Here is a 72,089-nt window from a genome sequence, read left to right on the forward strand (position 1 = left end):
GAAGGCGTCCCAAGAATTCAGAGTCTTTAGATCTTAATGCTAAATTTGGTAAAAGTGAGATTGGAGAATCCTCTACTTCTAATAATATTGAACCTTCCATCTCGGATTTCAAGGAATTGGATTATGATAATTGTTCTTTAAAAGGGTGTATTTCCTTGTTGCAATCCGTTGTTAATTCTCCTCATGCTTATAGTCAAAACAAAGCTTTTACCAAACATATTGTTGATGCCTTGATGCAATCTTATGATGAAAAACTTAATTTGGAAGTTTCTATGCCTAGAAAACTTAATGATGAGTGGGAACCTACTATAAAGATTAGAATTAAAGATTATGAGTGTTTTGCTTTGTGTGATTTGGGTGCTAGTGTTTCCACGATTCCGAAAAGTTTATGTGATATTCTTGGTTTCCATGATCTTGATGATTGCTCTTTAAATTTGCACCTTGCGGATTCCACCGTTAAAAAGCCTATGGGAAGGATCAATGATGTTCTTATCGTTGCAAATAGAAATTTGGTTCCCGTAGATTTTATCGTTCTTGATATAGATTGCAATCTTTCTTGCCCTATTATTCTTGGTAGACCTTTCCTTAGAATGACTGGTGCGATTATTGATATGAAGGAAGGGAATATTAGATTCCAATTTCCCTTAAAGAAAGGCATGGAGAACTTTCCAAGAAAGAAAGTCAAATTACCTTATGAATCTATCATGCGTGCTACTTATGAATTTAGTGCCAAAGATGGCGCTCGTTAGATTTATCTTTTCTTTTTATGCCTAGCTAGGGGCGTTAAACGACAGCGCTAGTTGGGAGGCAACCCAATTTTCTTTATGCTTTTTTTTGTTTTCGCTCCTGTTTAATAATAAATCTTGAATCTACCTTCTTTTTAGATGTGTTTTTATCTTTTAATTAGTGTTTGTGCCAAGTAGAACCTATAGGATAACCTACGATGATAGTTGATTTGATTCTGCTGAAAAACAGAAACTTTGCACGCACGAATATAATTTTGTTAAATCACAGGAACGTGATTTTGCGTTGATTCTTTTTTCTTCTGTTCAATAAACAAATTTTCCAGGACTTCCTATTTTGGTAGGATTTTTAGAGTTCCAGAAGTTTGCGTTATACAGATTGCTACAGACTATTCTGTTTTTGACAGATTCTGTTTTTCGTGTGTTGTTTGCTTATTTCAATGCATTTATGGCTAGTAAATTAGTTTATAAACCATAAGGAAGTTGGAATACAGTAGGTTTAACACCAAAATAAATAAATAATGAGTTCATTGCAGTACCTTATGTGGTGGTTTTGTTTTCTTTCACTAACGGAGCTTATAAGATTTCCTGTTGAGTTTTGTGTTGTGAAGTTTTCAAGTTTTGGGTAAAGCTTTTATGGACTATGGAATAAGGAGTGGCAAGATCCTAAGCTTGGGGATGCCCATGGCACCCCAAGATATTCAAGAATAGCCAAAAGCCTAAGCTTGGGGATGCCCCGGGAAGGCATCCCCTCTTTCGTCTTCATTCATTGGTAACTTTACTTGGAGCTATATTTTTATTCGCCACATGATATGTGTTTTGCTTGGAGCGTCGTGTATTATATTAGTCTTTACTTTTTACTTTACCACAATCATCCTTGCTGTACACACCCTTTGGTATAAGCCTATTTGATTAGAATTTGCTAGAATACTTTATGTGCTTCACTTATATCTTTTGAGCTTGATAGTTTTTGCTCTAGTGCTTCACTTATATCTTTTAGAGCACGGTGGTGTCTTAATTTTGAAGAAATTGCTAGTCTCTCATGCTTCACTTATATTATTTTGAGAGTCTTTTAGAACAGCATGGTATTTGCTATGATCATAAAGTTGGTCCTAGAATGATGAGCATCCAAGTTGGGTATAATAAAAACTATCATAGAAAAGAATTGGATGCTATGATCAATATGATGCTTGATAATTGTTTTGAGATATGGAGGTAGTGATATTAGAGTCATGCTAGTTGAGGTGATTATGAAAAATACTTGTGTTAAGGGTTGTGATTCCCGTAGCATGCACGTATGGTGAACCGCTTTGTGATGAAGTTGGAGCACAATTTTATTTATTGAGTGTCTTCCTTATGAGTGGCGGTCGGGGACGAGCGATGGTCTTTTCCTACCAATCTATCCCCATAGGAGAATGCGCGTAGTGCTTTGATTTTTGATGACTTCTAGATTTTTGCAATAAGTACATGAGTTCTTTTGATTAATGTTGAGTCCATGGATTATACGCATCCTTTCACCCTTCCACCATTGCTAGCCTCTCTTGTACCGTGCAACTTTCGCCGGTACCATACACCCACCATACTCCTTCCTCAAAACAGCCACCATACCTACCTATTATGGCATTTCCATAGCCATTCCGAGATATATTGCCATGCAACTTTCCACCGTTCCGTTCATACGACACACATTACTTTTGTCATATTGCTTTTTGCATGATCATGTAGTTGACATCGTATTTGTGGCAAGGCCACCTTCAAAATTTTCATACATGTCGCTCTTGATTCATTGCATATCCCACCGCCGGAGGCATTTATATAGAGTCATATCTTGTTCTAGATTTGAGTTGTAATTCTTGAGTTGTAAATCCATAAAAGTGTGATGATCTTCATTATTAGAGCATTGTCCTAGTAAGGAAAGGATGATGAAGACTATGATTCCCCCATAAGTCGGGATGAGACTTCGGACTTTACAAAAAGAAAAAGAAAGAAAAAAAGGAAGAAAAAAAAAGAGAAATGCCAAAAAGAAAAAAAAAGAAGGCCAAAGAAAAAAAAGAAGAAAGAAAAAAGAGGAAGAAAAAGAAAAAAATAATAAAATGAGAGAAAAAGAGAGACGGGACAATGCTACTATCTCTTTTTCCACACTTGTGCTTCAAAATAGCACCATGATCTTCATGATAGAGAGTCTCATATGTTGTCACTTTCATATACTAGTGGGAATTTTTCATTATAGAACTTGGCTTGTATATTCCAATGATGGGCTTCCTCAAAAGTGCCCTAGGTCTTTGTGAGCAAGCAAGTTGGATGCACCCCACTTAGTTTCTTTTGTTGAGCTTTCATATATTTATAGCTCTAGTGCATCCGTTGCATGACAATCCCTACTCACTCACATTGATATCTATTGATGGGCATCTCCATAGCCCGTTGATACGCCTAGTTGATGTGAGATTATCTTCTCCTTTTTGTCTTCTCCACAACCACCATTCTATTCCACATATAGTGCTATGTCCATGGCTCACGCTCATGTATTGCGTGAAAGTTGAAAGAGTTTGAGATTATTAAAGTATGAAACAATTGCTTGGCTTGTCATCGGGGTTGTGCATGATTAAATACTTTGTGTGATGAAGATAGAGCAACAGCCAGACTATATGATTTTGTAGGGATAACTTTCTTTAGCCATGTTATTTTGAGAAGACATGATTACTTTGATTAGTATGCTTGAAGTATCACCATTTTCATGTTAATATGAACTTTTATTTTGTATCATTTGGATCTAAACATTCATGCCACAATAAAGAAAATTACATTAAGAATTATGCTAGGTAGCATTCCACATCAAAAATTCTCTTTTTATCATTTACCTACTCGAGGATGAGCACGAATTAAGCTTGGGGATGCTTGATACATCTCCAACGTATCTATAATTTTTGATTGTTCCATGCTATTATATTACCCCTTTTGGATGTTTATGGGCTTTATTTTACACATTTATATCATTTTTGGGACTAACCTACTAACCGGAGGCCCAACCCATATTGCTGTTTTTTTTGCCTATTTCAGTATTTCAAAGAAAAGGAATATCAAACGGAGTCCAAACGGAATGAAACCTTCGGCAGCGTGATTTTTGGAACGAACGTGATCCGGAGAGCTTGGAGTGCAAGTCAAGAAGCTTCCGAGGGCCCCACGAGATAGGAGCCCCCCCTATAGGGCGCAGCCCCCTGTCTCGTGGGCCCCTCGGGCGGCCACCAACGTACTTCTTCCTCCTATATATACCTACGTACCCCAAAAACATCCAGGAGCACCACGAAACACTATTTCCACCGCCGTAACCTTCTGTATCTGCGAGATCCCATCTTGGAGCCTTCGTCGGCACTCTGCCGGAGGGGGAATCAACCACAAAGGGCCTCTACATCAACATCCTTGCCCCTCCGATGAGTTGTGAGTAGTTTACCACAGACCTACGGGTCCATAGTTATTAGCTAGATGGCTTCTTCTCTCTTTTTGGATCTCAATACAATGTTCTCCCCCTCTCTTGTGGAGATCTGTTCGATGTAAACTCTTTTTGCGGTGTGTTTGTCGAGATCTGATGAATTGTGGGTTTATGATCAAGTTTATCTATGAATAATATTTGAATCTTCTCTGAATTCTTTTATGTATGATTGAGTTATCTTTGCAACTCTCTTCGAATTATCAGTTTGGTTTGGCCTACTAGATTGGTCTTTCTTGCCATGGGAGAAGTGCTTAGCTTTGGGTTCAATCTTGCGGTGTCCTTACCCAGTGACAGAAAGGGTTGCAAGGCACGTATTGTATTGTTGCCATCAAGGATAACAAGATGGGGTTTATATCATATTGCATGAGTTTATCCCTCTACATCATGTCATCTTGCTTAATGCGTTACTCTGTTCTTATGAACTTAATACTCTAGATGCAGGCAGGAGTCGGTCAATGTGTGGAGTAATAGTAGTAGATGCAGGCAGGAGTCGGTCTACTTGTTATGGACGTGATGCCTATATACATGATCATGCCTAGATAATCTCATAACTATGTGCTTTTCTATCAATTGCTCGACAGTAATTTGTTCACCCATCGTAATAATTATGCTAACTTGAGAGAAGCCACTAGTGAAACCTATGGCCCCCGGGTCTATCTCTTATCATATTTGCTTTCAATCTACTTTTATTTGCATCTTTACTTTTTGCATCTATATTATAAAATACCAAAAATATATTTATCTTATCATACTATCTTTATTAGATCTCACTTTCGCAAGTGGCCGTGAAGGGATTGACAACCCCTTTATTGCGTTGGTTGTGAGTTCTCAGTTTGTTTGTGTAGGTGCGTGGGACTTTTGAGGAGCCTCCTACTGGATTGATACCTTGGTTCTCAAAACTGAGGGAAATACTTACGCTACACTTTGCTGCATCACCCTCTCCTCTTCGAGGAAAACCAACGCAAGCTCAAGACGTAGCAGGAGCCTCCCATTACGTCAGAGTGTTCGGGATCTGGGGTTGTGTTCGGATCCAGACTGGTATTGCCGGTCTCCCCTTCCCACACCATAGATGGCTTGAACGGCCTTTCCAAGAAGATATTGGGTGGGACGGGGTCGCGTTTAGCGCCGATGTGGGCTAGGATATTCGCCGCTTGATTGTTTTCTCGGACCACATGGTGGAATTCGAGCCCCTCGAACCGAGCTGACATTTTGAGGACGGCATTGCGGTAGCCCACCATTTTTGGGTCCTTGGCCTCAAAGTCTCCATTTATTTGAGATATTACGAGGTTCGAATCCCCCCGCACTTCTAGGCATTGAATGCCCATGGAGACTGCCATCCGAAGACCATGCAACAGAGCCTCATATTCGGCTACATTGTTTGATTCTGTGTATAGTATTTGGAGTACGTATTGGACTGTATCTCCGGTGGGGGATGTCAGGACAACGCCTGCCCCCAAACCAGCCAGCATCTTAGAGTCGTCAAAGTGCATGATACAATTGGAGTACGCGCCATACTCTTTAGGGAGTTCAGCTTCTGTCCATTCGGCGACGAAGTCAGCCAGTACTTGCGACTTAATGGCTCGCCGTGGTTTGTATGTTATGTCAAACAGGAGGAGCTCGATAGCCCATTTAGCAATCCGGCCCGTGGCATCGCGGTTATTTATTATATCATTGAGTGGTACTTCATAGGCCACCATGATTGAACACTCTTGAAAGTAGTGTCGTAATTTTCGGGAGGCCATGAAGACCGCATATGCTATCTTTTGATAATGTGGGTACCATGATTTGCATGGAGTGAGGACGGTGGATACGTAGTATACCGGCTTTTGAAGTGGGAACTTATGTCCGTCCATCTCTCGTTCGACGACGAGCACATTGCTTACAACCTGGTGTGTTGCAGCTATATATAACAACATGGGTTCGCCAATATTTGGCGCGCCCAGGATTGGATTGCTGGCCAAGAGGGCCTTTATTTCTTCCAGTCTGGCCGTCGCCGCAGCCATCCACTAGAAGTGTTCGGTGCGTCGAAGAGGCGATAGAGAGGTAGTGCCTTTTCTCCTAATCGGGAGATAAAGCGGCTTAGGGCAGCCATGCATCCAGTTAATTTCTGGATTTGCTTGAGGTCTGTTGGGGTAGCCAATTGTGACAGAGCTCTGGTTTTAGCCGGATTTGCTTCAATTCCTCTATTGGAAATGATGAAGCCCAAGAGCTTTCCGGCAGGTACGCCAAAGACGCATTTTTTCGGATTGAGCTTGATGTCATATGTTCGAAGATTGTTGAACGTAAGCCTCAAGTCGTCTATTAAGGATTCGACGTGTCTGGTTTTGATGACCACATCGTCTATGTATGCCTCCACTGTTTTGCCAATTTGTGTTTCCAGGCATGTCTGAATCATGCGTTGATAGGTTGCACCGACATTTTTGAGCCCGAAAGGCATGGTGTTAAAACAGAAGGGGCCATATGGAGTGATGAATGCCGTTGCGGCTTGATCGGACTCCGCCATCTTGATTTGATGGTATCCAGAGTATGCGTCGAGGAAACACAATGAGTCGTGTCATGCGGTAGCGTCGATGATTTGATCGATGCGGGGGAGGGGGAAGGGATCCTTAGGGCAAGCCTTATTGAGGTCTTTGAAATCGACACATAGGCGCCAGGATTTTTCCTTCTTTGGTACCATCACCAGGTTTGCTAGCCAGTCCGGATGTTTTATTTCCCTGATGAATCCGGCCTCGAGTAGCTTGGATAGCTCTTCTCCCATGGCTTGTCGCTTAGGTTCTGAAATGCACCAAAGAGTCTGCTTGACCGGCTTGTATCCCTTTAGTATGTTTAGGCTATGCTCGGCCAGCCTGCTTGGGATACCTGTCATGTTTGAAGGGTGCCAGGCGAAGATGTCCCAATTCTCGCGCAAGAACTCTCGCAGTGTGGCGCCTATTGTGGGGTTCAGCTGTGCCCCAATGGATGCTATTTTTGTAGGGTCCATTGGGTGGACCTGGAATTTGACTATTTCGTCTGCTAGTTTAAAAGAGGTGGACTTGGATCGTTTGTTGAGTATCACGTCGTCCCTGTCTGCTGTGGAGCGCAGCACAGTTAATTCTTCGGCCGCGAGAGCTTCGGATAATGCCTCCAGGGCTAGTGCAGTGGTTTTATTTTCGGCGCGGAGTGCTATGTCCGGATCACTAGCTAGAGTGATGATTCCATTGGGCCCAGGCATCTTGAGCTTCATGTACCCGTGATGGGGTATAGCTTGGAAACTCGTGAATGCATCCCGCCCTAAAAGGGCGTGGTATCCACTACTAAACGGGGCCACTTGGAATGTGATTTCTTCGGACCTATAATTCTCTGGTGTGCCGAATACCACATCTAGTGTGATTTTTCCCGCACATCATGCCTCCCGACTAGGGATGATTCCTCTGAAGGTCGTGCTGCTTTGCTCAATGCGGCTCTTGTCTATCTCTATTTTGTTAAGAGTTTCCTTGTAGATGAGGTTTAATCCGCTGCCACTGTCCATGAGTACTTTAGTAAGCCGGAATACGTCCACAATTGGACTAAGGACCAAAGCGGCTGGTGCTCGGACTGTTCAGAATTGAGGTTCGTCACTGGCATTGAAGGTTATGGCCATGTCGTTCCATGGATTTATTGCTGCAACGTGGCAGACTTCACCAAGGCTGCGGAGTGCTCGCTTATGCCTATTGTTTGAGGTGAAAGTCTCAAAGACTGTCGGTACTATATTGTTATTCTCCGCGGGATGGTGCTCTACGCTATTGTTGATGAGGAGATCCTCGCCGCTCTTGGCCACCTGCCGGAGTATCCAACATGCTCTAAGGCTGTGTGTTGGTATGATACCCGGTGTGCTGTGAATTTTGCATGGCCTATTGAGCCATCCCTCCAATACGGTTCCACGCCCTGTAGAGGGCTTTGGCTTCTTTGTAATTGGGTTGGGTGACTTGCGAGAGTGCACCCTTTTAGTTCGGACGAGGGGTTTAGTGAGAGCCGGAGGATCCCAGAATTTTGTTTGGGTTTGCCAGGCGCTTTCCATCGCACAATACTTCTGTACTATGGTCGCCAAGTCAGCGAAGTGTGCTATGTCACGGCGACTTATGGCGTTGAGGATTCCCTTGTCCATGCAGTTTTTGCAGAAGAATGAAATTGCGTCTTCCTCGCGACAGTCCTTGACCTTGCTCATTACAAGGAGGAATCTGGCCCAGAAGTGATGTACTGTCTCTTGGGGCTCTTGTCTAATGTGGGAAAGATCACTTGTGTCTGGGTGGGTGGGTAGATTTAAGTCCAAACCCTGACCGGATCTGAGACCCAGGGGCAGGGGAGCTCCCGAGCTTGGCAGCTCGGACTCCGGGATGTTACCCAATTTTTCTGGCCCGTTGCTCGATTCTAGGTTCGGAGCCTGGTCATGTCCTCCTATAGACGGGTATCCAGCCCGGAGAGCTCGGGAATCTGGACATAGTTCATCCTTAAAATAGAGGAAGAATCCCTGCATTGCTCCTCCACCACCGCTATCTGATGGGTGACCGACGGAGAGTTAATCTCCCTTTGGTCAGGTTTAAGCCCGATCCGATCATAGTCTATAGCGACTCCCAGGGCGGCGATGCAATCCAAGAGCTCGTTCAGGGAGGAGAGCTCCATTGGACCCATCTGTTTGGTGAATTCCAAGCTGACATGGAGGTTGTTTTTGATGATCTGAGAAGTCATCATCGGTGCGGCGGCCGAACGGGCGGTCATGACGAAGCCGCCCAACCGGAGAGTCTGGCCTACAGCCAGGTCTCCCCCAGAGGTGATGTTGTCCTTGACAAGAAGGCGAGCCATCAAGCCTTATCGTGACGACACATTGGAACTCTCAATGAAAGCACCAATGTCGGTGTCAAAACCGGCGGATCTTGGGTAGGGGGTCTCGAACTGTGTGTCTAAGGCTAATGGTAACATGAGGCGGGGGACACGATGTTTACCCAGGTTCTGGCCCTCTCGATGGAGGTAATACCCTACTTCCTGCTTAATTGATCTTGATGATATGAGTATTACAAGAGTTGATCTACCACGAGATCGTAGAGGCTAAGCCCTAGAAGCTAGCCTATGATTATGATTGTTGTTGTCCTACGGACTAAACCCTCCAGTTTATATAGACACCGGAGGGGGCTAGGGTTACACAAAGTCGGCTACAGAGAAGGAGATCTACATATCCGAATTGCCAAGCTTGCCTTCCACGCAAAGGAGAGTCCCATCCAGACACGGGAGGAAGTCTTCAATCTTGTATCTTCATAGTCCAACAGTCCGGCCAAAGTATATAGTCCGGCTGTCCGAGGACCCCCTAATCTAGGACTCCCTCACTCGTCGTCGCGGGCTTCGTCGCGGCCCCCGTCGCCGTGGCCTCCTTAGCCGCCCCCGCCGTGGCTCCCTCGGTCGTCCCCGTGGCTGCCCCCGCCGTGGCCCCCGTCGCCGCGGCTCCCTCAGCGGCCCCCGTCGCCGCGGCCGCACCTCTCACCGGTGTGATCACTCGGGCTCGGACTGGGACACAGTGTCCCAGCACGCGCTACCCGTCGGACGAGTACGCGTGCGCGACTTCTACCTCGGCGTTGTCCCCGCTCCCTACCTCCGCTAGCGCAGCCCTTCGGGATCCAAACTGGCTAGCTGCGATGTGTGAGGAGTTTGACGCCCTACAACGCAACCGTACGTGGAAGCTTGTCCCCCGGCCGCCCCGTGCCAATGTTATCACTGGCAAGTGGGTCTTCCACCACAAGACTCGCCCCAATGGTTCTCTTGAGCGCTACAAGGCGCGTTGGGTGGTGCGCGGCTTTCGCCAGCGTGCCGGCGTGGACTTCACCGACACCTTCGCCCCGGTTGTCAAACCGGGCACGATTCGCGTTGTTCTCCAGCTTGCTGTTTCTCGCGCTTGGCCTGTCCACCAGCTCGATGTGTATAATGCTTTCTTGCATGGCCATCTCGACGAGCAAGTGTTCTGTCAGCAGCCGACTAGTTTCGCCGACACCGACTATCTGGACCACGTGTGCTTGCTCTCCTGTTCTCTCTACGGGTTGAAGCGGGCACCTCGGGCCTGGTACCAGCGGATCACGGCCTTCCTCCGGCAGCAGGGGTTCCGGTCCACATGGTCTGATGCCTCCCTGTTTGTCTATCACCAGGGCCCCGCCACCGCGTACCTACTACTGTACGTTGACGACATCATCCTGACTGCATCCTCGTCAGCGCTTCTTCAGCAGATCACAACTCGCCTCGGCACCGAGTTCGCCCTCAAGGACTTGGGGGCTCTCCACTACTTCCTCGGCATCGAGATTGTGCGCCGGGCTACTGGCTTCTTCCTGCACCAGCAGAAGTACACCTATGAGCTTCTGGAGTGAGCGGGCATGCTTAACTGCAAGCCTGCTGATGACCCACAAGTGTAGGGGATCTATCGTAGTCCTTTCGATAAGTAAGAGTGTCGAACCCAACGAGGAGCAGAAGGAAATGATAAGCGGTTTTCAGTAAGGTTTTCTCTGCAAGCACTAAAATTGTAGGTGATAGATAGTTTTGTGATAAGATAAATAGTAACGAGTAACAAGTAATAAAGTAAATAAAGTGCAGCAAAGTGGCCCAATCCTTTATGTAGCAAAGGATAAGCCTGGACAATTTCTTATAATGAGAAAGGAGCTCCCGAGGACACATGGGAATTATCGTCAAGCTAGTTTTCATCACATTCATATGATTCGCATTCGGTACTTTGATAATTTGATATGTGGGTGGACTGGTGCTTGGGTACTGCCCTTACTTGGACAAGCATCCCACTTATGATTAACCCCTATTGCAAGCGTCCACAACTACAAAATAAGTATTAAGCTAAACCTAACCACAACTTTAAACATATGGATCCAAATCAGCCCCTAACGAAGCAACGCATAAACTAGGGTTTAAGCTTCTGTCACTCTAGCAACCCATCATCTACTTATTACTTCCCAATGCCTTCCTCTAGGCCCGAATAATGGTGAAGTTTCATGTAGTTGACGTTCACATAACACCACTAGAGGAAAAGACAACATACATCTCATCAAAATATCGAACGAATACCAAATTCACATGACTACTAATAGCAAGACTTCACCCGTGTCCTCACGAACAAACGTAACTACTCACAAAGCATATTCATGTTCATAATCAGAGGAGTAATAATATGCATTAAGGATCTGAACATATGATCTTCCACCAAGTAAACCAATTAGCATCAACTACAAGGAGTAATCAACACTACTAGCAACCCACGGGTACCAATTTGTGGTTTTGATACAAGATTGGATACAAGAGATGAACTAGGGTTTTGAGAGGAGATGGTGCTGGTGAAGATGTTGATGGAGATTGACCCCCTCCCGATGAGAGGATCGTTGGTGATGATGTTGGTGATGATTTCCCCCTCCCGAAGGGAAGTGTCCCCGGCAGAACAGCTCTGCCGGAGCTCTAGATTGGTTCCGCCAAGGTTCCGCCACATGGCGGTGGAGTTTCGTCCCGTAAGCTTGCCCATGAATTTTTCCAGGGTAAAAGCTCTCATATAGCAGAAGATGGACACCGGGGGCCCACCAGGGGGCCCAGGAGATAGGGGCGCACCCAGTAGGGTGGGCGCGCCCCCCACCCTCCTGGCCAGGGTGTGGGCCCCCTGATGTATTTCTTTCGCTCAATAATTCTTATTAATTCCAAAAACATGTTTCGTGGAGTTTCAGGATTTTTGGAGCAGTGCAGAATAGGTTTCCAATGTTTGCTCCTTTTCCAGAATTCCAGCTAGAGGCATTCCCCCTCTTCATGGTAAACCTTGTAAAATAAGAGAGAATAGCCATAAGTATTGAGATATAATGTGTAATAACAGCCCATAATGCAATAAATATTGACCTAAAAGCATGATGCAAAATGGACGTATCAACTCCCCCAAGCTTAGACCTCGCTTGTCCTCAAGCGGAAGCCGAAATCGAAAAATATTTCCACATGTTTAGAGATAGAGGTGTCGATAAAAATAAAATATGGACATGAGGGCATCATGATCATTCTTATAACAGCAACATATATAGATTTTATCATATGATTTCTTATACTCAAGTAATGATCAATTCACAATGTCAAGTATGGTTCAGAAACTTCATTGAGAACTAACAAACTATAATCTCAGTCATTGAAGCAATTGCAATTTATCATAACATCAGAAAGAGTCAACAATAGAGCTTTTCAGCAAGTCCACATACTCAACTATCAAGTAGTCTTCTACAATTGCTAACACTCATGCAATACTTGTGGTTATGGAGTTTCAGCTGGACACTGAGAAAAATAGGGGCTTATTGTGTTGCCTCCCAACGTATTCACCTTTAGGTGATGTCAGCAATAATCATCCATGCTAACTTACATCCAATTGGATATATATATATATATATATATATATATATATATATATATATATATATATATATATATATATATATATATATATATCATGATCTTTCAAACACGAGGAGCTTTCCAAAGGATAAAATGAAAAAGGGAAAGGTGAGGATCACCTTGACTCAAGCATAAAGTAAAAACATAAAGTAAAAGATAGGCCCTTCACAGAGGGAAGCAGAGGTTGTCATGTGTGTTTAGGGTTGGATGCACAAAATCTTAATGCAAAAGAACGTCACTTTATATTGCCCCTTGTATGTGGACCTTTATTATGCAGTCCGTCGCTTTTATTACTTCCACAACAAGATCGTATAAAGCTTATTTTCTTTGCACTAATAAGTCATACATATTTAGATAGCAATTTTATTGCCTGCAACATGACAACTTACTTGAAGGATCTTACTCAATCCATAGGTAGGTATGGTGGAATCTCATGGCAAAATTGGGTTTAAGGATATTTGGAAGCACAAGTAGTATCTCTACTTGGTGCAAGGAATTTGGCTAGCATGAGGGGGAAAGGCAAGCTCAACATGTTTAGAAGGTCAATGAAAATATACTTTAACTGAGATGTGCGAAAACATAAACCATTACGTTGTCTTCCTTGTCCAACGTCAACTCTTTTAGCATGTCATACTTAATGAGTGTTCCCAATCATAAAAGATGTCCAAGATAATATATTTGTATGTGAACCTCTCTTTCCTTATCACTTCCTATTAATTGCAACGATGACCAAAACTACGTTTATCAACTCTCAACAACTTTTATGACTCATACTTTCTATGTGTGAAGTCATCACTAGCCATAAGATAAATATGAACTCTTCTATTCTTTCTACTTTCTCAAGATCATAGCAACATAGCAAAGCCCTTGACTCAACACTAATCTTTATTATAGATAGATCACGGACTCGATTACATAAAGAGATCACAAAGCAAAACTCGAAACTACTTGATATCAAAACTTCAATCTACTAGATCAAGATACTACTAAAGGGGTCAAACTAAATAAAACGGTAAAGATAGGAGTGTGATGGTGATACGATACCGGGGCACCTCCCCCAAGCTTGGCAGTTGCCAAGGGGAGTGCCCATACCCATGTGATTATGTCCTCGGAGGTGGTGAAGCAGGAGTTGTTGATGATGTAGGCTTGTCGTCCATCTTCCAAGGCATAGGCTCACCATCATAGAAGGATGATCGAGTCTCCGGGATCCTTAAATCTGTAGCCAAACTCATTCTCTTGAATCTATATTCATACTCACAGTTTTGGTTTTGCAGGTCATAGATCTGGGCTTGGAGGTGCTCGATTTTCTCTTGAAGCTTGAAGATGGTCTCCCCAATGACCTTGGCATCTAGCTTGTGGTTGTTGGTGAACTCCGTGATCATCATCTGGTTGGCGTTGAGTCCACGCTCCACCATCCCTTGGCACTTGAAAACTTGCTGCTCCACGGCTTCAAGCTTTGTCTCCATGCTTCCGGTACGCCTTGGTCCCTCCACATCGTGGATGTGCAGCACCCCCTCACGCATCTCAATGGTTTAAGGGTGTTGCAGCACCTCCACGAGATATGGGTTGATAACCCTCTAGAAAAACTTGTCCTTGGGAGCGCTTGGAGATGACATGATGCTCTAGATCTGCAACGAAAACAGCTCAAAACGAAAATAGAGGATATTTGCGTGATACGGTGGTCAAAACCTTCGGGAGTATATATAATGAATTTTTACCGACCAAAATACGTAATGTGCAAGAAAACGGAGTCCGGGAGGCACACGAGGTGTCCACGAGACAGGGGGGCGCGCCCTCCACTCTCGTGGGGGCCTCGTGTCCCTTTAGGACTACTTATTTCTTCCTAAAATTCTTAAATATTCCAAAACTGATAAAAAATGTCATTGGAGTTGTTTTGGAGTCGGTTTACTCACCGTATCACATACCTATTCCTTTTCGGAGTTTGGAACATTCTGGAAAGTGTCCCTTATGTATTCCTCCGGGGTTACGGTTTCAATAATATTAGTTTCAACATTGAAAGGATTACCTGAAATATAATGTTTAATTCTTTGACCATTTACCACCCTTGGACTTGTGCCTTCGAAGTTGTTGATTTTTATGGCACCAGAACGATATACCTCCTCGATAACGAAGGGACCTTCCCATTCAGAGAGAAATTTTCCTGCAAAAAATCTTAAACAAGAGTTGAATAATAACACATAATCTCCTACGTTAAACTCACGCTTTTGTATCCTTTTATCATGCCAGCGTTTGACTTTTTCTTTGAATAGCTTGGCATTCTCATATGCTTGGATTCTCCATTCATCGAGTGAGCTAATGTCAAACAACCTCTTCTCACCGGCAAGTTTGAAGTCATAGTTGAGCTCTTTGATAGCCCAATATGCTTTATGTTCAAGTTCAAGAGGTAAATGACAAGCTTTTCCATAAACCATCTTATATGGAGACATACCCATAGGATTTTTATATGCAGTTCTATAGGCCCATAATGCATCATCAAGTTTTTTGGACCAATTCTTTCTAGATCTATTGACAGTCTTTTGCAAAATTAATTTGAGCTATCTATTTCTCTACTCTACTTGACCACTAGACTGCGGATGATAAGGAGATGTGATTCTATGATTGACATCATACTTAGCAAGCATCTTATGGAAAGCACCATGAATAAAATGTGAACCACCATTAGTCATAAGATATCTAGGGACTCCAAACCTCGGAAAAATAACTTCCTTAAGCATTTTAATATAAGTGCTATGATCAGCACTACTAGTTGGAATAGCTTCTACCCACTTAGTAACGTAATCAACAGCAACTAAAATATGTGTGTAACCATTAGAGGCAGGAAAAGGTCCCATATTATCAAAGCCCCAAACATCAAACGGTTCAATAACAAGAGAGTAATTCATAGGCTTTTCTTGACGTCTACTAATATTACCATTTCTTTGACATTCATCACAAGATAAGACAAACTTACGAGCATATTTGAAGAGAGTAGGCCAATAAAAACCAGATTGTAGTACCTTGTGTGCAGTTCTATCTCCAGCATGGTGCCCTCCATAAGATTCAGAGTGACACTTGCATAGGATCTGTTCCTGTTCATGCTCAGACACACAACGTCTAATAACACCATCTACTCCTTCTTTATAAAGGTGTGGGTCATCCCAAAAGTAATGTCTTAAATCATAAAAGAACTTTTTATTTTGCTGGTATGTGAAACTAGGAGGTATAAATTTAGCAACAATATAATTAGCATAATCAGCATACCAAGGAGCAGTACGAGAAGCATTAACGACCGCTAATTGTTCATCAGGAAAGCTATCATCAATAGGTAGTGGGTCATCAAGAATATTATCTAACCTAGACAAGTTGTCTGCAACGGGGTTCTCAGCTCCCTTTCTATCAATAATATGTAAATAAAATTCTTGGAGCAAGAGAACCCATCTAATGAGTCTAGGCTTAGCATCTTTCTTTTCCATAAGATATTTAATAGCAGCATGATCAGTGTGAATAGTAACTTTGGAATCAACAATATAAGGTCTAAACTTATCACATGCAAACACAACTGCTAAGAACTCTTTTTCAGTAGTAGCATAATTTCTCTGGGCAGTATCAAGAGTCTTACTAGCATACTGGATAACATTCAATTTCTTATCAACTCTTTGCCCTAGAACAACACCTACAGCATAATCACTAGCATCACACATAATTTCAAAATGTAAATTCCAATCAGGTGGCTGAACAATAGGTGCAATAATCAAAGCTTTCTTAAGTATTTCAAATGCTTCTACACAATCATCATCATAGACAAAAGGAATATCTTTTTGCAATAAATTAGTCAGAGGCCTAGAAATTTTAGAAAAGTCCTTAATGAACCTCCTATAAAAACCGGCGTGACCAAGGAAACTTCTTATACCCTTTATGTCCTTGGGACATGGCATCTTTTCAATAGCATCAACTTTGGCTTTGTCAACTACAATACCTCTCTCGGAAATCTTATGCCCCAAGACAACGCCTTCGTTAACCATAAAGTGACACTTTTCCCAATTCAGGACGAGACTAGTGTCTTCGCATCTCTGCAAAACTCGATCAAGGTTGCTCAAACAATCATCAAAAGAGGATCCATAAACGGAGAAGTCATCCATGAATACCTCACAAATCTTTTCACAAAAATCAGAGAATATAGCCATCATGCATCTTTGAAAGGTAGCAGGTGCATTACATAAACCAAAAGGCATACGTCTATAAGCAAAAGTACCGAAAGGGCAAGTAAAAGTAGTTTTGATTGATCCCCCGCTGACACAGGTATTTGAGAGAAACCAGAATAACCATCTAGAAAGCAGAAATGAGTGTGTTTGAATAGTCTTTCTAGCATTTGATCAATAAAAGGCAAAGGGTAATGATCTTTCTTAGTAGCTTTATTTAATTTACAAAAATAAATTACCATCCTATAACCTGTAATAATTCTTTGTGGGATCAATTCATCTTTATCATTAGGCACAACGGTAATACCTCCCTTTTTAGGAACACAATGGACAGGGCTTACCCAATCACTATCAGCAACGGCATAAATTATACCTGCCTCAAGGAGCTTTAGTATCTCCTTTCTTACCACTTCTTTCATCTTGGGATTCAGTCGTCGTTGAGGATCTCTAACTGGTTTGGCATCTTTCTCCACTGTAATTTTGTGTTGGCATAATGTGGGACTAATGCCCTTAAGATTGTCCAAAGTATATCCAATAGTTGCTCGGTGCTTCTTCAGAGTTTTGAATAATCTTTCTTCTTCTTGCTCTGAAAGGTTAGCACTAATAATAACAGGATATTTTCTTTTCATAAAGATAAGCATACTTAAGATTATCAGGTAATGGTTTGAGTTCAAACACGGGATCACCCTTGGGTGGAGGGGGGTCCCCAAGAATTTCAACGAGAAGGTTATGTTTCAGCACAGGTTCCTGTTTAAGGAACACTTCATCTATTTCCCTTCTTTCCTTCATAAACATACCGTTTTCATGGTCTAGCAAATATTGTTCTAAGGATCAGTAGGAGGCACGACAATAGAAGCAAGACCAATAGTCTCATCCTTACTAGGTGGTTCCCTATCACGAGGTTATCTACGAAACTTAGCAAAATTAAACTCATGAGACATACCATCTAAGCCAACGGTGACGGTATCTTTTTCACAATCAATCCTAGCACTAGCTGTATTTAAGAAGGGTCTACCAAAAATAATGGGACAAAAATTATCTTGTGGGGAGCCAAGAACAAGAAAATCAGCAGGGTATTTAACCTTCCCACACAAAACTTCAACATCTCTAACAATCCCAACTGGTTTAATGGTATCCCTATTAGCAAGCTTAATGGTAACATCAATGTCTTCTAATTCAATGGGTGCAATGTCATGCATAATTTCTTGATATAAGGTATAACGTATTGCACTAGCACTAGCACCCATATCACATAAGACATGATAACAATGATCTCCTATTTTAATAGAAATAACAGGCATGCCTATGACAGGTCTATGTATCTTAGTATCTGGTCTAGCAATATTAGCAGTCTCATCATAGAAATAAATAACATGCCCATCTAAATCATCATCCAAGAGATCTTTAACCATAGCAATACTAGATTCAACATTGATTTGCTTAGGAGGTGTATAAGTCCTAGTATTACTCTTATGAACAACAGTCGAAGTTTTAGCATGATCCTTTATCCTAACAGGAAAAGGAGGTTTCTCAACATAAGTAGTAGGAACAATAGGATCACTATAGGTGACAGTCTTTTCTTCAACTGTAATAGGTGCAACTACTTTTACTTCAACAGGAGGATTATATTTAAACCACTTCTCTTTAGGGAGATCAACGTGAATAGCAAAAGATTCACAGAAAGAAGCTACTATCTCAGAGTCAAGTCCATACTTAGTGCTAAATCCACAAAAAGCATCGGTATCCATAAAAGATTTAACACAATCGAACTTAGGTGTCATACCTGACTCCTTACCATCGTCAGAAGCCCAATCTTCAGAGTTGCGTTTAATTCTTTCCAATAAGTCCCATTTGAAATCAATACTCTTCAGCATATAAGAACCAGAACAGGAAGTATCGAGCAGGTTGCGATCATTGAGAGAAAGCCGAGCATAAAATTTTTAAATAATCATTTCCCGGGAGAGCTCATGATTGGGGCATGAATATAACATTGATTTAAGCCTCCCCCAAGATTGAGCGATGCTTTCTCCTTCGCGAGGCAGAAATTATATATGTAATTACGATCACGATGAACAAGATGCATAGGATAGAACTTCTGGTGAAATTCCAACTTCAATTGCTTATAGTTCCAAGATCTCGTATCATCACATAGCCTATACCATGTCAATGCATCTCCCTTCAAAGATAAAGGGAAGACCTTCCTTTTGACAACATCATCGGGAATACCTGCAAGCTTAAATAATCCACAAACTTCATCCACAAAGATAAGGTGTAAATCGGGATGCAATGTTCCATCTCCTGCCAATGGATTAGCTAGCAGTTTCTCTATCATACCCGAAGGAATCTCAAAGTAAATATTTTCAAAAAGTTCAGTAGGTTGAGGAGCAACTCTTTTCTCTTCTGGTCGGGGTGAAGATACCCGAACAAGCCCCTCAAAGGATTAGTTTCCATAGTGACAAGTAACAGAAAATTTCAGCACACTATATAAATGTTTCCTTACCAAGTTCCACTCACCAAAAGCGCTACACTCCCCGGCAACGGCGCCAGAAAAGAGTCTTGATGACCCACAGGTGTAGGGGATCTATCGTAGTCCTTTCGATAAGTAAGAGTGTCGAACCCAACGAGGAGCAGAAGGAAATGATAAGCGGTTTTCAGTAAGGTTTTCTCTGCAAGCACTGAAATTGTAGGTGATAGATAGTTTTGTGATAAGATAAATAGTAACGAGTAACAAGTAAATAAAGTAAATAAAGTGTAGCAAGGTGGCCCAATCCTTTATGTAGCAAAGGATAAGCCTGGACAATTTCTAATAATGAGAAAGGAGCTCCCGAGGACACATGGGAATTATCGTCAAGCTAGTTTTCATCATGTTCATATGATTCGTGTTCGGTACTTTGATAATTTGATATGTGGGTGGACCGGTGCTTGTGTACTGCCCTTACTTGGACAAGCATCCCACTTATGATTAACCCCTATTGCAAGAGTCCACAACTACAAAAGAAGTATTAAGGTAAACCTAACCACAACATTAAACATATGGATCCAAATTAGCCCCTAACGAAGCAACGCATAAACTAGGGTTTAAGCTTCTGTCACTCTAGCAACCCATCATCTACTTATTACTTTCCAAAGCCTTCCTCTAGGCCTGAATAATGGTGAAGTGTCATGTAGTCGACATTCACATAACACCACTAGAGGAAAAGACAACATATATCTCATCAAAATATCGAACGAATACCAAATTCACATGACTACTAATAGCAAGACTTCACCCATGTCCTCAGGAACAAACGTAACTACTCACAAAGCATATTCATGTTCATAATCAGAGGAGTAATAATATGCATTAAGGATCTAAACATATGATCTTCCACCAAGTAAACCAATTAGCATCAACTACAAGGAGTAATCAACACTACTAGCAACCCACAGGTACCAATTTGTGGTTTTGATACAAGATTGGATACAAGAGATGAACTAGGGTTTTGAGAGGAGATAGTGCTGGTGAAGATGTTGATGGAGATTGACCCCCTCCCGATGATAGGATCGTTGGTGATGATTCTCCCCTCCCGGAGGGAAGTGTCCCCGACAGAACAGCTCTACCGGAGCTCTAGATTGGTTCCGCCAAGGTTCCGCCTCATGGCGGCGGAGTTTCGTCCCGTAAGCTTGCCCACGATTTTTTCCAGGGTAAAAGCTCTCATATAGCAGAAGATGGACACCGGGGGCCCACCAGGGGGCCCAGGAGATAGGGGGCGCGCCCAGTAGGGGGGGCGCCCCCACCCTCCTGGCCAGGGTGTGGGCCCCCTGATGTATTTCTTTCGCTCAATAATTCTTATTAATTCCAAAAACATGTTTCGTGGAGTTTCAGGATTTTTGGAGCAGTGCAGAATAGGTTTCCAATGTTTGCTCCTTTTCCAGTCAGAATTTCAGCTGCCGGCATTCCCCCTCTTCATGGTAAACCTTGTAAAATCAGAGAGAATAGCCATAAGTATTGAGATATAATGTGTAATAACAGCCCATAATGCAATAAATATTGATATAAAAGCATGATGCAAAATGGACGTATCACCTACTCCCACGCCTGTTGATACGAAGGCTAAGGTGTCCGCTGTCGAGGGCTCTCCGGCGTCCGACGCTCCCTTCTACCCCTCCATCGTCGGTGTGGTTCAGTACCTCACACTGACGCGTCCGGACATTCAGTATGCTGTCCAGCAGGTGTGCCTTCACATGCATGCTCCTCGTGACACCCATTGGGCTCTCGTGAAACTTATACTTCGGTACATACGTGGCACCACAGCCATGGGTCTCACCCTGACGTCCTCGCCAGACACCAGCCTTGTCGCCTACTCCGACGCTGACTGGGCTGGGTGTCCCGACACTCGACGCTCCACTTTCGGCTACTGCGTCTACCTCGGGCCCCCTCTGATTCCGTGGTCGTCTAAACGACAACCCACGGTCTCACGATCGAGCGCCGTGGCCAACGCTGTCGCGGAGTGCTCATGGCTACGACAGCTACTTCAGGAGTTGCTATGTGAGGTCACCAAGGCGACGCTTGTCTACTATGATAACGTCTCCCCGGTGTACCTCGCTGCCAACCCTGTCCATCACCGACGGACGAAGCACATTGAGCTCGACATCCACTTCGTTCGGGAGCACGTCGCCCTTGGTCGTGTTTGTGTTCTACATGTGCCCACCATCAGCAGTTCGCCGATGTGATGACGAAGGGACTACCCACCTCGACCTTCTAGGGCTTTCGGTCCAGTCTTTGCGTCACCGGCGACGCTTCGACTGCGGGGGGGTGGGGGTGGGGTGTTGAACATGTGTACATGTACGTAGGTCTGGGTTCTGTATGCAGTACCTGTCATGTCTGTCTCCCTCTGTATGTACGTGTATCTTAGGAGTCAAGATACCGGTCGCACCCCTTGTACCTATATATATATGTGCCTAGTGCACGATCAATCAATTATCGATGCACCAAATCATGCTCTACACTCAACAATCGTCTTATGAGTTGTTGTTGCTTTGCAGTGAACATTTTCTCAGATGGTTAGGGTTGACTGTGTTCAACTTTTCACTTTGATTTTTCCATTATATTTATGGGTAATGGGGGTAACTATGGGTGGGGGTAACTATGGAGGTAGTCCCCGACACGTTTGCCCCTAGATGCAACTGACTTATGTGTACCCCTAGGCTCCCCTAGTATCTATATAAACCGAGATGTCAGGGATGTAGGGAGACATATTCATTCACATATGATGTCGTGGTAGATCACATGTACCTTTTATCCCATTCCATCAATACAATCAAAGCGGTAGCATCACTCTCCACACGAATGCGACTGGCCACCTCGACCAGATCGGTATGTTCACTCCAGGCCGAATTGTTAGATTCAGGACTTCGAATACACCATGGATTTTCGCGGTGAACTCGTATTCTCGGGTTGGGTATCAGATCAGGTCGGAGATTGCACTAACATACCCATTTAGGCCTCGGAATCAATCCCAGACTAGGATCATGGCATAAAATCAACCACGGACCCGACTTCGAGTCTGGAGCCGAGCACTACCATTGCGGATCCAGGTATCAGACCTGGTCGGGGAAGAGCCCGAGGTCATGTCAGATAAGATCTTAGATAGACTCCTGTTGGACCCGACCTTCGATCGGGCCATGAATGAAAGAGAGAAGACTCTCTTGAATGAGATGTAAGATCGAATTCATAAGCTCGCAATCTCGGACGATCGAAATTCGGTTTACGATCATATCTAGGAGAAACCGGGAGAAGCTGGAATTTTCAGCCCACCCAACACCCCTCTAGTCACTAATATCGAGGAATTTTGACCCCCTCTTCCACCTATAAATATGTTGAGAGAGAACTAGAGACCCCCTCTACAGACACACCAACTCTAAGGGGGTCTCTCCCTCATAGCTCCACACTCAACCCGATCTAGTTGATCTAAAGTTTAGACTCTTAATGACGGACCGAAATACTGCCAGATACCTTGGTAGGGTTCATGACGAGATCGAAAGTACCAGAACAGAGTCAGCACACACAGTTTGCCCAGGTTCGGGCCTATGAAGAGTATTACCCCACATCCTGCTTCTTCTTGGTATTCATGGTGAGGGGATACCTTGTGTTGAGGATTACAATGGTGTACGCGATTGCTACCGAGAGTTTGGATCTGAGATTGTATGATGAATGAGGTCCTAGACCTCCCTTTATATGGACAGGAGATGTCTACGGTTTACACAAAGGTTAGGTCAGATCTGTTATGCCACCATTTCCTTGACTTGAAGAGCACGAAGGTCGTCCATGCTTCTTTAGGGCTTCCTCCCCATCTTGGGCCCAATGGGCCCTGTGTACTAGGCGAGGTGAGGCTCCCTTACGCCAAGTACCCAAGGTACAGGACTCCGTCACCTAATTAGACGGGTCCTAGTCTCGATATAATAGAATTAGACTCCTAATTACACGGGACGCCGCTACTCTCTCTCTCTCTCTCTCTCTCTCTCTCTCTCTCTCTCTCTCTCTCTCTCTCTCTCTCGTTTTCTCAGAGCTCTTCCTTCTTGCACGTTGAAGTGTTGCCGGATTACTACTTCAAAATGTGTGGATACCTCAGAGGGGTTGTCTACTTTGACTCTCGATTGGCGGATCGTCTCGAAGAAATTCTCGCGTCTGGGAGGTATAACCCAGTTGCTTTGCTACTATGCTCGCCGGTGAGATTATCGTTACCTGCCATCCTCACAGTATTCTTGGTGTGATTGTGTAGCATATATTTTTTATTGTGCAACACTTTCCCCTACAGGTGAAGGGGCAAATGCATGTGAAATATTGTATTCTAGTAGAGAAGATATGTGTGATGATATAGTGAGCCCTGGCCATGGGAATAGAAGACGCTTCACAAATGCTCATCAACTGCAAGGTGATATATAATATTAGGACCATGGAATCGCCATATTTATTCTTTCTTGGACCAGAATGTAACCCAATTGACTATGGTGGCCTAATATCATTGGCCCTCATGAGATGGGCACTTGGCGCTGAAGGATAATTTAGTCTGTTTTTATTTTGACATTCCACAATTTAGTCTATTTATAAAGCAAGTATACCTGAAAGTGAAATGTTGGTAGTGTATATTGAGAGTTGCTCTAGCCCGTATTTATGCTGCTTGTATACTCAAACGAAAATGCTCAGCTAAAAAAAATGCTTCTTTGTAAAGCATATTGTTATACTCCCTCCTATCCGAATAAATTGTCGCCACTTTAGTAGCTGTACTAAAGCAGCCACAATTAATTTTGGATCGACGGGAATAGTAAAGATACTTCAAAGAGTCAACCAGTGTTGGATGTATGATGAGAAAAACATATCGAGATATAATTTTATTAAATGAGAGCAACCCTTTATTAACTACATACACATCTTGTAATCTTTAGGAGTATACTTTATTTCTGATGATTCAGTGATTGCAAATCCTCCAATTCATTTTTCTTCCTCTTCATGTTCTTTTTGTGCATGTGCTGAAAGTATACTATTCCCATGATATATGTATGTCGCTTTCACGCCAAGTGTGGGAAAATACGGGCTAGAGCTAATTGTAATCATTTGCTTTCTTTTTGAAGTAGAAATAAAGACATAGTATTATAATTGCTTTTTCTATCAACTCATGCCAAATACATACTCCCTCCGATCCATTGTACTAAATCAACAGCAAGTAATATGGAATGGAGGACGTAATATATCCATTTAAGTTGAGCTTTCATCATCCGGTGAGGCTGGAGGAACCAGGTTCAGAGAAGCCAGGGTAGCACTGGTGTTGATCCATGCCAACGCCATCCTCAGCAAAAATATCGCTCCAAGGCCATTGCTGTTGCTGGCCAATGTCGTCTTCTCCTCCTCCGATCAGCCCCGCCCCCTCCTCCGACCGCTGGCCGTTGGCAATGGCGAAGTTCTCAGAGGTGGGCATGCTATTGCTTCCGTTGGCGCTGTTGTTGCTGGGGCTGCCGACCGTGGCGCCACTGACATCGCCGATATGGTCCTGATCAACACCGACGCGGACGCCGGTGATGAGGAATCGGCGGTGGGTGGAAGCATGGGGAGTCGCGGTGTGGATGGTGATGTCGCAGCTTCGGCACAGGAGGGCTCTATCCTCCACACAGAAGAAGTAGCCCGTTTTCTCCTGTAATGTAGTAATATATAAGTACTAGTATTTATGAATCAAAAACTCATATCAGTTAGAATTTGAGGAGATTCTTTTGAAAATCCTTTTCACAATAAAGACTTACATATGTACGTCTTTCTTATATTTTAATAAGAATTTTAGAAATTACAATCCCCAAATAAATAAAGTAGGTTGCACACCATGTCACGTTTAGAAAGAAAGGATTATACAAAGAAGGGTAATTTCCTCTTTCACCCCTATAATCCTCATTTTGATAGTTTTACCCTATTTAAAATATCTTGCCAAGTTTTAAATACTATCATAATTTCAGGGGGCTTTCAAACATTTTATTCCAAAGCCACAACCAAACCACAACAATGCTCACAACAGCTTTTTCAGAGCTCACATCCCAGAACCAGCTTTTTGAAAGCCACATCCCAACCAAACAGACAGCCAACCGAAAAGGGGGAAGGGAGAGGCGTCACAGAGGCATCACAACCAGTAGAGCGTCAAGGACCGGAACTCCGTCAGAGGGGAGGCACACTGGTCAAGGGCGTGTGTGTTTGGCACCTACATGCCACCGAGCGAGGACCAGGGTGAGACAATTACCCTAGGCTTAGGCTTCGGTAGCCCGATGGCAAGACGCTACCAACCAACGCGAGAACAGGATGGGGTGGTGACGCACAATGCCCCGTCGAGGAGCCACAAGTCAATGTAGAAGACCTTGTGATGCCTGTTGTTGACGAGAGCGACGAATATGGACCGGTAAGCAGCAAAAGGGAGCACATTAATCCAAGTATTAGAATAATGGAGGGAAAACATTCACGCCCTCTGTTTTAGAATAATGGAGGGAGTATCTCCTACCAAGAACATAGTACGGATTTTGGCATTGAATGCCTAAGAATCACATGTTTAATTTTGTCATCAAATTACCTTTAGAACATGTTTTTATTTTTTTCTCAATCTGGGAGCTCAAATAGAAATGAATGGTCAAATATGCATCTTGAAGATCAAGTCAGTGTCTAAAATGGCAAATTTCGAGAACCTGGGGCAGAACATTGATATTATACTCATCCGTTTAACAAATATCACGAATTAAGTTTGCAATTGCATAATGCTGAACTTGTTTCATACTACTCCATTCGTCTCATAATGTAAGATGTTTTGACGCGTGTCGAAAAACGTCTTACATTATGAGACGATGTGTTAAAAAATGTCTTACATTATAGTAAGACGGAGAGAGTAGTTCGCTACAAGAAAACAGCTAAATAGTTAAGGAAAGTCGAAAGAACAGGTAAGGAAACTGTCAAATAAGCAAGAAAAACATAATCATCCACCACAACATCAAACAGAGCATACGTCAAGCACAACTCTTCTTTGCGAGAAAACTCCAAGCTTAAGTACCTGGCAGATGTCGCAGGCGGGGTGGGTCCCGCCGTCGTCGCCGGTGCCGGGCGATGACGAGCCGGCCGGCGCCGAGGAAAGGAGCGCGACGCGGTGGTGCCTGCCGGCGAGCTTGTTGGCGGAGTGCACGGCGGCGTCGCAGCGACGGCACAGCGCGGCCTCGTCGGCGCAGCACAGCACCGCGGCCTCCGCCTGCCCGCACGCGTCGCACCCGATCTTCATGAGCATGTACGGGTACGGCCGTGCCGTGTCGGCGTGTGCGTGCGTGAGGGGGGAGAAAAATGGAGGATGGATACTGGGAGGGTACGAGTGCGAGCCGGGAGGGAGAGGGAAATGGTATTAGTAGCATCGCGGACACTTGCCTGTTTTGGTAGGTGGAGGTCGCTGTCCGAGAAAATATCCGCTGCCCTGCACAGGCTGCACTACATGCCACGTCGGTAATTCTAGTACGGAGTACCTGCTTCCCCCTTTTGAGAAGATTTACATTCCTTGCTAGCCACGGCTGGAGCGTTGTGCGGTTGATAGACCGACGCATGAGGCTCCGGTTAGCCGTAGAAGAGGTTTATGTTGTGCCAAGGAGCCACGTAGGTCTACCGGAAAGTCCATCGCAGTCACTGCTAGTTGAAATTCCAGAGATATTTGCTCAGAGTCCAACCGCGCATTTTTCTCAATTTCAATTTGTTTTGTATTTATATAAAAATAGAAATTCCCTCCGTATCATAATAAGTGACGTGATTTTAGTTCAAGGGATGCAATATCATATATTGTACTAAAATACTAACTATTGCACGAGTTGTAGCCCAGAGTCTCGACGACTCTCGAAATCTCTCATCTCTTCTTTGCGGCTTCCTCAATGAGAGTCGAGTGTGGTGTCTCGGCTCCGCCCGTCTTCAGTAGACATGCTGCTCGACGGGCAGGGGGAGGCGGGGTGTGGAGAGAAGATTGGAAACCGGCTTGTTGTTTTATATAATTGTTGAGGAATGTTTGTCGGCGTTCTGCTGGTGTTCCACAGTCATGTCCGTTCGCAAGCAACCCGTGGTGGTCGTCCGCGTCAGCTTGTCCAATCTCTCCATGGAGGAGGCAGTGAGAGGGAGACGGATCTGGTGACAGTGCCCCAAATAAGCATCAATGTATCCTCTGGTCGAAGGACGGCGACTCTTCTTCTTCCTCCAGGCCAAGATCACTAGTAGAAAAACGTGCATCGGCGAGGGCGCCGGAAGCAGTTGTGACCAAGTAGAACAAAGCCGCATGTAGTACCTACTCTGGAGGATGTTATTATTGATATCCAAAGCATCAAATGCGGTTGGGAACACAAAACCTCCTACAACGAAGATTGAAGGCGGTTGGGAATTATCAATTGCCTCCAATTTCGCAGCACCGCAAGTGGTTCCTTACTAGAATCTGCCTGCGACTAGTTATTACCTCGGGACGCCCACATTCATTTCTCTTCGTCCACGGGTTCTGATGCATGATACATCTCAAAACTATTTATTTTTATGAACACTTTTGCTTCATTTTGAACTCAAATATTGCTGCAGTGAATAAAATCTAACTGGTACTAACAATGTTTTCAACAAAAAATTACATGGTGTTATCTTTTTTGCAGAAAAGTGTCCGAAAAAAATTAAAAAAAACAATAACCGGCGAGGTTTTGCGACATATAAGGTGTCTGGGGCCTGGACCTGGGCCAAACAGAGGCCCATGGTGTCTAGGCGCCTACAGCCCTGAGGCAGCTCCACCAGGTGCCTAGGGGTGGGAGTGCCCCGGGCTAGCCTGTGATGCCCCTGGTTTATATTCTTGTGAAACCTCTCTGTGATTTATCCTTGTGTTTTCCTGTAATACTGAGACACCACCACCATCATTCTTCATCCTGGAGGGCTACTTGCAGCTAGGTTTTTGCCTCTGGAGAGGGGGAATCTTCACCATGAACTTTGACAACCCCTTCTCCAACACTGTCATCGTGCTCTCTCAACCATGTGTGAGTAATCCGATGTAGCCACACGGGATGGATGAGAACTGAATGAAAATGATTATATATGTATTAGACCTCAAGTTGATGCTGGAATGATCCCTGGTGTAATGGTTGTTCGAGAATTGATGTTGCTATGACTTTGCTTTGCCCAATACTTGTTACTAGGGCCCGAGTAATAACACTTGTAAGTCATCAAGGCACAACCTCTCTCATTTTGTGTCCATCTCCCTTCCCCTTCCCTGATCCATGGCCAAACCCTAGCTAGCCAAAATCCTCGTTCACCTGGACAAGCATGATAGAGTGTTGGCAGTTCTGCTGCCACTGCAGCAGCGTGGTGGTAGATCCGCCCATCCACGACGGCATAGTGGTATGCGTTATCACCACCGACCTCCACCGAGGTGTCACCGAGCAGACCCAATCACAAGGGAGCACCCCTTATGACGTCGTCTCATATCTCTGGCACGGTGAGCTCTGAAGTGTGGCCGAGCTTCGCACTATGGGCCTTTGCACTTTCCTACAGAACAGTGATGAAACTTATATCTTTGCTTCTGTTGACTGTAGATTCCGTCGATGTGTAATGAAACCCAACTTGATATAAGTGAAATAGGTATATATGTGTAATGAAACCCAAGTAGGCCTAAATAAATATGTACAAATGTGTAACGGAACCCAACTAGGTCTAATAAATATGTATAGATGTGTAATGAAACCCAACTAGGTCCAAATGAAATATGTCTCTTGCAAGTGCTTTATTATTTCGATGACACTGTAGAAAATTGTAACTTAGCTGTTTTGGCCCACCATCTTTTTCTCTTCTCCAAAAGGCTTGATTTATTTAGGTGGTTATACTTAGTTGTAAGTCTAAACATGAACAAGTTTTTCCCTTGTTGTTAAGAGGGATGTCGATGGGTACATGTACTATCGTTGATGTTGTGACATTTTAGTTGCATTGCATAAGTATTAGGCTGGCCATAGTGGGGGTAACATAAGTAGTATCATGCACTTGGGACTCGCTAACATGCTTATGTGGCAGGCAATTAAAGAAGAGAGAGATGGTTATAGTGACATAGGTAGATACCGTAACATAATAAATGTGATACTACTATGTGTCATGCATGGCAATAAATGAGATCACCTATGATACTAATCTATGATATTATGGAAAATACATAGGAGCATCTAGGTGCTCCATCCCCGACATCACCACCATTCCTATGCACGTAGATTCGGATCGCTGGCTTTAAATGCTTTGTATTAAGTTTTGTATCGCTGTTGCATCTCTGAAGGAAACTTCCCGTATATTTATGTACCTATGTATGAGCTGGACCCACCGCATTAACTGTCCGTTACCGTGTTAATATTTGCAGCCGCCTTGCACTATTTCTGTGCTCCCCTGGCTGTAATGGCTCCCATCGTTATCTCCTTCCCACGCCCGCACCACCGCGATTTACTAGCCCCGCGTCGCGATCCCTTTGCTTCCTCCGTCCTGGCGAGCAACCGCCGTGCTCCGGCCCGCCCCGCCGTGCCCTTTCTCAACCCGCGGGGCCAACCGCGGCTAGCACCGCCTCCTGTACGGCCTGGCACTTCCTCCAACGCCACCCACGCGTCATCGGTGCTCGGGACGAAGCTCCGCTGCTACATCGCCCCCAGGCACCGACAGATCCAACCTCCCGCGCCACCCTGCACAAGGCCACCCATGAATCCGGGTGCTGTGGAAGCATGACGGCGATGAGCAGTCACTGTAGATTTGGCACGGGCTAAGACTTCGGGGATGAAAGCCGGCGACTAGGCAAGGACCAATCCGGCGAGCTCTTCGCCAAGGCATTTTCTTTCCTCGTTTTTTTCTCTCTCTGAAATATTTCTTTCCTCAATTTCTCTCTCGAGGTTTCCTGGAATCTTTTTTACGAGATTAGATTTTTCTTTCGAGGTTGCTCTTCGATTGTTCTCTCCAAGTCATTTTCTTTCCTCATTTTTTTCTCTCTGGAAAGTTTCCTAGATTTTCAATCTGTCTGCCTCGAGGTCCTTCGTGCGATGTAGCCCAGGCTGTTCATGCCCGCACCGAGTGAAGCTAGGAACAGCCGAGGCCGAGCCCCCCTAATGTGGATCCTCCTCATCGGCATCCCCAACCTAACAGGGGTTCTCCATCTCTGACTGAAGAACTACTGACGGACATCGGTATCGAACCTGTACTGGCATGTGTTTGCCATCATGTATGCGTGACAGTTCCACTAGTACAAGCTTGGTCATTTGGCAATGTAATGTAATTAGTTAACTTGATGTACCGAAACCAGATTACCAGGCATTTATGGTTCCCCATTTTCACAACCCACTTTGGCACTCTCTATGTGAAATTGTTCATTTCAGCTTTCTTTCGCGCTTGCTAATTCAGTACTGAAATTCTGAATTTTACTAGAGACAATGTCTCAATTGTTATGTGATAAAAAAATTATAGAATTGTTCTCTGAAAGTCCCAGACTGTTTTGCTATCTGATCATAGATAGACATTTCTAGTGACTGTCAGCAATAAATAGACAATATGTTTACCTGAAAGTTACTGACTGAATTGCTATGTCACTCACTAACGCCTAATGCCGAGTGTTTCAAACCCTGGTCTGCTCCATTTACTGCATTGAATTTATACTCGTAACCTGGTTCTCCACGATTCACAACAGACCTTGGTTCCAGTACCCCCACAAGCAGACTTAAGGCTAGTCATAGTGGAGAGTAACTTAGACTAGTAACATACATATGTTACTAATCTATGTTAGTACCTTCATAGTGGGTAGTGTCATAGGTGTGGTAACATAGTTGCCTTCATTTATTACTTTGTAGACTCATTATGCATTGAAAAGCGCTATGTGATGGTAACATATTATGTTACTCTATTTGCCTCTCTCCTGATTAACTACTTGCCATATCACCATTTTTTCTTATGTGGCATCTATGTTACTATCTATGTTACTCCCACTATGACCAACCTAACTGCAGCTGCTCGAACGTACATGAATCATTTAAAGATGGGCCTAGTGGGATGGTATTCAGCAGATGTATCCCAGGCGTATCTCTGATTTGGAAATGATTTAGGCATTTAATGCCCTGGTCCAGCTATAGTAACGTGAGGTGTGGATATCAGTGGGTGGAGCACCTCGGTGCCACAAATCCTCATCCATGATATTATGCACTATAGAGGTAGTAACATAGACTAGTAACATATGCATGTTACTGGTCTAAGTTACTCCCCACCATGACCAGCCTTAAACCCATTAGGCTGGTTGTAATGGGTAGTATCATAAGTTAGTATCATGCATATGATACTAGTGTATGATACTACCTCCGTAGTGCATAGTATCATATGGTAGTATCATAGATGACTTTATTTATTGCCATGCATGACACATACTAGTGTAGCATTTATTATGATACGGTATCATGATATGATACTCAACCCTCTCTTACTCCATTTAATTCTATGTCACCTCATCAAAGTTGCCTAGTTGGCATGCATGATACTAGCTATGATACTCCCATTACAACCAGTCTTAAGCATCGCGTGAAGGGCGGCCAACCATGCCACATGGCGCAAGTTGGTTGGCCGCGGTGGAAAAACTTTTGGGATATTATTCTTAGATGGAGGTGAGAATTTTTTTTAAATATTTTTTCTTTTTAGATGGAGGTGATGACCCCACTCATTTTTTTAAATGGAGAGCTACACAAAGTGGCGCTCGCTGGTAGGCTGCGCTGGTGTTTTTTTATTTTCTTTTTTACTTCTTTTTCTAGATGGAGGTGAGGATTTTAAAAAATATTTTTCTAGATGGAGGCGAGGATTCCATGTATTTTTGTAAATGAAAACGTGTGCACAACTTTCTCTCAAGCTGCACCACAGGATGGCGCCTCAACCACTAGTTTAGTATATAAGAGGAAGGGTCGGGAGGAAGCACTGGCTACTCCAGATGAATCCTCTCTTCACGCGTAATAAGTTTGCCTTCGGGACATATTGTTGCCTTGTGGATTTGTTCGATCAACTTCTTGTCTAGAGGCAGTTATGATCCTGGGAGCAGGTATGATTATTCTGATTAAATTTCACTTAGGTCATTCATATGTATGTTATTATTGTTCATAATTTCCTTGTGAATTGTTTTATGAACATATAAGATTTTACGCACTACACAAGATGGCAAAGTCTTAGCTTCTCTACCATGCATCTCTATCGATGTGCATATTTTATGCACATCACAAAAGACTTACATCGAAATGTAGAGGGGGCATTATGAAGAGGCGAGACGGGTAATTACGTGGGTCACCGCCATAGTATAAGCACATCACAATAGACTTATGTTGCTAGATTTTACAAATATGTCCATATGTTGGTTGTGAAGTGATTAATTTTACATCATGGCTTCGAAGCCCCAGTTATATGTATGTGTGTTACAGAAAGCAAAGTGATTGTACAACTGAATGATGTATGCATGTGTATCGTGTTTGTTTGTTTTTGTCAATTTTATTGCAGGGCTTGTAACAAAATAGAAATAATTCTCAGCCCTGAAAAGGGTAATGGAGACAGTTGTGCGGAGGAAACTGCCTCGGGGCCAAAAAGCACTGGAAGCGTGTTGTCCGAAAGAACCGCATGCATTTATAAACATTGGAGACAGTGGCGGCGCCAGGAATTTCTTCCTTGGTATTCATTGGTATTCATTTGTGCAATTTTATAGCAATATAACAACAAATATACAGCAAGCTAGCAGCAGTATACCAATGGATTAGCAATTCTTTGGTATTCCATGGAAGTCCAGGGAAGACCCCTGGCGCCGCCACTGATTGGAGGCAGTTGCGAAAACAACACGGATGTTCCAATTATTAGCGACATGGGCTTTGAGGCGGAATGATGAAACCACTCCCAAAGCATGATCCACTACTCAAATCGGAAGCAGTACAACACCAATCTGCGACGAGGTACCATGGAGGCTCTTGTATCTGGCGATGACGGAGTTGTGCATGTGGTGAGGATGTTGAGGGCCCAATTGCTTTCCATATGTGTTGGGGGTCTCATTGTAAAAGTCAAAGATAACTTTGCAATTTGGGTTTACTAATGGGTCCTTCTATAACGTGCTATGTACCACTATTTATATATTAATGCAGCTTTTTGGTTCAAAAACAATGTATATGATACTAACTTATTCTCCTATGCTGATATCAATTTTCTTTTGCGGGGGTAACCACTTGTATTACTCAATCAACATATCATTACAATTAATCAACGCCTTCCTATATATGCCAATATCTAGCCACGAGGGATTACGTAATTGTACTTACATGTAGATGTTCTTCCAATGTTCCCCACGACAAAATTTGCATGCCTAGGCGAGTGGTGCAATCTAACGACACATGACAACATGAGCCACCGCTCATCGGTGAGAAGAAAAAGGGTATGCATAGCATCAAGATGATATCTCTAGTATAAAGGAGAATTCGTAGTCATATTCATTCCGTTCATTTTGCACACAGCCATTAATGTCCAATAATCGTTGCAGTTATCTCTTGCCCAATCTCTGCCTCGCCCACATCTGCATGCAATTAATTAGTCAGGCAGTTAATTACACATGTAATTAGCCATGCATTAATTTATGAAAAATATTATGAAGCTTTAGACCGGAAGATCACATTGATTATGAAGAGTTTTAGAACTGGAAGATCACGTTAAATATGTAAGGGCATGTACAATAGTTGATAAGATAGTCTTATCTTAAGTCTTGCATATAATTTAGAGATGACAAAAAAATTTATCTACAATGGGTCGTCTCTTAGCCTTATCTTCAATAACTAGCTATTCCTAAAAACATGGTGAGACATATTGTGCTAAGAGATCATTTCTTGTATCTTAAATAAAAGAGGACAAACCTTTTCTTATGAGTTCTCTCTCCTCCACCTCATCATATATTCTACGTGACATTCTTAAGATAGCACCATTGTACATGCTCTAAAGTATTGTTGCACATTGTATGTGAAAATCACGTCAACTATGAAAAGGATAATCTAGAATATAGTACATGTCCATGTTTCTAACTAGAGGGTAAATTCCAAAAACTAGAGGGTGAGTACAATTTTTTCTTTTACTTTTTGATGAATACGGATGAGTACAACGCCTGTCTGGCACTGGAAATAAGACAAGGGAGTCATGGCTACCAAATCCAGCTCGTCAAAATATCCATCCAAGAGATCTCGATGGGCCAAAAGATCTGTGGCAGATACAGTGGCCTTGTCCCGACTTAAGATGGGTCCGTGGCTCCATGTCAACGTCGCCACAAGATTGAGATGCACTTGCAGGGGCGGGAAGGACCACGGTCCATCAGTATGCTGAAGCCTTGTGTGGCCACTAGGTTGCCACGGTGAAATGAGAATGGACATTCCGACCCGTACCCGTAGACCGTAGCTAGCTACCTAGCCGTATCTGGCGTGTTCTCGTTTTTCCTCTGCTGGACCGACTTCTCTTGTCCACACAGTGTGGTATCCACAATGTATGCAAGTGAACAGAGGAAGGTGACGTATGCGTACCTGCTTGGATTCGGGGCAGCCTCAGGACATTGGATATCTCCAACTGCGTTTCTCAAACACATGTAAAAAGAAAACGTTTATCAAACGGACATCCTCATATGTGAACGAACAAGTAATGTTCATGGACTCGTTAAAAAAAGTAATGTTCATTGACTCCTTAAAAAAAGGTAATGGTCATGGACATTCAGGCGGATAGACGTCATACAATGCTATCAAAAAAATTCCAGTTCAAATATTTCAAGGGAAACACTTGTGTTCACTCGGCGGATCTATCCGCTCCCGTCGACCGCCTCCCTGGCCGTCAGATCTGTTATGATCAGGTGGTCGGGAGCCAACCTCCGTTACTCACTTTCCTGCAACTTGACGCGTGTTTCAGAAGCGTTTTCACAACCCGACCCCTTTTGCTAACAGTGTTGTTGCCGGGCTCTTTTGAAACATTCTCCCTGGTGCGAGAAAGATTTTCATAACATGAGTGATGTTGCAAAACTTTCTTCTGTAGCGATAAAAAAAATCTGCAACTTTAGCTCCGTTGCAGAACAACTTCTGCAACAATACCTCTGTTGCAAAAGTTCTACAACATGAACTATGTTGCAAACACCTGAACGCAACATCATGCTTGTTGCAAAGCTGGCAGCTTAACCTAACGACCACCCCGCGTTTAATCAAGTGGCTCGCGAGGCGGCGAGTCTTTTAAAAAGATCCGCCGGCCGACGCGCGGGGCTCCCCATATTTCAAACACAAAATTTTGATGAAATTTACCAAATTCGATATATTACATGCAAACTATACTAAATTTAAGCTAATTTAATATATTATAACCAGACTTAACTTAAACTAAACATAAACTAGACTAATATCGGACTGTGACCTCGTCGGCATGACCTTTGAGGCCACTAGGAGCGTCGTCATCGTTTCAACATTGTCGTCATTGTCGCCACAATTGCAGAAGTGTCCCAAGCACTGCTGCATCCATTGCCAGTCGTGGCGTCGCGCTTGCACAATAGGCATTGCGCCTCCTCCTTAATGCAGAGGTCACACTCTAACTCGACGACCGCGATCTGGGGGAGGTCATGGATGCTCCAGCACTGCGGCGGGGTGTGGATCTCCTTGGTGGTCCTGGACAGGTACAAGGTTCATGCCTTCGCAAGCTCCGGGTCGGCGAGGACCCAACCCGGTGGTACTTGTATATTGGCCAAGGACGCGAGTGCCACACCTGACACCGCTCTGCTGTGGTGGGTACTCCTCTCACGCGAGGAGGTAGTCAGCTCCTGCTTGACGTCGGCCAGGCGCCGATGCGGTGAGGCGGAGAGGACGGTTGGCGCTTGATGCGACATTTGATTTGGACGTCATGGTTTGTTGGTGAGGATGGCGCCTGTTTTGGAAGCACATCGAGGGGGGACACCAAGAGCCCGTCAGGAGCTGCTCTTGTCCTCATCAATGGTTTTTGGTGCTCCCGGGTGGTGGCGTGTCCGACTACAATGACTCCACCACCTTGTGCTAATCGATGTCGTCGTCGAAGGAGGCAAGCTCCTCCTTCACGACGGAGGGCGCAGTATAGGAGGATGGGTCCGGCGACGTGTGGCAGCGAGGTGCATTGCTTGGGCTGGCACGCGGGGATAACATAGCTTTATACCGCCGTGAATTGAAGCATGAGCTCCCGCTGTCGGATCTGTCATCGTGTCAGGGCAACGACACCTCGGAGTGGCACCCTTCGAGGTACCACGTCACCTAGGGCCCAAGAAGCTCCCCCGATGTCATCTTTTTCTTCCTCATCGCGATGGGACGACAACCAAAAGCGGTATTGTGGGCGATGGCTACGGTTTTTGGAGGGGGGGGGGGTAGTGGAGTGAGTGATAATGAGGGGTTGATTCTATTTTGCATCACTATTTCTTATTATAACCTCCTTTTAATTACCTATATTTTGCACATTGTAGTTCAATGCTAATGTATTTTTCCTCTAAAATTACGTGATTTGATGGAGGAGAGGAATTACCAAAAATCTGCAGTACAAGAGCAAAATAAGGGGGTGCTGACGGCACCTATGGGGGACGGGGGCGCGTGCATCTGGCTCGAATTTTGAGGAGAAGAGAGACCGCCACCACCTCACCGCTCCACCTGACGGTGCCCACAACCAGCACTGCACCACCCCAAAGGCACCACGACCCGCACACCCTACCGCCCCGTGAAAGTGCTCCTAATCTCTTTGGTGGTTTTCGAAATTCATTCCAACATGCATGGCTTTGAACTAATATTTTCTTTGAGTATATTTCAAGAATTTTCATTTTAAGTACAACATGGGAAGTGAGGGTGAACCCCTCCAGAACTAAAGACAGGTGTTGGATCAAGCCTCAAGACTCTTCGTTTTGTATTTAAGTGATCAAAGATCACATTAAGTCCATAGATATGCCAATACTATCAAAAGGGGGTGAGGTTGAGAAGATGAGTTCATTGCTCAAAGTGCTTAGAGATCAAACTCCAAAGACCTTAGCTACTTCATAGGTTCCCACTATATCAAACCCTAAATGCAACTCTGACACACCGAACGAATTTCTATCAGAGTCACTGAATCGCACAAATATAGCCATTTTCCTAAACCCTAGTTGCATCGGTCGCACCAAGAAACTCATCCGGACTCACCGAAGCACATGTGCAAACATTCTATAACCGCCTACATTCGTAATTTTCGAACGGTTTCACTCCGTGACACCGAAGCGTGTCGAATGCTTAGGTCAACACTTCTTAGAGCCACTAATCAGTTTCCCACAGTGCGACCAAGCAATCCAATTGTTGCCTTTTGTACATATCGATCTGACTGGGCCATTCCACTCAGACTCACTGATGTGTGCAAAAGTGTGTGTAATAGTCAGATTTTTTGTCCAACCTATATATACCCCCACCCACTCCATCAATGTCTCTTGAAGCAAACACGAGGCCTATCCATTTTTCTGGAAGAGAGCTCCCACTCCTTGTGCTGATTTCAAAGTATTCCATTCCAACTATTGATCCTTTGATCTCTAGTAACCTTATTGCTTACTATCCAAATTACTCCAACCAAAAGCCCAAAAATATGTGAGCCGACCATTGCGAGGGCCGCAACTGTGGTCCTCGTCATGCGTCGTCTGGAGGATGAGCGCGCCGTCCTCAAGCTCCCCCTTGCACCGGACGCAGGTGATAAAACTCTCGAATGGGGGTAAAATACCACCATAAGCCGAGCCTGCCAAAGTCGCATGCAGTGGGGTTTGTAACCCCCACATCGTTGAGCCCAAGATGAGGAGGCCCGACACCAGTGACGAGCCGGTGTGCGCGGCAGCGGTGTTGCATTGGTCCGTGGCAGTGACATGGTGCAGAAAGGGGACGGCGCCCGCCGGGAGAGGGGAGGCCGACAATCCACCTCTGCCGGGTGAGGTTGCTGCCGGCAATGATGGGAGTGTGTGTGTGGGGGGGGGGAGGGTGGCGCGATGGTAGCTCTGCCATCGGAGACATAGAAGGGACGGTAAGGGAAGAGAGAGCGAGTGTGTGTGAACTGGCGTCGAAGGTGGATGAAGAGAGTATGGGGAGTTATGAGACGTCCCATCATCTCCCGTGCTTCCCCACGAGTGGCTCGAGCGAGCCTGGCTCGCGAAAAAAGACCGATGCGGTCGTTTCACTGGATGCAGCCCTGCTTCGAGTTTCATGTGGGGCAGGAAACAAATATAGCCCACGCAACCAAATAGGTTGATTTTATTTCGCGCGGGCCTGTCTGAGTGTAATGCAGCGTACCAATCCCGACCGTTCGTTCGGGGCTGGTACGGGTCCGTTTGTTGAGACCTCCTATATGTCGCTCGTTGCGGCAAAAGGTTGGGATTTCGCACAGGGGCAGCTAACCTGAGCCAGCCCATTTACCGTGGCACGCGACGGCATCACATTCGCGAGATGGAAAAAAGCAAAAATAAAAGCGAGTGCCCTGTGATTCGATCCCATGACCTTGTTGCAAATTGTGAGTTGTACTAGCCGCTGCGACAGAGAAACATTTGTGAAAGATTTGCAGCGCCAAACTTGAAAAAGCGAACGACAGCGGTAAACACAATACAGTTCGTTAAAATTCTAAGCATGTAAAGTCCGTGACAGGACACGAAACGACGTCCTACTGCAAGTGATCAACGTCACTAACCACCATAATCCCTAAAGATTTGGTGTCCCAAATGGCAGCCCGGTTTATATGAACTATTTTTGCAATTTCAAACGTGATTTTCTTCTTTGATATTTCTGAACAAGTTTTAAAACTCTACCAATTTGTGAAAACAAAGCATTTCTTGGGAATCTCAAAACTTTTTTTTCCAAAAAAGGAACAAATTTGAAAACATGAACATTTTTCAAAACTATGAACAAAATTTCGAAAAAGAGGAACAAATAATGGTAACACCAATTTTTTTTGAATTTACAAACAATATTAGCAAAACCTGAACATAATTTTAGTTAGCGAACAGATTTTTCAAATAAGAACCTTTATTGAATTAGTGAACAAATTCAGAAAGCAGGAACATTTTTTGAAAATGACGAACATTTTTTGAATTTGTGAACCAAAAATTAGAAAATGCAAACATTTTTCGAAATTGACCAAAGAAATTCTAAATTTTGAAAACATGAACATTTTGCAAATTAGTCAACAAATTATGAAATTGGGAACAATTTTTGAAATTGCTGAACATTTTTGTAACTTCTCAATAAATTTAATAAATATCAATATCTTTTGAATTTATGAAATTCTTTTAAAGTGAGAACATTTTTTAAATTCCCAAACATTTTTTTAATTTTAGAACAAATTATGCAAACACGAACATTTTTTGAATTTGTGAACCAAATTTCAAAGTGGGAAGTTTTTTGAAATTCATGAATATTGTATGAATTGGTAAAAAAAACTGCAAACGTTTTAGAAATTTAAATCCCACCCTAAAGATAGTGAACACGAATTTGTTTTTAAATTTCGAACATTTTTTGAATAGAAGGGAACAATATTTGTAATTCTTGAACATTTTTTAATCGAATGGAACAAAATTTGGCAACCTGAGCATGTTTTGGAGAGTTGAACATTTTTTGAATTTTTAAAGTTTAAATATTTAGAAAGAAACAAGAAATAAAAGGGAAAAAAGGAAACAGCTAACAAAAAAACGAGTAAAAGAAAAGGAAAAACGAAAAATAAAACATAAAGATAATAATGAAAAACTAAAGAAAACCATAAAAGAAACAACAGGAAAAAAAGAAAACGAAAAAAACAGATCTGGACCAGTTGGGAACCTTCTAGAAGGTTCCCAAAACCGGGATCAGTGTAACGCGCAACGGGCCGGCCCATTTAAACGCTCGCGTCGCTCTGCCTGTGCGTTTGCACGACAACTTGACGCAGCGAGCGTCCAATAGGGTTTTCCCCGTTTGTAGATGTTCTTACAGTTCTCCCCGCGCGCGCGCGCGCGAAAAGAAGCCCAATTCATCAACAAGCAAATGCGCGCGGGCGCGGCCATGTCGGCGGACCCCCAGCTCCTTGCGGCTGCGGTGGAGGCCGCGATCGCGTCGCGCTCCCCGCGGCTCGGCCGTGCCGCGCACGCGCGCGCCCTCAGGCTGCTGTCGCCGGGCATCCCGCCCTTCATCTGCGCGCACCTTGTCAACCTCTATTCCAAGCTCGACCTCCCCGCGGCTGCCGCCTCCGCCCTCGCCTCCGACCCCAGCCCCACCGTCGTGTCATTCACGGCCTTCATCTCCGGCGCCGCGCAGCACGCGCGCCCGCTCCCCGCCCTCTCTGCCTTCGCCGCCATGCTCCGCCTCGGCCTCCGCCCCAACGACTTCACCTTCCCCTCCGCGTTCAAGGCCGCCGCCTCCGCTCCCCCTCGCTCCGCCGCCGGCCCGCAGATACACGCGCTCGCCATTAGGTTCGGCTACCTCCCCGCCGACGCCTTCGTCTCATGCGCCGCGCTGGACATGTACTTCAAGACCGGCTGCCTCGGCCTGGCCCGCCGCCTGTTCGAGGAAATGCCTAACAGAAACGTGGTAGCTTGGAACGCAGTGATGACCAACGCCGTGCTCGACGGCCGGCCCCTCGAGACGGTCCAGGCTTACTTTGGGCTCCGGGAGGCTGGCAGGATGCCGAATGTCGTCTCGGTCTGTGCGTTCTTCAACGCGTGTGCCGGGGCGATGCTCCTGTTGCCTGGGGCCCAGTTCCATGGGTTTGTGGTGAAGTGTGGTTTTGACATGGATGTCTCGGTGTCGAATGCGATGGTTGATTTCTATGGGAAGTGCCGATGTGCGGAGAAGGCAAAGATGGTGTTTGATGTGATGAGAGTCAGGAACAGTGTATCATGGTGTTCCATGGTTGTTGCATATGCACAGAACGGGGCAGAGGAGGATGCTTTTGCTGTGTACCTGGGTGCGAGGAGGGCAGGGGAAGAGCCGACTGACTTCATGGTCTCCAGCGTGCTCACTACATGCGCAGGCCTGCTAGGCCTTGACCTTGGGCGTGCTCTGCATGCAGTTGCTGTACGCTCTTGCATCGATGCAAACATCTTTGTTGCAAGTGCATTGGTTGACATGTACGGGAAGTGTGGGGGTGTTGAAGATGCTCAACATGTCTTTTTAGATATGCCACAGCGGAATCTTGTCACATGGAATGCGATGATTGGAGGGCATGCCAACATCGGTGATGCTATAAACGCACTTGCGGTGTTCAGTGATATGATAGCGAGTGGAAAGACAGCACCTAACTACATCACACTTGTAAATGTGATCACAGCCTGCAGTAGAGGAGGTTTGACCAAGGAAGGATATGAGCTGTTTGAGACAATGAGGGAGAGGTTTGGGATAGAACCACGGACTGAGCACTATGCTTGCGTGGTTGACTTGCTTGGGCGTGCAGGAATGGAAGAGCGAGCTTATGACATTATACAGAGGATGCCAATGAGACCTTCCATTTCTCTCTGGGGAGCACTACTTGGGGCGTGCAAGATGCATGGGAAGACAGAGCTGGGAAGGATTGCAGCTGAGAAGTTGTTTGAACTTGACCCTCAGGACTCTGGCAATCACGTGCTACTCTCGAACATGCTCGCATCAGCCGGCAGGTAAAATTAACTACCTTACTCATACTGAATTTCTCTTAGGGGTTCATGGTGATATTGATGCTTTGAGAAATACTGCCATATATCAATGCCTAAAAGAGTTCACCTCAAAATTAACAACCCCACATATCAGTATGGACTATGGAGTGCCGTGACTTGTCAGTAGATTGCGTGTATTCTTCATTCCATTAACTCTGAAACATATTAGTTATTAAACTATCTGCTAGGCTAGTTCCAATGCATTGGTGCTTACATGAGGTGCTAAGCACATTAAAAACTTTAGCAACTAAAGCCCCCAATGCATAGGTGCTTAACTTGTTGGTGCTATGCATCCTTCATTTAATGATTTTGCAACTAAAGTTCTTCATGCATTGGTGGGATCCTTCCAGTTTAAGTGTTTTGCCTAGGTTCTCGCGCTTGGCATTGTTTCTTCCTGGGGTCACCACACTCATCTCTCTCCTATTAATTACCTTGCCACATCAGATTTTTTGCCTACATGGCAGCCTTAGCACCTGTACAAGGTGGAGCATTGGGAGGGGCCTTATTCTTGGCCTATTCGAGCATCCACAATGTATGCATGCCTCTAAGCTCTCTCTGTCTATCTCCTCTTGGAGGCAGCCTCTATACACTGCAGACTGCTGCATCTAACGAAAAAACGTTAGCATCACCTCCTAGCTTGCAGGCTGCCTTCATCAACTGAAATAATAGAGCTGGCCCTGTTTGGTTGCTGGGAGAGAACATCTGCAACGTTTTCATGTTAACTGAAGCACTATGTTGCATAAATAACAAAACAATATTTTAATACCTTTTTTAAACATTTGATGAGATATCTGCCAGATTATGCCATTCTTTGGAGCTTAATTTAGCCTTAGAATCAATGCACTAGTACACAATTCATACTGTTGATTTAGTGTATCTTCTGAACTTGTGCAGATGGGCAGAAGCAACTTATGTAAGGAAGGAGATGAAAGATGTCGGAATCAAGAAAGACCCGGGGTGTAGCTGGATCACATGGAAAAATGGTGTGCATGTTTTCCATGCCAAGGACACCAAACATGAGATGAATAGCGAGATCCGGGCATTACTGGCCAAGCTTAAAAAACAAATGCAAGCTTCTGGGTACATGCCAGACACACAATATTCACTTTATGATCTTGAGGAAGAAGAGAAAGAATCAGAGGTGTTTCAACATAGTGAGAAGCTTGCCCTGGCCTATGGACTCATTCACATTCCGCCTGGTGTACCTATAAGGATCACAAAGAACTTGAGAATATGTGTGGATTGTCACCGAGCTTTCAAGTTTATATCTGGTATTGTTGATAGGGAGATAGTTGTGAGGGACAATAATAGGTTTCATCACTTCAAACAATATCAATGTTCATGCAATGATTACTGGTGAAAACTCTGTCCATGTGATACAGAAAAGGTATGCAACATCAGTTCCTGTAGGATAGTTGCATGAGATTATAAATTATTTCTCCAGAAGGATGATGTTTTAGCTCACTTCTTTATGTATTTGTATATTACTCCCTTTGTTTGAACTTTCAAAGAAGTAGAAGTATAGAGGTCAATTGAGGAATAGATCTCAGTGTTACTACAAATATCCAGCATAACTACAGTAGAAAACTCTCAAGTTACCAATGCATGCTTTTGTATTCTATTATAGTTGCAGCATTGAGAGAACTACTTGGACAAATTCTTCAAACAGCAGGTAATTATTATGTTTCTTATTTAAAAACAAGGACAAGCGCTCCTTTTCTCAATTTGAAAACTAATGTTCACCTATATTGGTGGTTCATTAAAAGTGGCACCTACTGTATTAAAGGATGATATCAACTTTGTTGTGATTCCATTTTGTTGCCTGAATATGGTTGTGAAGTACCACTCTCCCTTGCTTTCTCTGATGAAAATGGCCTATGAATGAATTTTTCTCTGATTTGGTTTACTGTAACTAATTTATGAAGCAGGAAGAAACGGCGGAGAAGATCAAGAGCTGGGTGAGGATGGCCACGAACAACCTCATTGGCTCCATCATCTCTGGGGACACCGACCTCGACCTCGTGCTTGCCCACGAGATCTACTTCAAGCCCAAGTGGTGTGGTGCAGTACGTTTGAGACACACCGGATGAGGCTGGGTACTTTCACTGGCTGGATGCCTCGATGGCAGCTGCGTTTGATGCACAGGTCATGTGGAAGCCCATGTACGACACGCATCCATGAACGGGTTCAAGGTCCTGATGCCCCTTACAAGCATGACTGAGACGACGAACCCATGTTCCATACCAGCACAGCCAAGGCGCTACGGCCGGCAAGGCTTCATTTGATGCGGACAACACGTATTACTCAGTGTGCCGCAAGGCTGGAGTAGCTGTATAGCATCACACCCAAGATGGCAGCCGCCAACAGTTGGGCTGCCCAAATTCGAGGTAAACTTGAAATGGGACCTCCATCTGCTTCGGCTCACGCTACCGAGACGACCTGCCGAGCGGCCGACATTGCTGAGAAAGAGTGTGCACCAAGCAGTCGTCAATGTGGAGGAAGGAACTGAGGTAGTCACCATCATAATTGGGATCATACAATGTGCTGGGAAGACACCAAGCAACGAGTTCGTCTCGGACCGTCCCTTCACTTTCTTCATGATGGAGTAGAGGGTGCTTGTGTTTGCTGGCAGGATCGAGATTTTAGAAACTTCAGGCATTGGCTATCTGCTTCTTTTACTTTTGCGTCTAGCTGTCTCGATGTTTTCAGAACAATCGAGCAAAACCAGAATGCAAACATTCCAGTTCCATGTATTTATGCAATCAACTTCAGAATTTTGATGAAAAGATCAGCGGCGTACATCTGTAAAATAATGCACTATGTAGTAGCAGACTCCAGAAATATAAACTGGCAAACCAAATTAATTTCAGAAAGTCAAGTAATTACTTTAGCACAGGAACACAACACTTTATAAGCACAATCACAGGCGCAAAATCAAGGGTTTGCTGTCATACAAAGATTAATGACTGCAAAATAATTAGGCCAGGTTACCAATACTACTGTGGTAGAAACAAAGCAATAACCTAAACAGTAGGAAAACCAACAGACATCAAGTGGGGACTAGACCAACATAATCCTCAGCACTGTCTATCCTAATTAACACAGCGATGATTGCAACAATGAAAATGATTATGCCCAAAAGACAACTGAATGCTGTCTTATACTTGCTGGTCTTCCCTCTGCTTCTTTTCACACAAACATCCAGCTCCTTGAATTCAACCTCGGAGGATTCTTCACAGGTTGTATTCTCAACTTCAGTACTAGACAGACCTGATTTATCTTCATTGCAGATAATCTCCATAGTACCCTTAGCGCTAGGCCTATCAGCAGCGGTTTCAGTCTCTTTGTTCCCCTCTTCAGTCTTACTCTCAGAATGCTCAGATTGCATATCCTCAGATGACTCGGTTAGTTCCTTATGTTCCTGATCTGATGGTGGTGATGATGATGATGATGATGACGACGACGACAATGATGTGCAGTTCAGCTTCATGATTGATTTTTCCTTGTGGCGATCAGAGTCGAAGTCGTACGAACTCTGGAGAGATCGGAGAAGCTTTCTCGGCGTCGTGTATAGCTTCACATCATCAATGCTGATGGGCCTTTCAGAAGCCTAGAACAACAGTAAATAACAAAGTCAGTTAACAGGTCAATTGATGTACACACATTATTTTTCGAATCAAAACTAAAGCAGTATATGCATTTTCATTATGTGTACGTACCTGCGGACTGGGGGTCTCATCTGTTGGTAAGGTGTTGTTGGGGCTGGCTGAAACAAACCCTGTGAATGTGCCAGTGCACTCAAAATCAGCATCGGTTACTTCGCTGTCACAAACCTCCCCCAGGTCATCTTCAAGGCACTTGCCGTTTGAGCAGAACCTAATGAACAAGCCATCCTTGAGAGAAACATCCACACCATCGTTGCTCCATAACCTCCTGTTTGCGCGCCGGCTCTGATTGAAATTGCAAGAAGACTGCCCGATCGAGATGGGCGATTCGGTGAGCGTACTACTGCCATACATGATGGTTGAGTCTACCACCTGCGATTCAGGGGACTGGAACTGAACCGGTGAAGCAGACATGGTGGAGCTTGCAGGGCTGCTGCCCTTGGCACTCCAGAGGCTCCTGCATGGGCTTTCCTCTCTTCTCTTCTGGAAGTTGGAGCCTACCATCGGGCTCGTGGTGACCTCGTGCCTCGACCCCTTCTGCGCAGCAATGTTCTTGGCGGTCTGCGACGTCTCAAACGCGGCGCCTCGGACGAACGGCATGCGGTCGTTCTGGCATTGCTCCATGACAACCACCACCTTGCCAAGCTCCGAGGATATGCTCCTGGGGTCGACAAACTTCATGAAGAAATTGATCATCTGGATCGCCGAGAGCCGCTTCTGGGAGCTGCTCTCCGCGGCGTCGCCGTCAAGAACCTGCAGGGCAGACCGCACAAGGGACCTCGCATACGCCTCTGCGATCAGGCCGTTGTGCTTGACAAGCGCCATTGCCAGGCCCATGTGAGCATTGGACCGGGTCGACCTGTCGTGCATCGCCCCGGCGACCTTCAGGCAGACCTCGTTGACGGCCTCACCGGACGCAAACCTCCAGTTGCTCGATTCCACGAGCGCCTTGAGGCAGAGCGCGGCGCCCGACGCCGCGCCGTCCTGGTCGCTCATGAGCGCGCCGCAGAGGGGCTTGCAGAGGGAGGCGATGATGCGCGCCTTCTCCTCCTCGGGCGCCGAGGGGTCGATGCCGTACCGCGCTATGGCTGGCACCACCTTGGAGCACGCCTGGTGCAGCGGGAAGGAGCCGCCGCTCGAGGACAGCGTGCGCGTGATGGTGGACATGATGTTGCCGATCTGCGGCACGATGTTCCGGCCGTGGACCCTGGCGAGCACCTCGTAGAGCGAGATGGTGAACTCGCCGGAGGGCAGGCCGGGGGCTTTGTTGTCGGAGACCTCGGCGAGGAAGTGCGGGATGGACTTGGAGTCCAGCTGCTTGGCGTAGGACTTGAGCGTCTTCATGGCGTTCCGACGGCTGTCGGCGTCTTTGTCCAGGTTCTCCAGCTCCTGCCGGAGCAGCGGGCTCAGGCTCCGGCCCATTGGTTTGGTGGTCCTCGCCTTCTCGGGACAGGAGAATGCAGCAGCTTCCGCTTCCGGCACGCTGGTCCTGTGATTCAAACCCAAGATTCAGGCGAAAAATTTGGCATCTTTCCGTCATATATCCAGCATAATTAAACAGATGTAATGGCAAATTGGCCCTAGCATCCATCAAAACATATACTCCTACAAGATTACGGTATATCAAAATTTAGTACTCCATAAAGTAGTGCCATAAATACCAAATCATGAAACGAATGCCAGATTTTCAGAAACAAGAAACAATCTTTGCAGGGGGGCTCATTGTTCCGCCCCACTTTCGCATGGCCGCATCAGAAAGAAGCAATCCAATCGCAACTACACTACACAGCGCGCACTTTTCTTCCCCCCGAACCCCCTCCCTTTCCAATCGAGAAACTACTACAAGGAATCGATGCAGAGCAAGACCGGCAAAGAGGGGAGAAGTATGCTCCAGCATTCAACTGACCTGGATCGAAGAGCTTGCAAGGCCTCGCAATGAATCAGCAGAGAGCCAGAGACCCAAACCTTTCTCTCTCTCTCTCTCTCTCTCTCTCTCTCTCTCTCCCTCTCTCCCTCTCTCCCTCACTCACTCTCTCTCTCTCTCTCGATTTGAAATTTGAACTGGGAGCGTGTGTCGCAGGAAGATGACAAATGTTATGAGTGGGTCTCGACAGATGCGGAGGCTAAAATGGGGAGGGGTGTTAAGATTGGGATTCCCCGGGCGGGGGTGAGCCTCCTACTTTTCTCACGCTTGGCCTGTCAGACCCAGTGGAGGAGAAATCAGGAGTACACCATCCGGTCCCATTTTTCAGTGACCGGTTCGGGCGCGGCGCTGGTGCGTCAACACCGGGCGTTTCGAACGGACGACGCGCAGCACGCGCGGAAGGTGCGTGAATTTTGAAATCTGGGGGCGTGGAAATTACAGTCCTAGCCATGGCGGAGCCTATTGACTGACTGTACGTGGACCGGGCTCACGGGCTCCAGCGTCGGCATGACCAACCGGCAAACGTCTTCTATTCTACGCTCATGGTTGACAAAATTTAGCAAAAAGCATACATATTCTCGAAAGTGTCCCTCTCAGCTCGAGCTCATAAGAAGCTCTTAAGTAAACAGTAAAGTTCGAAATTTTTGCAGGAAAAATATAAAAAAAACTGATTTTTTGGTAACAAACTTTGACCAATGTTTTCAATTTTTCATCATGAAATGGCATTTGTGGGGTGCTGATTTTGCTTTTTTGTCACATCTTCCACAAATGTCGTTCTATGGTAAAACTTTGCAAGCATTTAAATTATCTGGCAAATTTTGCCACAGAAAAATTCAGAATATTTGTAACATTTTTTCAGTTTTATCGGATTTTATTGTTCAACCGAGCTCATATAAGCTCGACTTCAGTTAATCTGTGTACATATATTCTTTACTAGTTACCGAAGGACTAGTAATCGTGTTCGTGCAATGCGTCTATTCCCCATTGGATAATTTTTTTAATTGCAAATTAAAGTAACAAGAATTTTTTAAATTACCTTACTGTATTATCTCAATAGTAAGTCTTTTATTAATTCGAGACTGATCTTGGGCTCATCTACGCCAGATGAATAGTAAATTCTAAAAAGAATTGTAAAAAATGTGTTTTTATATTGCATGGAAGATGATCGAGCGTGCAAGCTTCATGATGTTTGACACGACCTCCTCGAATGTCCAAACGTCATGAATTTTTGCACGCACATCACTCAATCAACCATCTTACATGAGAAAAAAGAAGTTTTTTTTGTACTATTTTAAATGATTTTACTGTTCACTCCTAAGTGCAGCCCCGGATCGCTGATTCTATAGCCTTGCCGATGAAAGCCCAAACGCCTCCCTACGTACTCCCAGGTTCAACAACCAAGGATACTTGTAGGGGCGGAGCGTCAATCATAATCAAGTGGGGGCCAAACAGGATCACAGACTAGATATAGCTACCGAGATTAGAGGAAGAGATTAGCACCTTGGCTTGCTTGTGTTTCTCTCTCAGTTGTGTGCTATAACACCTTGTGGGCTACTTGTTTCTCGCACTCACATATGTAGGATTCCATGACAGATCGAGCCAGGGATTCAATTTCTAGGTTGAGGATTTCACCCAAACCTCCCTCACCTCTATCCAGATACATTCCAATCCAGCCTCGACCTCAGCCATTCAAATCCTAGCCAAGAGAGAAGAGTCGTCGCCTACAGTTATTTAAACGGTACACCCACTTAGCGGGCCTAGTTTGGGCTAGCAAGCCACTGGGAAAGTCTTCTGGGCCACATGGGCCTGGGCCTTTGTTCCTCCATTGCTTTAGTCTTGCTCTTGTTGACAACGCCGTTGCCAGGAACAGTACTCCGTCTTGCATCTTCAGAAGCAATGGTTGCATCTCCAAAGATGGTGGCTTCAGGGTCGCTGGCATCCACCCTGCCCCGATGAAAAACGGCTTGCCCCCAAGCCATAGAACACGAGAACTATTGTTTGAGAAACTCCAAGTCTTCCCAGGTAGCTTCCTCTAGGGACGAGTCGCTCCACCGAATCAAGCCCTGGGAAACGGTGCTCTTGTCGTGCTGACGCACACATTGCTAGAGGACGCGCATGGGTACCTGAAGAGAAGCATGGGAAGATGCAAGCTTACTGTGAACAGGACCATCAGGAAGCACCACCTTCTTAAGATGGGACACATGAAAAACAGGATGAATTCTGCTCCCAGGTAGTAGTTCCAATTTGTAAGCAACATCTTCATTTTTGCCCATGATAGTGTAAGGTCCAAAGTGCTTTAATGTCAATTTATGATTGGCTCTGTGCACCGCCGATGACTGCACATAAGGTTGCAGTTTCAGGAAAATGTGCTCTCCCACTTCAAATGATCTCTCACTTCTGTTTTTGTCTACCATCTATTTCATTCTTTGAGATCGAAGTAGAGGCCTGACAGAGGCCACTACAACTTCCCTGTCCTGCAACCGCTACTGGATATCCACAGGAGCAACAATATCAGAAGCAACAATACCAAATGCCTCGGAGAATGCCCATAGAGTACTTCAAAAGGTGATTTACCCACCGCTGAATGCCAATTGGTGTTGTACCATAATTTACACATAGACAAGCACTTACTCCACTTGGAAGGATGAGAACTGATAAAGCTTCTGAGATAACATTCTGTCTGTTGGTTAACCCTCTTAGTTTGCCCATCTCTAGCAGGGTGATAAGCTGAACTCGTGTTTAACTGAGTCCCGGCCCTCTGAATAAGTGTCTGCCAAAAGGTGCTAGTAAAAACAGGGTCTATGTAAGACACAATGTATTCAGGCATACCATGCAGTTTATAAACATTGTCCAAGAAAACTTCAGCAACCTTTTGTACAGAGAAAGGATGTTTGATGGACATGAAATGGCCATATTTTTTAAACTTGTCAATGACCACAAAAATGCAATCAAACTGACTGGAAGGTGGCAACCCAGTAATGAAATCCATAGTCACAGTCTCCCCAGCCTTGCTGGGTATTGGTAGAGGAGATAAAAGACATGGATGCTTTACTCTCTCAGGCTTAGCTTGCTGAAACAAAATACAAGCTTGTACCTTGTTTCTAATAAAACCCTTCATGCATGTCCACTTGAACAAGGAGTGGATTCTGTGGTATGTGACTGGAAATACAGAGTGGCCACCAATAGGACTATCATCGAAAGCAGAGAAAACTTTATTTCGAAGCTCTAAATCATTTCCAATCCAAATACATCCTTTGTGTTGGGGAGCATAGTGATTTCAAAAAAATTCCTATGCACACTCAAGATCATGGTGATGCATAGCAACGAGAGGGGAGAGTGTTGTCCACGTACCCTCGTAGACCGATAGCGGAAGCGTTATAACAACGCAGTTGATGTAGTCGTACGTCTTCACGACCCGACCGATCAAGCACCGAAACTACGGCACCTCCGAGTTCTAGCACACGTTCAGCTCGATGACGATCCCCGGACTCCGATCTAGCAAAGTATCGGGGAAGAGTTATGTCAGCACGACGGCGTGGTGACGATCTTGATGTTCTACCGTCGCAGGGCTTCGCCTAAGCACCGCTACAGTATTATCGAGGTGGACTATGGTGGAGGGGGGCACCGCACACGGCTAAGAGATCCAAGGGATCAATTGTTGTGTCTATGGGGTGCCCCCCTCCTCCGTATATAAAGGAGTGGAGGAGGGGGCCGGCCAAGGGGGGTGGCGCGCCCAAGGGGGGGAGTCCAACTCCCACCGGGAGTAGGACTCCCCCTTTTCCTATTAGGAGTAGGAGAGGGAAGGAAGAGGAAGGAGGGAGGAAGGAAAGGGGGGCCCCTCCCAATTCGGATTGGGCATGGGGGGGGGTGTCCCCTCCCTTGCTCCTTTCCACTAAGGCCCAATAAGGCCCATATACCTCCCGGGGGGTTCCGATAACCTCCCGGTGATCCGGTATTGTCCCAATCTCACCCGGAACCTTTCCGGTGTCCAAATAGTCATCCAATATATCAATCTTTATGTCTCGACCATTTCGAGACTCCTCGTCAAGTCCGTGATCATATCCGGGACTCCGAACAACCTTCGGTACATCAAAATATATAAAGTCATAATGAAACGGTCATCGTAACGTTAAGCGTGCGGACCCTACGGGCTCGAGAACAATGTAGACATGACCGAGACATGTCTCCGGTCAATAACCAATAGCGGAACCTGGATGCTCATATTGGCTCCCACATATTCTATGAAGATCTTTATCGGTCAGACCGCATAACAACATACGTTGTTCCCTTTGTCATCGGTATGTTACTTGCCCGAGATTCCATCGTCGGTATCTCAATACCTAGTTCAATCTCATTACCAGCAAGTCTCTTTACTCGTTCCGTAATACATCATCTCACAACTAACTCATTAGTTGCAATGCTTGCAAGGCTTAAGTGATGTGCATTACCGAGAGGGCCCAGAGATACCTCTCCGACAATCGGAGTGACAAATCCTAATCTTAAAATACGCCAACCCAACACGTACCTTTGGAGACACCTGTAGAGCTCCTTTATAATCACCCAGTTACGTTGTGACGTGTGGTAGCACACAAAGTATTCCTCCGGTAAACGGGAGTTGCATAATCTCATAGTCATAGGAACATGTATAAGTCATGAAGAAAGCAATAGCAATATACTAAACGATCTTGTTCTAAACTAACGGAATGGGTCATGTCAATCACATCATTCTCCTAATGATGTGATCCCGTTTAATCAAATAACAACACATGTCTATGGTTAGGAAACATAACCATCTTTGATCAACAAGCTAGTCAAGTAGAGGCATACTAGTGACACTATGTTTGTCTATGTAATCACACATGTATTATGTTTCCGGTTAATACAATTCTAGCATGAATAATAAACATTTATCATGAAATAAGGAAATAAATAATAACTTTATTATTGCCTCTAGGGCATATTTCCTTTAGTCTCCCACTTGCACTAGAGTCAATAATCTAGTTCACATCGTCATGTGATTTAACACCAATATTCACATCTGTATGTGATTAATACCCATAGTTCACATCGTCATGTGATCAACACCCAAAGGGTTTACTAGAGTCAATAATCTAGTTCACATCGCTATGTGATTAACACCCAAAGAGTACTAAGGTATGATCATGTTTTGCTCGTGAGAGAAGTTTAGTCAACGGGTCTGTCACATTCAGAGCCGTATGTATTTTGCAAATATTCTATGTCTACAATGCTCTGCATGGAGCTACTCTAGCTAATTGCTCCCACTTTCAATATGTATCCAGATAGAGACTTAGAGTCATCTGGATCGGTGTAAAAGCTTGCATCGATGTACTCTTTACGACGAACTCTTTTATCACCTCCATAATCAAAAAACAACTCCTTAGTCCTCACTAAGGATATTCTTGACCGTTGTCCAGTGATCTACTCTTAGATCAAAATTGTATTCCTTTGCCAAACTCAGAGCAAGGTATACAATAGGTCTGGTACACAACATAGCATATTTTATAGAACCTATGACTGAGGCATAGGGAATGACTTTTCATTCTCTTTCTATTTTCTGCCATGGTCGGATTTTGAGTCTTACTCAACTTCACACCTTTGCATCACAGGCAGGAACTCTTTCTTTGACTATTCCATTTTGAACTACTTCAAAATCTTGTCAAGGTATGTACTCATTGAAACTCTTATCAAGCGTCTTGATCTATCTCAATAGATCTTGATGCTCAATATGTAAGCAGCTTCACCGAGGTCTTTCACTGAAAAACTTTTATCCTTTTATGCTATCCAGAAATTCTATATCATTTCCGATCAGCAATATGTCATCTACATATAGTATCAGAAATGCTACAGAGCTCCCACTCACTTTCTTGTAAATACATGCTTCTCCAAAAGTTTGTATAAAACCAAATGCTTTGATCACACTATCAAAGCATTTATTCCAACTCCGAGGGGCTTGCACCAGTCCATAAATGGATCGCTGGAGCTTGCACACTTTGTTAGCTCCCTTTGGATCGACAAAACCTTTCGGTTGCATCATATACAATTCTTCTTCCAGAAATCCATTCAGGAATGCAGTTTTGACATCCATCTGCCATATTTCATAATCATAAAATGCGGCAATTGCTAACATGATTCGGACAGACTTAAGCATCGCTATGGGTGAGAAGGTCTCATCGTAGTCAACCCCTTGAACTTGTCGAAAACCTTTCGCGACAAGTCGAGCTTTGTAGATAGTAACACTACTATCAGTGTCCATCTTCCTCTTGAAGATCCATTTATTTTCTATGGCTTGCCGATCATTGGGCAAGTCAACCAAAGTCCACACTTTGTTCTCATACATGGATCCCATCTCAGATTTCATGGCCTGAAGCCATTTCGCGGAATCTGGGCTCATCATCGCTTCCTCATAGTTCGTAGGTTCATCATGGTCTAGTAACATGACTTCCAGAACATGATTACCGTACCACTCTGGTGCAGATCTTACTCTGGAAGACCTATAGGTTTGGTAGCAACTTGATCTGAAGTTTCATGATCATCATCATTAACTTCCTCACTAATTGGTGTAGGAATCACTGGAACTAATTTCTGTGATGAACTACTTTCCAATAAGGGAGAAGGTACAATTACCTCATCAAGTTCTACTTTCCTCCCACTCACTTCTTTCGAGAGAAACTCCTTCTCTAGAAAGGATCCATCTTAGCAACGAATAACTTGCCTTCGGATCTGTGATAGAAGGTGTACCCAATAGTTACCTTTGGGTATTATATGAAGACGCACTTCTCCGATTTGGGTTCGAGCTTATCAGGTGAAAACTTTTTCACATAAGCATCGCAGCCCCAAACTTTAAGAAACAACAACTTTGGTTTCTCGCCAAACCACAGTTCATAAGGCGTCGTCTCAACAGATTTTGATGGTGCCCTATTTAAAGTGAATGCAGCTGTCTCTAATGCATAACTCCAAAACGATAGTGGTAAATCGGTAAGAGACATCATAGATTGCACTATATCCAATAAAGTACGGTTATGACGTTCGGACACACCATAACACTGTGGTGTTCCATGTGGCGTGAGCTGTGAAACTATTCCACATTGTTTTATATGAAGGCCAAACTCATAACTCAAATATTCTTCTCCATGATCAGATCGTAGAAACTTTATTTTGTTGTTATGATGATTCTCCACTTCACTCTGAAATTCTTTGAACTTTTCAAATGTTTCAGACTTGTGTTTCATTAAGTAGATATACTCATATTTGCTCAAATCATCTTGTGAAGGTCAGAAAAATAACGATACCTGCCACGAGCATCAACACTCATTGGACCGCATACATCGGTATGTATTATTTCCAATAAGTCACTAGCTCGTTTCATTGTTCCGGAGAACGGAGTTTTAGTCATCTTGCCCAAAAGGCATGGTTCGCAAGCATCAAATGATTCATAATCAAGTGATTCCAAAAGTCCATTTTTATGGAGTTTCTTCATGCGCTTTACACCGATAACGACAGTGCCACAAATATGTTGCACTATCATTATCAAGTTTGCATCTTTTGGCATCAATATTATGAATATGTGTATCACTACGATCGAGATCCAACAAACTATTTTCATTGGGTGTATGACCATTGAAGGTTTTATTCATGTAAACAGAATAACAATTATTCTCTGACTTTAAATGAATAACCGTATTGCAATAAACATGATCAAATCATATTCATGCTTAACGCAAACGCCAAATAACATTTATTTAGGTTTAACACTAATCCCGAAAGTATAGGGAGTGTGCGATGATGATCATATCAATCTTGGAACCACTTCCAACACACATCGTCACTTCACCCTCAACTAGTCTTTGTTTATTCTGTAACTCCTGTTTCGAGTTACTAATTTTTAGCAACCGAACAAGTATCAAATACTCAGGGGCTACTATAAACACTAGTAAGGTACACATCAATAACCTGTATATCAAATATACCCTTGTTCACTTTGCCATCCTTCTTATCCATCAAATATTCAGGGCATTTCCGCTTCTAGTGACCATTTCCTTTGCAGTATAATCACTCAGTTTCAAGCTTTGTTCCAGCTTTGGGCTTCTTTGCGGGAGTTACAACTTGCTTGCCATTCTACTTGAAGTTCCCCTTTCTTTATCTTTGCCCTTTTTTTGAAACTAGTGATCTTGTTAATCATCAACACTTGATGCTCTTTTCTTGATTTCTACCTTTGTTGATTTCAGCATCACGAAGAGCTCGGGAATCATTTTCGTCATCCCTTGCATTATAGTTCATCACGAAGTTCCAGTAACTTGGTGATGGTGACTAGAGAACTCTGCCAATCACTATCTTATCTGGAAGATTGACTCCCACTTGATTCAAGCGATTGTTAGTACTCAGACAATCTAAGCACTTGCTCACTAGTTGAGCAATTTTCCTCCATCTTTTAGCTATAGAACTTGTTGGAGACTTCATATCTCTCAACTCGGGTATTTGCTTGAAATATTAACTTCAACTCCTGGAACATCTCATAAGGTCCATGACGTTCAAAACTTCTTTGAAGTCCCGATTCTAAGCCGTTAAGCATGGTGCACTAAACTATCAAGTAGTCATCATATTGAGCTAGCCAAACGTTCATAACGTCTGCATCTGCTCCTGCAATAGGTCTGACCTAGCGGTGCATTAAGGACATAATTCTTTTGTGCAACAATGAGGATAAACCTCAGATCACGGATCCAATCCGCATCATTGCTACTAACATCTTTCAACACAATTTTCTCTAGGGACATATCAAAATACATATGAAAGCAACAACGCAAGCTATTGATTTACAACATAATTTTGCAAAATACTAGCAGGACTAAGTTCATGATAAATTTAAGTTCAATTAATCATATTACTAAAGAACTCCCACTTAGATAGACATCCCTCTAATCCTCTAAGTGATTACGTGATCCATATCAACTACACCATGTCTGATCATCACGTGAGATGGAGTAGTTTCAATGGTGAACATAAATATGTTGATCATATCTACTATATGATTCACGCTCGACCTTTCGGTCTCCGTGTTCCGAGACCATATCTGTTATATGCTAGGCTCGTCAAGTTTAACCTGAGTATTCCGCGTGTGCAACTATTTTGCACCCGTTGTATTTGAACGTAGAGCCTATGACACCCGATCATCACGTGGTGTCTCAGCACGAAGAACTTTCGCAACGGTGCATACTCAGGGAGAACACTTCTTGATAATTAGTGAGAGATCATCTTAAAAAGCTACCGTCGAACTAAGCAAAATAAGATGTATAAAAGATAAACATCATATGCAATCAAAATATGTGTCATGATATGGCCATGATCATCTTGCGCCTTTGATCTCCATCTCCAAAGTACTGTCATGATCTCTATCGTCACCGACACGACACCATGATCTTCATCATCTTGATCTATATCAATGTGTCGTCACATGGTCGTCTCGCCAACTATTGCTCTTGCAACTATTGCTATCGCATAGCGATAAAGTAAAGCAATTATTTGGCACTTGCATCTTATGCAACAAAGAGACAACCATAGGGCTTCTGCCAGTCGCCGATAACCTCAACAAAACATGATCATCTCATACAACAACTTATATCTCATCATGTCTTGACCATATCACATCACAACATGCCCTGCAAAAACAAGTTAGACGTCCTCTACTTTGTTGTTGCAAGTTTTACGTGGCTGCTACGGGCTGAGTAAGAACCGTTCTTACCTACGCATCAAAACCACAACGATAGTTCGTCAAGTTAGTGCTGTTTTAACCTTCTCAAGGACCGGGCGTAGATACACTCGGTTCAACTAAAGTTGGAGAAACTGACACTCGCCAGCCACCTGTGTGCAAAGCACGTCGGTAGAACCAGTCTCGCGTAAGCGTACGCGTAATGTCGGTCTGGGCCGCTTCATCCAACAATACCGCCGAACCAAAGTATGACATGCTGGTAAGTAGTATGACTTGTATCGCCCACAACTCACTTGTGTTCTACTCGTGCATATAACATCAACACATAAAACCAGGCTTGGATGCCACTGTTGGGGAACGTAGTAATTTCAAAAAAATTCCTACGCACACTCAAGATCATGGTGATGCATAGCAACGAGAGGGGAGAGTGTTGTCCACATACCCTCGTAGACCGATAGCGGAAGCGTTATAACAACGCGGTTGATGTAGTCGTACGTCTTCACGGCCCGACCGATCAAGCACCAAAACTACGGCACCTCCGAGTTCTAGCACACGTTCAGCTCGATGACGATCCCCGGACTCCAATCCAACAAAGTGTCGGGGAAGAGTTCTGTCAGCATGATGGCATGGTGATGATCTTGATGTTCTACCATCACAGGGCTTCGCCTAAGCACCACTACAGTATTATCGAGGTGGACTATGGTGGAGGGGGGCACCACACACGGCTAAGAGATCCAAGGGATCAATTGTTGTGTCTATGGGGTGCCCCCCTCCTCCGTATATAAAGGAGTGGAGGAGGGGGGCGGCCAAGGGGGGTGGCGCGCCCAAGGGGGGGAGTCCAACTCCCACCGGGAGTAGGACTCCCCCTTTTCCTATTAGGAGTAGGAGAGGGAAGGAAGAGGAAGGAGGGAGGAAGGAAAGGGGGGGCCGGCCCCCCTCCCAATTCGGATTGGGCTTGGGGGGGGCGCCCCCTCCCTTGCTCCTTTCCCCTCCTTTCCACTAAGGCCCAATAAGGCCCATATACCTCCTGGGGGGTTCCGATAACCTCCCGGTGATCCGGTATTGTCCCAATCTCTCCCGGAACCTTTCCGGTGTCAAAATATAGTCGTCCAATATATCGATCTTTATGTCTCGACCATTTCGAGACTCCTCGTCAAGTCCGTGATCATATCCGGGACTCCGAACAACCTTCGGTACATCAAAATATATAAACTCATAATGAAACTGCCATCGTAGCGTTAAGCGTGCGGACCCTACGGGTTCGAGAACAATGTAGACATGACCGAGACACGTCTCCGGTCAATAACCAATAGCGGAACCTGGATGCTCATATTGGCTCCCACATATTCTACGAAGATCTTTATCGGTCAGACCGCATAACAACATCGTTGTTCCCTTTGTCATCGGTATGTTACTTGCCCGAGATTCGATCGTCGGTATCTCAATACCTAGTTCAATCTCGTTACCGGCAAGTCTCTTTACTCGTTGTGTAATACATCATCTCACAACTAACTCATTAGTTGCAATGCTTGCAAGGTTTAAGTGATGTGCATTACCGAGAGGGCCCAGAGATACCTCTCCGACAATCGGAGTGACAAATCCTAATCTCGAAATACGCCAACCCAACATGTACCTTTGGAGACACCTGTAGAGCTCCTTTATAATCACCTAGTTATGTTGTGACGTTTGGTAGCACACAAAGTGTTCCTCCGGTAAACTGGAGTTGCATAATCTCATAGTCATAGGAACATGTATAAGTCATGAAGAAAGCAATAGCAATATACTAAACGATCGTGTGCTAAGCTAACGGAATGGGTCATGTCAATCACATCATTCTCCTAATGATGTGATCCCGTTTAATCAAATGACAACACATGTCTATGGTTAGGAAACATAACCATCTTTGATCAACAAGCTAGTCAAGTAGAGGCATACTAGTGACACTCTGTTTGTCTATGTATTCACACATGTATTATGTTTCCGATTAATACAATTCTAGCATGAATAATAAATATTTATCATGAAATAAGGAAATAAATAATAACTTTATTATTGCCTCTAGGGCATATTTCCTTCACTTTGTACCTAAGCACTCCTGGTGTCAACTGAAAATTAGGCCTAGCAGATGGGTCTACAACAAGCTGCTGGAGTAGTTCAGTAGCCTTGTCATATTCAGAATAATTGGCTATAATATCTTCCAACCACACATGGTGTGTTTCCAGATATGTGGAAACTTGGGAATTGCAAGGTCTTCTAGAGAGAGCATCTGCAACAGAATTTTCCACCCTTTTTTGTGGTCAATATTATAGTTTAATCCCATGAGCTTGGTAAGAGCTTTCTTTTGCCAGACTGCGTGTAACTTTTGATTTTGCAAGTGCACCAAACTTTTCTGGTCAGTTCTAATGGTGAATTGCTGAAATTGCAAATAAGATCCCCATTGATCAACTGCTAGCAGGATAGGCGTATACTCCTTCTCATAGATTGACAAAGCTCTGTTTTTGGGGCCTAGTGCCTTACTGACATAAGCTAGGGGATGCCCTTCCAACATGAGCACAACTCCAATGCCCACTTCACAAGCATCAGTCTCTATAATAAAAGTTTGTCAAACTGGGGAAGAGCTAAAACCGGTGCCTCCACTAGTGCCTTCTTCAGTGTTTTACATGTTGTATCAGTTAACGTAGTCCACACAAAGGAAACTCCCTTTTTGAGCAACTCAATCAAGGGTTTACTGATAACACCATAATGCTGAGTGAATTTCCTATAATACCCACTCAAACCAAGAAACCCCCTTACTTCCTTAACATTAGTAGGGGTTGGTCATTGCTCAACTGCTTGAATCTTGCTAGGATATGTGGAAACACCTGCAACACTGATAATGTGCCCCAAATACCCAATTTGTTGTTGTGCAAAAGCACACTTGGACATCTTCACCTTCCATTGATCTGTTGGGAATCATTGCATGCAAAACAAAAAAAATTCTACGCATATGCAATGATATATCCATGGAGATGCATAGCTACAAGGGGGAGAGTGTGTCTACGTACCCTCGTAGACCTTAAGCGGAAGCGTTTCACAACACGGTTGATGTAGTTGAAATTCTTCGCACTTCAACCGATCAAGTACCAAACGCACGACACCTCCGTGTTCTGCACACATTCAGCTCGGTGACGTCCCTCGCCTTCTTGATCCAACAAGATGTCGAGGTAGTAGATGAGTTTCGTCAGCACGACGGCATGGTGACGGTGATGGTGAAGTGATCTCCGTAGGGCTTCACCTAAGCACTACGAAAATATGACCGGGGGTGTAAATGATGGAGGGGGGCACCGCACACGGCTAGGCATTTATCTAGGGTGTGCTAGGCCCCCCCACATTAAATGATGGAGGGGAGGGAGAGGGGAGGCTGCCAGGAGGCGCCCCAAGTAGGACGAATCCTACTTGGGGTCCTCCCCTTGGTCGCGCCCCCCTGCCATGTTTGTCAGAGGGGGAGGGAAAGAGGAGGGAGAGGGAAGGAAGTGGGAATCCTATTCCACTCTTTCCTTTCCCTTCCCCTCTTTCCTTCTCCTCCTAGGCCGACCCATATGGGGGGCGCACCAGCCCCTTGTGGCTGGTGTGTTTCCCCTCTTGGCCCAATAAGGCCCATATCTTTTGCCGGGGGGTGCCCGGAACCCCTTCGGTGACCCGATAAGTACCTGGTACCCGTCGAAACACTTCCGGTGTCCGAATACCATCATCCTATATATCAATCTTTACCTCTCAACCATTTAGAGACTCCTTGTCATGTACATGATGTCATCCAGGACTCTGAACAACATCCGGTCACCAAATCACATAACTCATATAATACTATATCGTCATCGAACGTTAAGAGTGCGGACCCTACGGGTTCGAGAAATATGTAGACATGACCGAAACACCTCTCCAGTCAATAACCAATAGCGGAACCTAGATGCCCATATTGGCTCCTACATACTGTACGAAGATCTTTATCGGTCGAACCGTTATGACAACATATGTAATCCTGTTTGTCCATCGGTATGTTACTTGCCCGAGATTTGATCGTCGGTATCTTCATACCTAGTTCAATCTCGTTACCGACAAGTCTCTTTACTCATTCTGCAATACATCACCTCGTGACTAACTCCTTAGTTGTTTGCTTGCAAGCTTATGATGTGTATTGCCGAGAGGGCCCAGAGATACCTCTTTGATACTCGGAGTGACAAATCCTAATCTCGATCTATGCCAACTCAACAAACACCTTCGAGCATACCTGTAGAGCATCTTTATAAACCCAGTTACGTTGTGACGTTTGATAACACACAAGGCATTCCTCCAGTATCTAGGAGTTGCATAATCTCATAGTCGAAGCAATATGTGTAAGTGCATCTAGTGCCCCTTAGTGATTTTGGTGTATTGAAGACTTATAGGTTAAGGGACTAATATGTTTGTGAGTGTACACAGGCTCTATAAGTCTATGAGGAGTTTGATATCTACAATGAATGTCGCCCCTAAAAATGAATGTCTTCAGCTGAAGACTTTGGTTCTCCTGAAGACTCTGAAAGTGATGAAATTGGTGTGACCTTGAAGACTTGGATATTCATGCGAGGATTATGGAGCGTGAAGACTTTTGTTTTCATAATTTCATTTTCTCCTTCTTGAGTCATAGGAAACACCGTATTGTTAAAGGAGGTCGAGGTAATATGAAAGAAACTGATTTCCAAGTGATGCTCATCTCAAAATCCTACACCTACCCAATCCTTTCGAGTGAAGCCATTGGAAATCTCATATCAGTTCAGTCAATTTCTTCAGTGACAGAGACGAAGTTCTTCTGGTCTCTGAGGAATTTGTTCTGACTGAGGAGTTAGGAATTTGCCAGTGCGGATTACCTACACAGTGAGGAACATGATAGCCCTGAGGACTTTGAACCTCAAATCCGACCGTTGTTGTGCTACACGCCAGCTGTCCAAAATATCCTACCACCTAACGGTCATATCATTGAAGGGCATTTATGTCTTATCATGTCGGGCTACTCCCTAGGCTATAAATAGCCGCCCCCTACAACCACTAGCTGGTTGGCTGCTCCGAGAGAAACTAACACTTGTCAATTGAGAGCATCCCATCCTCCGAGGACTTTGAGTGAAAATCATCAAGTGAGGAAAACCCAAATCCCAAACCCAAACACCTACAAACCCAAAGTGATTGAGCATCACTGAAGAGATTCTTCCAGTGTGGAACCGCCACTTGTTACCTTTGAGGACTGTGTATCCTCCAGACGGTTAGGTGTCATGGTTTGAGCATCCAAGAGGAATTGTGGATTGCCGAGTGACCAAGTCTGTGAAGGTTTGGAAGTCACCTGTGAAGACTTACCACGAGTGTTGGGCGAGGTCTGTGTGATCTTAGCTCAAGGAGAATATGGTGAGGACTGTGTGTCCTCAAGTTTAAATACTCAGTCACTCCAACCAGACGTACAACTGTCACAGTAGTTGGAACTGGTCTACCAAATCATTGTCTTCACCAAGCCTACTGGTTTTATTTCCTCAACCCTTTCATTTTCTCATTCATGTGTTGATGAACCTGATCATTACTGTTTGAAGACTTTGACTGAAGACTTTCTCTATTTCCTCAATCTAATTTCTTCAGTCACATTATCTTCAGCCTGCTTATCCCGTGTTTATGCTTTCTGTACTCTGTGTTTGTATTTCATTTCATCATGATGACTATGCTATTGCTCTGCTATGCTTATACCCGAGTACTTATTTCGCTGCTAGTTGTTCGTGACTTAGGAATTTCCTCACCCTGAAATTCGCCAGTGATGAATTTGTAAAACTTGCCTATTCACCCCCCTCTAGTTGACTTAACGCACTTTCAATTGGTATCAGAGCAAGGTACTCCCTTGTTCTGTGTGATTTTTGTTTAACTGCCTGGAGTTTTAGTTATGTCGACTGCAGGAATGAAGAAAGTGACTTGCCCCATCTTTGATGGTCATGAGTATCCCAAGTGGAAGGCCATGATGAAGAAGCGACTCATGGCAATGAACAGTGAATTGTGGACCGTCACTGAGATTGGTCTTACTGATCTTTGCAAGATGGCGGAGGCTGATGATATTTGCAAGTACACTCTACTCAACCTCATGGCAAAGGACGTCATCTGCTCCTGTTTGCCCCTAAATCAGTTCAGGAACATCATGCATCTCAACCATGCGAAGCTTATCTGGGACCGACTCTCTGAGGTCTATGAAGGCCATCGAACTCGTCATAATACTTAGTTTGAGGATTTCAAGGAATCTCTCAAGGAGATGACTTTCACCCCAGAATCATCATCCACTGCACCATGCCTTATGGCAAAGGGTGCCAAGGTAACTGAATGCTACCTTTTCGAATCTAGTGATGATGAATCTGGTGATGAATTTGGACCCAACTACGTTAAACTTGCTTCGCTTGCCACTAAACAACAAAGAGCTCTTGAAAAAGTTCAGAACATGCTTGATGAAAGCGATGATATGTTGGGTGAGGAATTGAATCAAACTAAGGCTTTGACTGATAGTCTTCAGAAACTTCAGTCCAAGTTTGACAACCTTCAAAATCATCATAACAATCTCTTAACTGATCATGAGAAGCTTTCTTATGAATTTCTTCAGAGAAAGCAAGATCTTGAGAAGTTAAAAGTGAGTTATGAAGATCTTCAGAAGGAAAATGATTCATTGCTTGCTCAACAGATCAGTTCCGCTCAGGAAGAATTTATTCCACCATGTCTAAAAGGCATTGAGCGTGAATCTGCTAATTCTTCTCCTGAATGTTCAAATGCTTCTATTGCTGCAAATTCTTCAACTGTCTCTGTGGTCAAAAATTCCTCACCTGAGGATACCACAAGTATAACTGATGATAATGCAGGGCTGAAGGAATTGTATGCGACAGGCATTTACAAAAGCCTCAAAGGGCATCAGACTCTTTGTGATGTGCTCAAAAAGTAGATCTTGAACACGAACCCTAGGAAAGAGGGTATTTCCTTTGAGAGGAAACTCAATGCTGACGGGACCTACTGGAAACCTGAGCAGTATCCCAAAACCTCATGGGTTGCTGCGAAAGGACCTCCTGTAGATCCATGCACTCTATCTGGCTTTACTTGTGATTCTTCATATTCCTCTGATGAGTCATTTGACTCTAACTATAAATTGTTCAAGAATCAGAATGGTGAAGTATTTGCTCGATATGTTGGAACTAACTGCAGAAACAACCCCCCTATGAAGAAAATCTGGGTTCCCAAAAGGTGCCTTGAAAATCTTTAGGTGAATGTCATCATGACACCACCTATGAAGAAAAGGAACCCTAGATCAAATTCTTCATATGGACCAAATTCTTCATCTGGATCAAAATCCTCATATGAACATCATCGTGCTAACACTTCTGTTTCGCAGGGAAAGTCTAAAGGCTATGAATATGTGCATTATTCTTCAAACCATTATGTTCATAAGTCCTCGAAGAATTTCTCTGCTTATTCATATGCTTATCCTAACCACTCTTCTATGAAACGAAGTGCACTGGCTTCAATGCCATCTTTTTCTTATGGAGCTCGCAGAATGATGAACTCTTTGCCACCCCTCCAAATGTGGGTGGTGAAGAAAAAGAACTAATCTCTTATGCAGGGTCAGGTCTCCAGATGAACTTAATCATCTGAAGAATTTGCTGGAGACCTGAATGTGCTTGAATGGACGCAAGCTAATCATGAATAAATGAATCACTCATTTCTCTCGTCCTCATATTTCTTATCTGTTACTGTTGATGAAATTGATATCATATTCTTCACTGATGAAGTATATGGGTTCGTAAGTTGCACTAATTCATCTGCAGGATGAACAACCTAAGGCTACTGAGTGGGTCCTCAACAATGGATGTACAAATCACATGACCGGTGATAGGAACTTGTTGATGGACACTGATTTGTCACCATCTCATCTGAAGCATATCACCTACGCTGACAAAGGCAAAAGCAAGGTATTGGGTCTAGGTAAGGTTGCGATCTCAAAGGATACACACATGGACAAAGTCATGCTTGTTGAGTCCTTAGGATCCAACCTCATGTCTGTCTCAATGCTTTGTGATCTTGATATGGTTGTCATCTTTGGGAAATATCATTGCATTGTGCTAATGGAATCTAACAATTCCAAAGTCTTCGAAGGCTTTAGGAAAGGAGACTTGTATATTGTTGATTTCTCTGCAGGACCACAACCTGCCACATGTCTACTTGCAAAAGCTTCAGAATGCTGGCTATGGCATTGCCGACTTGGTCATGCTGGGATGAGGAACTTACACACATTCGCAAAGAAGAAGCATGTCATTGGCATCGAGGGTGTCAAATTCCTCAAAGATCATCTTTGTGGGGCTTGTGAGGCTGGAAAGATCACCAGAGCCAAGCATCCCTCGAAGACTATCATGGATCTCTTTGGCCCTACTCATTATGCCACGTTCTCTAGTTCTGCATCATTATATGGCTTTGTCATAGTTGATGATTATTCTTGTTACACATGGGTGCATATCATCACTTACAAAAATGAAGTGCAGGAAGTCTTCAGACAATTTTCCTCAAGAGCTTCTACTAACTTCGGTGTGAAGATCAAGCATATCAGGAGTGATAATGGAAATGAGTTCAAGAACACTAGTCTCGATGAATATTTTGATATACTTGGTATTACTCACGAGTTATCTGCTCCCTATACTCCTCAGCAGAATGGCGTTGTGGAGTGCAAGAACAGAACCCTTATTGAGATGGATTGCACCATGCTTGATGAATACAAAACACCACAACGCTTTTGGCCTGAAGCTATTGATACTGCGTGCCACATCATCAACAGGGTATGTCTTCACAAATTCTTCAAAAAGACCTCATATGAACTCCTCACTGACAAGAAACCCAGTGTAAGTTATTTCAAATTCTTCGGTGCTAAATGCTAGATTAGAGATCCTCACCATCACTCTAAATTTGCACCGAAAGCACATGAGGGATTTATGCTTGGTTACAGAAAGGACTCGCACACCTACAGAGTCTTCAACATCGATCATCACAAGATTGTTGAAACTGTGGATGTGCGGTTCGATGAAACTAATGGCTTGCAAAGATAGCACCTACCTCCTGTGCTCGATGAAATGTCACCTGAGGATTCCATCAAGTTCAAAGCTACTGAGGATATCATCCCTACCGAAGAATCTGCTGAAGAAGTCATTCCGGATCGTGAAGAAAATCACACTGGTGCTGCTGAAGAAAATGGTCCTGAAGAAATTGCTGGGCCTAAGCAAAGTCGTCAACTTGCACATCCTCGCGTTGCAAACGAAGTGCAGATCGAGAAAATCATCGACGACATCAATGCACCAGGTCCTCTCACGCGCTCAAAATCTTCACACTTATCTAACTTTTGTGGGCATTTTGCGTTTGTCTCTATCACAGATCCCACTAAAGTTGATGAAGCATTCATGGAATCTGAGTGGATTCAAGCCATGCAAGATGAATTGCATCAATTTGAGCTCAACAATGTGTGGGAGCTTGTCAAGCAACCAGACCCATGCAAGCACAACATCATCGGTACCAAATGGATCTACCGCAACAAACAAGATGAAATTGGCCTTGTGGTGAGGAACAAGACTTGAGGCTATTCGCATATTGCTTGCTTATGCTAACCATCATAATATCATCTTACATCAAATGGATGTGAAAAGTGCATTCCTCAATGGTAAGCTTGAGGAAGAAGTATATGTTGCTCAACCACCAGGTTTTGAGGATCCAAAATTTCCATATCACGTCTACAGACTCAACAAGGCCCTCTATGGCCTCAAGCAAGCACCTCGGGCGTGGTATGACACACTGAAGGAATTCCTCATGAAGAAAGGCTTCAAACCCGGTTCACTTGACCCAACTCTTTTCACCAAAGCATATGATGATGAATTATTCATGTGCCAAATATATGTTGATGATATTGTCTTTGGCTGTACTAACCAACGTTACAGTGACGAATTTGCCTATATGATGAGTGAGGAATATCAAATGTCTATGACGGGAGAGTTGAAATTCTTCTTAGGTCTTCAAATTCGTCAACAATACAATGGCATATTCATATCTCAGGAGAAATACCTCAAGGATGTGTTGAGGAAATTCAGCATGCAAGATTGCAAAGGCGTCAAAATCCCTATGCCCACAAATGGCCATCTATGCATCGATGAAAATGGTAAAGACTTCTATCAAAAGATATACCGCTCCATGATTGGCTCTTTATTGTATCTATGTGCATCTAGGCCGGATATTATGCTTAGTGTTTGCATGTGTGCCCGATTTCAAGCTACACCGAAGGAATCACACCATAAGGCTGTGAAGCATATTCTTCGATATCTAGCTCTCACTCCAACACATGGATTATGGTATCCCAAGGGCTCTTCCTTTGATCTCATTGAATATTATGACTCTGACTATGCTGGTGATCGGGTGGACCGCAAGTCAACATCAGGCACATGTCATTTCCTCAGACGATCCTTGGTATGTTGGTCCTCGAAGAAGCAGAACTGTGTATCACCCTCTACTGCTGAAGCTGAGTACATTGCTGATGGATCCTGCTGTGCTCAATTTCTATGGATGAAGCAAACCCTCAAGGACTATGGCATCAATGTGAAGAATGTTCCACTCTACTACGACAATGCGAGTGCTATCAAGATTGCTCACAACCCAGTTCAACACTCGAATACAAAGCACATCCAGATTCGTCATCATTTTCTTCGTGACCATGTGTTGAAGGGCGACATCTCCATCGACCACGCAAATACTGAAGACCAGCTGGCCGATATCTTCACAAAGCCCTTGGATGAGAAGAGATTTAGCAAGTTGCAGTGTGGGATAAATATCATAAAATCTTCGAATGTTCTTTGAAAAGGACACACATCCTAACACTTACGCAAACTTGATGACTTAGATGTGCAACACACGAAGTAATGTTTTTCTTCAATAAATGAAGACTAACCCTCTAAGTGTGAAGAAATTAATGAAGAATTTGATTCTCAGAACCCTATAACAATTGTACACAGTGTCTGAAATCATCATTCTTATACGGTGGGTTACGCCACCAACCAAAGTTGAAAATCTTCAATTTGAGTTTTTATTCATTTTTGAAATTCCTCAGTTGTTCAATTTATTCAACTTTGCATTTTGTTCACTTTTTCCGTCGTTGTTCTTCATTGACTATATATATATACTTGAGTTTTTATGTCCTCTACAACATTCACTTATTGCTAATTCTTCAAGTTGCTATTTCTGCTAAGTGAATGTGACCGGACCCTTTCCTCCTCTATGCTAAACTCAACCTAGTCTGTTCACAAATTCTTCATGTGCATTCTATTTGAAACCCGTTCAAAATCTTCACTGTGTCCTTGTAAGCTGAAGAATTTGCGAACGAAACATTAAAATATTCTCATCTGAATTTTCGGCTTTTGCCGCTCAAACCGTTCCACATCCCATGATAAGATTTAACTATTCACCCATGATCCACCACACTATACATGGGTGACACATGTCGCTAGGATGAGAAGGGTCAGGGGCACGTTCGTCCATTTTCCTTGGGCGAGCGGTTTTTTACCTCGGCTATAAATACCCCTCACCCTCCTCAGACTGCATTTACCCCGCTTGATCTCACTCCCCTCGCTCGAGCTCTCAAGCCCTAGCGCCGCCGCTACCTTTATCGTCGCCGGTGAGGAAGAGCTCCACTGCCTCGACCTCGTCGCCGTCGTACTTGCGCCGGTCGCAGAGGTCTTCACTCCGATGCCGTCGTAGCTGTCTTCGTTTGCCAAGTTAGGCCGTGGAAGATCTGGACTGACGAACTTCCAAATCTACACTCTCAGTTCGTCATGTTCTTTGTTAAGGGTAATTAAAACTTATTTTTACTGCCTTTGTTGATTCTGATGATTTTCATAAAATCTTCAAAAGGTGTTTATTCTTCAACTTCCACACTCTAAACACCTCACACAATCATCAGTTCTTGATCTGTTTCTCTAAGTGACGTCTTTCCTCAAGATTCCTCAATTGTGTGAATTTCACAATCCAAACAACTCTGGAACCTAAGACAAAAAACGCTTAGTGAAATTCTTCAAGACATATCTGGTCAATTTCCTCAAACTTGTTCCGTTTTGCAAAAACTTTTGAGAACGCATATGACCTCTCCAAATTCTTCGCACCTATACTCTGTTCACAGGTACACATGTCTGCTGCTGAATCACTAGGTTCTCATCAACTTAACTCATTTGCAGCGTTCCTCGAAGAAAATCTGCATACTTCTTCAGAGAACTCAATAGTTCAAAATCCTCAGCTGAAGAAAATGGCAGATGGCAAGAAACCTCAAAAGGGAGGGAAGAAACTGGAAGTCAACACTGCTTTTGAGATCCCTGCTGACATCTATGTAGGGTATTGCACACCACATGAGACAACTCATGATAAGGAAATGAAGAATGAGCGCAAGGTGCGCATTCAGAAAATCGAACGAAAATGGGCACGCGAATGGAGGGAGTACATATATGTTACTACAAAGTACATGAAGAAATTCGCTCTAAACCCTCCTTGCCCAAGACCTCCGTTGGCACCTCGCAAAATTGCTGATCCCACTAGCATCAAGCGCGGTGAGCACTATGCTGATGAATGGGCCAAGCGGCAATCCAAGTTGGCCAAATAGGCCAAAGAAGCAATGAGGAAATTCAATGAAGACTCAGTTGCTGCCGCTGCTGAGGACTCCACAAGCAAGAAGGCTATGCCTAAGAAGCCTGCACGCAAACCAACTTCCTCAGCAATGCCCTCACGACCAAGCTCATCTATGCCCTCACGACATATTCCTCAAGCTGCTCCAGTTCCTCAAGTTGCAAAACCCTCAGCTCCTCCGGCAAAGTCCTCGGCACCTGTGCATCTCGCATCTTGCCAAAAGACCACATGCATCTCAATTTCCTCAGGAGCTTCTGCAAGTTCTTCAGCTCCTCCTCAGTCTTCCAAAGGCCCCACTTTGCTGAAGACCAAGGCCACTACTGGACGAGGCACTAGACCAAGTCCTCACAAGAAGCAAGTTGCCTTCCAAGTACCGTCAGATGATGACGAAGCTGATGATGAAGAATTGGCCGAAATCATCAAGGACAGACAACAAAGTGCCGCTAGAGCCAATGGCAGTGCTGTGCCCCTCCTGTTGGATCCAAAGAAGATCTTGGACTTCATTGACCTCCGGTACAATGACCCAAAGAAGAAGTCGAACAAGTCAGGACAACTGCATCATTTGTGCGTGAAGAAATTGCACCAATCTCCTCTGCTCCTCCTGCACCAACGCCAACACCAAGTCCAATTCTTCCTTCTGCATTATAAGTGAAGAAAACCAAGGCTGTGGAGCGAGCTGCTCTGAAGAAAAGGAAAGCATCTGCTTCCTCAGAATCTTCTGCTCCCAAGAAGGCAAAGATTTTGACCAGCTCACTTGAAAATCCAATTGATGTTGTTCCTCTTTCAAGCATGCCATCAAAGGAAATCATTCATTTTGGTGAAGATTATGTGATTCCAAGTGAATCAGATGAAGAAAATCCTTCTGCTGCTTCGACAGAGCATATGGATGAAGAAATTGAAGTGGACACTATCACTTCAGCCCATCTGGTATCATCGCTCATGCCTCAGTTCATGGCTGAAAAGGCAGGCATTGAAGAAATGGATGAAGAAGAAGAAGACGTGAACATTAGGAGCACCACGCCTGTGATGAATGATGACTTTTGGGAAAGTCAGCACCCCAACTCTCCCTTGTTCACGCCACTGCAACAAATTCCTCAGTCCCCCGTACCTACCGAAGTTCAAATGGGCTCTGATGAAACTCGCACTACCCCTTCCATTCCTGTAGAAATTCCAGCCACTAGTGCTGATGATAAAGCTGCTAAAGAAATGGAGACCCAGGCTGCTACTGAAGCAGAAACTAAAATTCCTCAGCCTGCGGTTCCTGAGACTGTGATTTCTGAAGTTGTGCTGCAATTGACTGATACTCCTCAACCAAAGCCAAAGAATCCATTCTCGAAGTCTCCAAAGTTCAAAGCTGATGACTTCTTCCATGAGCATGTGTTCTTCACAGACTACAACCCTTATGACTCTACTCGTCTTAGAAGGAAGCGCTTCTGGACTGCCAGCCAAGCAAACTTCTATTCTTCACTGCTTTTTGATAAGGACAAAATCTTCGATCATGAGCATATTCCTCATGTGGACATGGAATCGTTGTCGTGCTTCACACCAGTCCTCAGTGTTCTTCATGACGCTAGACCGCTCAACTTCTGCACCGACATATGTGATTGGAATGAAGAACTAATTCTTCAGTTCTATGCGATGCTGCACATCACCGAAAATGTTGAAGATGTGAATTCTTGGGTGTTGGACTGGATGACAGAGAACACTCACTTCAAAGCACTGGCCTTTGAATTGCTTCATGCCCTGCCTAGCAGTCCTCTCCTTTAAGCTGCTCGTCGTATATATCATGAACCTGAACTGTCTGATCACTACATGCAAGTGTTGATGAAGCCACTGAAGTCCGGTCAAGCCCCAAGGACCAAATTCTTCGTGAAGGAATTGCTATATGTGCCACGGACTGTCTATCGCATTCTGACCAAGACATTAAGTCTAATCAAAGGCCACGACTCGAATGAAGAAGAAGTCGTTGGCATCATGAAGAATCTTCTATTCAATATCATGCATGGTATCCCAATAAACTACCATGAC

General features: G+C 44.2%; 3 protein-coding genes across 3 annotated transcripts; 1 reads left to right on the forward strand and 2 right to left on the reverse strand.

The window, feature by feature from the left end:
• Positions 1–24,471: 24,471 nt before the first annotated feature.
• On the reverse strand, positions 24,472–26,681 carry LOC119324892 (B-box zinc finger protein 22-like). The gene is made up of 2 exons (XM_037598656.1): positions 26,396–26,681; positions 24,472–25,009 (listed from the first exon to the last, which is right to left on the reverse strand). Exons 1-2 carry the CDS (start codon positions 26,621–26,623, stop codon positions 24,593–24,595), a joined length of 645 nt encoding a protein of 214 aa, XP_037454553.1. The 5' UTR covers positions 26,624–26,681; the 3' UTR covers positions 24,472–24,592.
• Positions 26,682–40,394: 13,713 nt separating this feature from the next.
• On the forward strand, positions 40,395–43,422 carry LOC119323205 (pentatricopeptide repeat-containing protein At4g14850-like). The gene is made up of 2 exons (XM_037596803.1): positions 40,395–41,998; positions 42,929–43,422. Exons 1-2 carry the CDS (start codon positions 40,410–40,412, stop codon positions 43,392–43,394), a joined length of 2,055 nt encoding a protein of 684 aa, XP_037452700.1. The 5' UTR covers positions 40,395–40,409; the 3' UTR covers positions 43,395–43,422.
• Positions 43,423–44,922: 1,500 nt separating this feature from the next.
• LOC119323206 (protein SINE1-like) lies at positions 44,923–47,798 on the reverse strand. The gene is made up of 3 exons (XM_037596804.1): positions 47,606–47,798; positions 45,754–47,188; positions 44,923–45,644 (listed from the first exon to the last, which is right to left on the reverse strand). Exons 2-3 carry the CDS (start codon positions 47,119–47,121, stop codon positions 45,084–45,086), a joined length of 1,929 nt encoding a protein of 642 aa, XP_037452701.1. The 5' UTR covers positions 47,122–47,188; positions 47,606–47,798; the 3' UTR covers positions 44,923–45,083.
• Between the last annotated feature and the right edge of the window lie 24,291 nt (positions 47,799–72,089).

Source organism: Triticum dicoccoides, chromosome 6B (assembly GCF_002162155.2).
Source record: "Triticum dicoccoides isolate Atlit2015 ecotype Zavitan chromosome 6B, WEW_v2.0, whole genome shotgun sequence".
Lineage (NCBI taxonomy): Eukaryota > Viridiplantae > Streptophyta > Magnoliopsida > Poales > Poaceae > Triticum > Triticum dicoccoides.

What these genes read in the sequence shown, in the direction of transcription:
- LOC119324892 (XM_037598656.1), bottom strand. Translation starts at nt 26,623, where the DNA reads ATGCTCATGAAGATCGGGTGCGACGCGTGCGGGCAGGCGGAGGCCGCG. An exon ending in CCGCCTGCGACATCTGCCAG is followed by an intron (nt 25,010 to 26,395) that starts GTACTTAAGCTT and finishes ACTACATTACAG; the next exon opens with GAGAAAACGGGCTACTTCTT.
- LOC119323205 (XM_037596803.1), top strand. Translation starts at nt 40,410, where the DNA reads ATGTCGGCGGACCCCCAGCTCCTTGCGGCTGCGGTGGAGGCCGCGATC. An exon ending in ATGCTCGCATCAGCCGGCAG is followed by an intron (nt 41,999 to 42,928) that starts GTAAAATTAACT and finishes GAACTTGTGCAG; the next exon opens with ATGGGCAGAAGCAACTTATG.
- LOC119323206 (XM_037596804.1), bottom strand. Translation starts at nt 47,121, where the DNA reads ATGGGCCGGAGCCTGAGCCCGCTGCTCCGGCAGGAGCTGGAGAACCTG. An exon ending in ATGAGACCCCCAGTCCGCAG is followed by an intron (nt 45,645 to 45,753) that starts GTACGTACACAT and finishes CTGTTGTTCTAG; the next exon opens with GCTTCTGAAAGGCCCATCAG.